Genomic DNA, 72089 nt, shown 5'->3' with positions numbered 1-72089 from the left:
TTTTTCCTTTGTTTACAATTTATTACTACTATATATATATATATATATATATATATATATATATATATATATATATATATATATATATATATGGGGAATTGTATGTTTTATAGTCCTCATATGCATTTTTTATCCTTTTTTACCTCTACCTGAAATTTTTATAACTTTATAAATTGTAATACATTTTGGTAAATTTTAATAACTTTTAGGGCTTTTTTATGCCACTAAAAAAGATAGATGTCCTGAAAAATGTTATAGTGGCCCCTACTGTTACACCTCGGAACTTTGGATTGCTAAGCGATGAAGGGACTAACGTAAATTTTCAGAGAAGTTAAAGGCAAGGGAGAAAAGTCCGTTAAATGAAACTTCACCGCAGTCCTGCGAAAAGGGGGTTCGACGGTCGTCCTTTGTACCGTCGACCAAGTCGACGCCCCGTCGATGGCGCCGTAAAACTGAGCTGGAGCAAAGACCACTCGACGAACAGGTCGACGCTTAGTCGATCAGTTCGACGGGCCGTCCTTCTCACCGTCGAATGAGAAGAAATGACAAATTGTTCACTGAAAATTTGACGACTTCGACGCCTGGATCGACGCTCCGTCGATCGCACCGTACATCTCGGACGGGACTGATTTCATGAGTTAATATAAAACCCCTCCTCCATTTTATTTCATTTCATCTTCCACTCTCTTCTCTCCAAGAACTCTCTAGAACCTTCTCCACCATCCATCCATAAGAAATCAAAGGAAAACCATGGTCAACTACACCAAATCCATGAAATCAAGTTTATGAAACCCATTAAAAGTTCATCTAAGCCAAGAAAACTCAAAAAGAGTGAGTTAGGGTTTTGCTGCAAGAAGAGAAGTTCCACTCAAAGGTTGTTCATCCATCATCTAAGGTGAGTTTTATGACCCTTTTATATGGTTTGAGTGGTTGAAAGTTGAAACACTTGAATTGTGGAAAGATATAGAAATTGGGTCATGAAGGTGTGAATAGTGATTGGTGTGAATTATGAATGTTGGTATGCTGTGATTGTGAATATGTTATAAGTGACCTTTAGACCATGAAATAAGTATTATATATGAGAAAACGTGATAATGAGTTATAATCATAATTGTGGAGAAATCTAAGGGAAATGGTGAATTGTAGTAATTGTAGATAAATGATGATTGTTGTTGCTATATTGTGGATGTTGTTATTAACGTTGGGAGTTGATATAGAATGTGGGAAAAGTAGTATGAACAAAGGAAGTGCTGTCCAATTTTCCCTAGAAATAGTGAAATGTTCTTATAGCCGAGTAACTAATGTTAATGCGATTCCTCTCGAAGGTTGAAACGCGAGCATCGAAGGAGGATGATCAAGCGATAAGATAGTTAAACGACAAAGGTATGTGAGGCTAGTCCTTTCCTTCCATGGCATGAATCCTATAATATGACTTCCTTTCTTCTCCATGAATCTCTTGAGTTTCGAAAAAGATACGAGCTGATATCCCTAATTAGCTACACAAGGTAATGAGTTAGAGTATAGGAGTTCTAAATATTCATGACATGATGTCATTATTGCTTACACTCACCTCATATACTATTCACTTCAAGGTGAAGCAGGATGTTAATGAGTGCTCCATAATGGAATCGGGGATCACGACCTTACGTCACCCCGACAAAGCATAGTTAACCTTGAGCCTTTATGTATGCATTATGATAAGTATATTATACTGATGATATCACACCGCGCCTACTTGGCCGGGCAGTCACTGCTAAGGCGGGCAGCTATACACCATGGCCAAATGGCATGGGCAGACACCACTAGTGGGCGGCAGAAGATGATACCCCGGACGCGGGAGGCCTGGACGCAGGCTAATGATTATCACACCGATCCAATATGGACGGGCAGCTTATATATCTATGCATTTATGATATGATGATGATTATGAGTAAGCCAGCATGCATCACTCCTTTTCTATGTGACAGTCAGATACAGATGTTCCTCATTGATGCTTCCTTTATTTCATTGATGTGATGTTATTGCTTATGTCTCTCATACTCAGTACAATGTTCGTACTGACGTCATTTTCCTTTGGACGCTGTGTTCATGCCCACAGGTAGACAGGGAGGTGATCTTGCTCCAGACTCGTAGGAGCTGTTAGCAGTGAGAGCACTCCATTGTTCCGGAGGTGCTTATGGTTCTCCTTTTATGTACATGTATGTTTTGGGCACGACGGGGTCCTGTCCCGTCCATATGTCTAGTACTCTAGTAGAGACTCGTAGATACGCATTGTGGGTGGTATGGTCTCACGAGGTTGCTACCACGTGCATGTATATGTATGTATGTATGTATGTATATATATATATTATTTCAATGACCAAAAGGCTTGTGCATATAAAAGTATTTATGTTTCTGAATGAAAGACGTTTTTCTCGCAATATGAGTCTGATATTGATAAGAGAGCTTTAAATGAGAGTGATAAGCAGTAGATTGAGGGGTGCTCTCAGTGGTTAGCCCCGGGTACCCGTCGCGGCCCCTGGTCGGGTCGTGACAAAAGTGGTATCAGAGCAGTTCAGTCCTAGGAAGTGTCTACGAGCCGTGTCTAGTAGAGTCTTGTTTATGGTGTGCTGCGCGCCATGCTAATAAACAAGAGGCTACATGACATTTAAGAAAAATGACCATCTTTTTCCTTATGAAATCGTGCGATAGAGCTGTGTATAAGATTTTATCCTCCCTAATGGTGTGTTGTGATTTCAGAATGCCGCCAAAGGGAAAAGCTACAGCTGCCCAGAAGGGCAAGACTACGACGAACAGACGAGTAGTAAGAGAGCCGCCAACGGATATAGAAGGAGGCGAATCACATAACGAGGCCTTATCTAATACTTCCTCCACCCCGCCTAATATGGAAGAGCAAAGAGGAGCTCCAACTCCAATCCCTCCACCAATTGCTTTGGGTCATACATTTATTGACATACATTTATTGACACAATTGGTTGCCGCTCAGGCACAACGGCAGAATACGGGCCCAAGTGATCGATCAGCCAGTACCAGAGCCCGTGATCTAATATATAAACTAAGAAAAATGTTTCCCTTTAACATCCGTTTTTATACTTTGATATTTTAGAAGTCTTTCAAAAATATCAAACTGATGTTACAAGAATAAAAAACCAAGAGCAGAAAAAATAAAAAAATATCAACAAATTAAATTTTTAATGTCGATTTAGCCCGGACTTAGCACGGGCCAAGTGACACTAGTTTCCCAAATATCTTCTGCAAATGTTAATTTTAAGTAAGAAAAGAAGTGTGTGTAAAAAAGTACAGTATATTATACTACTACATTGAACATGCGTAAAATATGTGACTAAATTGCATATGTAATCCTTATATTTTAGTATCGACCGTTTGGCCATGAAAATTGTTCACTTTTTCCCGAAAAAATCAGCATTTGGCCATAAAAAATTTAAATATAATTTAAAGTTGTATTTAAAATTTTAAAAATACTTAAAACCCTGATTTCACTTTTTTTCCACTTTAACTCTAAAAATTCCAAAAAAAAGAAATTGGTTTATATGGCCAACCCCTACTTAGTAGGCGTTTGGACATGCGATTTCATCTCTGATTTTATCTCATGAGATGAAATTCCAAATCATCCAAAAAGGCATGATTTGGGATTTGAAATCATGATTTCAAAAAACTGTAAATGTAAAATTTGACTCATACGTTTATATTTTGTAAAAAAAGACCCATAAGTTGGTAGATATATTTATCAACCATGTTTACCAACCGAGAAATGCATGCTCAGTGTGAAGAAATTGTTCGTACCATGTGGAAGGATTATATTAAAGAGTAGTTACATTATTATTCATTTTTTTTATTGAACTAAAATTTGATCAATTGATGTTCTATATTTTAGAAAGGCCTTCTAGTAGCATATTAATTTTATTATGAACTATGATTTACTCATTTGGTAAGATTGTATAAGAATTGGAATTTTTTTTATTGTTTTTACAACTTGTGGGGTTTTTATGTTTATAAAAAAAACTACAACTTAAGAAATCCAAATTGCATGTCCAAACATGATTTCATCTCACGAGATGAAATCATATCCAAACGGCTCCTTATACTATGAAAGTCCTAAACAAATAGCATGTTGTTATTCATATTTAAAAATAAATAAATTTAAACACCTTATATAATTATGCACAAAGAAAATTCTATCTAATTTATAAACTTAAATAATTTGAAGCGGAATCATAAATAAGAAAACAAGAATATTTATATGTGATCATTTTCTATCCAAGAGGCAAGAGTTATGGAAGATCCATTTTTTCAGAAAATTATTATTCTATCTTTTAATCAAAGGTGTGAATAAAAAATGTCAACATAAATAGTATCCTCTAAAATTTTGTGAAAATGTTTGGACACTCATATTTAACCGCCAATCCTTTTTTCTCCAAAGACCACTTAACTTGTAACAAAACTAATTTTACAAATCATAAAAGGTGATTGTTGAAAAAGTGCAATATTGCAAGAAATTAGAATTACTTGAATATTGTATATTTATATTCATCGTGCTATTTCTTTACGGGAGCTTAACATATTTCTCGTGAGTTTCTATCCATTATTTGAAAGGCCTAATTATAAATCAAATCATTTATTTCAAAATTACTTGTTTCACAAATGAAATGTATTTTTTATTATTTAACGTAAAATAATACATTTATTTATTTAACCAACTTGATGAGCTTTGAATTTCGATTTCTCTGCCAGAGTCCATTGCACCGTCTTACAAAATTGAATGATCTTATATGTGTACTGTTACTTGCCTGCTTGGTGAGGAAACAAGTACAAGTATAAAATAAAATATCATTAAAAAGTGTAATTGAATGCAAGTACAACTCGATGGGGGGAAATTATACTTCTTTTTTACTTGAAAGAAAATTGTTAGCATAAGCATTATTCTAAAACAAATAAGTAACATATTTGAACTATGCCATGACATAGTTATGCAATTAATAGAAAATATCATGTGTTAAAAATTATAGTATATATCACTGTGGAACTCTAAAATAATTGTAATTTTCAATTTATAACTAAATTCAGTGTGATATATATTTCAATCGTTTGATGTGATTTAATTTGTATCTTAGCCACAACATATTGATGTATGGTAACTTTAAGAAAGTTTAGACAAAGAGCAGAATTTTTAAAATGAGCTTGTGAGCGATTAAAATCAACCAATTATTGTACAATCTCTTTTGTTTATGCAATAATGTGACAACTATCATGCAAAAGGTTATCAAACTAGTGAAATAGGAAAATCAAATGAATGTACAGTACATTGGAGGCCTCGACTATCTATCCACTAATACGTTCAAACGAAAAGTCATTAATTGTACTATTTGTGTGTGTATATATATATATAAGCTTGGATATATATTTTAACAACATCATGTGGAAAATGATGGTATGAATGGTTTTTTTTTTTTTTTTTTGGTAAATAATTTTTTATTATCAAAGTGAGAAATGAAATACAGAAAAACCCGAGAACTGGACAAGTGAGCCCTGGTGCTTCATATGAACGAGTCGCACATACACCCTAGTGCATGTTCCTCGATGCTGAGGGCATCCCCAGAAAGCGGGGATTTCGTGATATTTCTGATCGGCTGACTTGTATTTCTAATAAGTTGTTTAATAGTTGGCATGTTGAACCGTAAACATAATATGATGGATTGGTTTAGATTGATCCTAACCGAACGATGATGAATTACTTCCAATTAATATAATATTCAATTCGAAGATAAAATCTCAAATCACATATTTGCACGAAATCCATGTTATTTTCATTCAACCGCTAAAAGATCAACTATTCCATAAGCTTGGGACTTCAGGAACTACATACTATAGAAAAACAAAGGAAATAACACCACTAAATCACTTCAGGTACAAACTGGATAGAAATTATGTTTTCCAATCACCTTGCAACCTTCAATGTTTTGCATCCTCGGAGATGAACTTCTCGCACTATCTCTTTCACTATGTTGTCCACTCTATGCCTCTCTCCTTGGAACACTCTTATGTTCCTCTCCTTCCACTGATGATATACCACTGCTGCAAAAAACATTTTATAAATCTCAGCTATGGCACCCTTCCCTTTTGCAAAGCCACTAGCCCATTGAACTTCAAAATCCTAACAACTAGGAGGTTTGTTAATGTTTTTCCACTTCACCAGTTTTGCCCATATTTGGGCAGAGAGTGCACACGTGAATAATAAACTGGAGTGATTCTCACCCGCTTGTTCACACAGAGGACATCCGGTGTTTGTAGTGATTCCCCATTTTACCGGTTTGTCTCTTGTATACAACTTTGAATGTACAACTATTCTCAGCATGAAAGTCCGCTAAGGTAAGTCAATGTTGTTGCAAGTCAATCTTCTCCATTCAACTTTGGGAAAATCCGTTCTCAGTTTTAGGTATATGATTAATTATTATTTGTTTGTATACATGCTTAACAAAACCAATCATTTATTTAAGCTCTCTAAATGCGTTTTGAAAATACAACACAACGACATGATCAAGTAATTCTCTGATTATTTAAACTTAAATTAGAAAATACTAGCGAACGTAAGAGATAACTTCGTTACCAAGCACACTGGAAAGAAAAAGATGACAAAACAGGCAATTATCGTTGGCTGGGTCAGATGTAATTCCACTTATAAAATTAAGCACGACACTAAGAGTTACACTATAATATTGTTTATGCTAAAAGAATAATTCATTATAATTACTATATATCGTATCATTACTGTAGTTTCGAAGCATACCAATTTGCCGCATAAGATGATTTTCACCTAGATCCTGAACTTATTATTTTTCTAGTGATAACAACTGATACACAATACTTTTTGCATAATCAAACAATATTAATTGTGCCAAAATGCGTAAAGCAAGGAGTCGAGGAGCGACATCAACGAAATCCAATAAGTATTGTGGAGAAATATGTAATTAGATAATAAATGCGGGGGAACAAAAGAAAAAGACAAAACGATAATCCCTAATGTTTCGCTCAATTGTTTCACACCCCAATTTTTCTCTCTCTAAAAAACGAAGAGAAGTGATCTCTCTCCCGACGACTAGAAGAGCAGTAGGGCTTTCTCTAAACGTCATTCACTCTCTCTTTATATATCTATATATCTCTACACCCGGCGCACGTTAAACATCGCCGTCACTATCCTACGCCGTCCGAGGTAAGCTCATTATCGTACGCCTCATTTTCCCACCTGATCCAACACAACCCGTTTCTTGACCCGCTTTGCAATCCAAACCCTAATCTAGCCCCACTATTACTCTGTTCAATATCTGCTTCTATTCAATTCATTAGCTGTAATAATAAATTATTGCTACTCTTCATTTTTTTGGGTCTTGATTTAGGGTTCCTAGGGTTTTGTTATTTGGATCATTTTTTTTTTTGGGTGGCTTAGAGAGAACATTTGTTATATATTACTTTTGATGCGTTGTGGGTTTCTGATATGGCCAATCATGGCGGTGTTGGGAGTAAATTTGTGTCTGTGAATTTGAATAAATCATATGGGCAGTCTTTACATCATCATGATAATAAATCTTATAGCGGTGGTTCTTATGGACAGGCCGCCTCGATGGGACGGGGGCGGTCTGGTGGTGGAAGTGGAGGAATGGTTGTTTTGTCACGGGGTCGGAATGTGCAGAAAATTGCGCCGAAATTATCAGTTCCACCCCCCTTGAATTTGCCTTCATTGAGGAAAGAACATGAGAAGTTTGATTTATCGGGATCGGGTGGTGGGACATCGGGAAGTGGTGGTCAAGGAAGTGGGCCGAGGCCATCGTCTTCTGGTATGGGTTGGACTAAGCCTGCTGCTGTGGCGTTGCAAGAGAAAGATGTAAATACTGATGGTCAGGTTGTTGATAGTTTGGATCAGACTGGGCATGGTATTGATGGGGTTAACCAGGTTAGTGGATCGTATATGCCTCCTTCAGCTCGTGTAGGTGGAATTGGAGCTGCAGTTACTGGTCCTGCGAGAACGTTTCCTTTGACAGTTGATAAAGTCTCAGTCTTGAGAGGTGAGGATTTTCCTTCTCTTCAAGCTGCATTGCCTGTCTCTTCTGGACCGGCAAACAAGCAAAAGGATAGTTCGAGTCAAAAGCAGAAGCAGGTGTCTGGTGAAGGATCATCTGATGAACAAAGAGACAGTTACAACATGAGTTCGGTGGTTGATATGCGTCCTCATGGGCAGTCTTCACGTTATGCAACTGGAAATGGTCTGGCAGAAAATAATGGGTATGAAAGTAGTCATGGTTTGAGCAGTGTTCGCAGGGTGGATCAACCTAGAAAGCAGGAAGATTTCTTTCCGGGGCCACTTCCATTAGTTCGGTTGAATCCCAGATCTGATTGGGCTGATGATGAACGTGACACTGGTCATGGATTTGCAGATAGGGGCAGAGATATTGTGATTTCAAAAGTTGATAATTATTGGGATAGGGATTTTGACTTGCCCCGAACTAGTGTGTTACCCCATAAAGCTGCTCATAACCAATATGAAAGGAGGGCTCCTAGAGAGACTCTGACCGGGAATGGGTTTTCCAGTGACCATAGAGGTGATAGCTATAGCAGGGATCTGAGAATACCTAGTAGAGAAGGTAGGGAAGCAAGCACATGGAGGAACTCAATCGTTTCGAGAGATGGTAATGTTCCAGGCGTTGCAAACGACAGAAATGCTGTTAGCTCTGGTGGATCGTTTGTTAACAAAGATTTTGCGAAAGATAACAAATATGCCCCCCCACAATATGGCGAGACCGCTCGTGATGGAAGTTTTACTGGAAACCGGGATTATTCGTATGGAAGGAAGGACACAGGTCTTGTTACTGATGGCAAACAACGCTGGAATCATGCAACAGAATCATCCAACAGTCGAGGGGTCGAGCGCATGACTCAAGATCGCCTTGGCAGTGAATTGTCCAGTAGATACAGGCGTGATGGATTTCAAAACAACTCTGGGTCAAAACCTTCATTTGCATCTGTTGGGAAATCACTGCCTATGGGTGACCCTGTTCTGAATGTGGGCAGGGAGAAACATGCCCTTCCGAGGGGTGAAAGGCCATACAGAGAGGATCCATACCTGAAAGACTTTGAATCTGCTGGATTTGATGAAAGGGATCTCTTTTCTGGAGGACTTGCTGGGGTGATCAAGAGAAAAAAGGATATGGTTAAGCAGACTGACTTCTATGACCCTGTCAGAGAGTCCTTTGAGGCTGAACTGGAGCGCGTTCAAAAGATGCAAGAGCTTGAGCGACAACGAGTTGTGGAAGAACAAGAAAGAGCATTGGAGCAAGCTCGAAGAGAAGAAGAGGAGAGACAGAGACTGATTAGAGAAGAGGAAGAACGTCGGCGGAAGTTGGAAGAAGAAGCACGAGAAGCTGCTTGGAGGGCAGAGCAAGAGCGTCTTGATGCAGTTAGAAGAGCTGAAGAGCAGAGAATTGCTAGAGAGGAAGAGAAAAGGAGGATGTTCATGGAGGAAGAAAGGAGGAAGCAGGCTGCTAAACAAAAGCTTTTGGAATTGGAGGCCAAGATAGCCAAGAGGCAGACTGAAGTGACAAAAACTGATACTCTAGTTGTCACGACCGATGAGAAAGTATCTGCCATGAACAAGGAATTTGATGTTTCAGGGACATCTGATGTGGATAATTGGGATGAGAGTGAAAGAATGGTGGAACGGTTAACAACTTCAGCATCTTTTGACACCCCGGTCTTAAGCAGATCTTCTGATGTAAGTTCCCAGCACTACTCCTCTCAAGAGGTTTTCACAAATTTTCCAGACAGAGGAAGACCTATTAATTCATGGAGAGGGGATGTATTTGAGAATGGAAGCAGCTCTTCTATGTATCTACGAGACCATGATATTGGTCATCACAGTCCCAGAAGGGATGTATCTGCTGGAGGCAGAACAGCTCCCCGGAAAGATTTATCAGGGACAGCTGGATATTTGGCTCCTGGGAATTATGCCAAAGGCGGACGAGAAGGATATACAGATGAATTTGGCAATCGGAAAGAGCATAGATGGAGCGTTCCTATGGATGCTGATCCATACATCAGGAACAGGGACATGGATACGGAATTCAATGATAATCTTGCAGATAGGTATGGTGATATTGGTTGGGGGCAAGCTCGTTCTCGTGGCAATACTCGCTTCCCTTACCCAGATCGGCTATATCAAAATTCTGAAGCGGATGAACCTTATTCCTATGGTAAGTCAAGGTATGCTGTGAGACAGCCACGGGTACTTCCTCCACCTTCACTCTCTACTATGCAGAGAACTTTTAGGGGTATGAATGATCACCCAGGTTCATCGAACGCTGTTGACAATGAGATCCATTATCCTCATCCTCGAGGAGGTGAATCTACAAGGCAGACAGGCTATTTTGTTGGCCATCCATCTGAACTTGTTGCTTCCCAGCAGGAGAGCGCTCTTGCAGAAGACACGAAACTGAATAAAGATATGAGCCCAAGATGTGATTCACAATCTTCTCTATCTGTCACAAGCCCCCCAAACTCTCCTCCTCATCTCTCTCATGATGAGTTGGATGAATCTGGGGATTCTCCTTCAGCATCTGTTGCTGCAGAAGGTAAAAATGTAACCCTCTCCGGATATGAATGTACTCTCTTAAATGATAATTCTGCAAGAGATGCCATGAAAACGGCTTCCAGCTCTCTCTCTGCCATGGAGGATGAAGACTGGAATGTGGATGATAATGGTGAATTGCAGCAGCAAGAAGAGTATGATGAGGATGAAGATGGTTATAGGGAAGAGGATGAAGTGCGTGAAGTAGACGATGAGAATCTTGACCTGAACCAAGACTTTGAAGATCTGCAATTAGGCGAGGGAGTATCATCTCACAATTTAGATAATATGGTTTTGGGCTTTGATGAGGGTGTTGAAGTTGCAATACCAAGTGATGATTTTGACAGGAACTCAAGGAATGAAGAAAGTGTATTTGATAGACCTGAAACCTCTGAAGGTGGATCTATGAATGGGGTTCAAGTTGATGAAAAATGCCTTAATCCCGTTGAAGGGGCCCCTGGGGCAAGTTTGGATATCTCCTCTGAGAGGGTCCAAGAAGCTGAAAAAGTTATGCAAGAATCTGAGTATAAACTGAGTACTGAACCTCACACTTCAGCAGCGTCACATCTATTAGATGGTATTGATACTTATTGTGGCCCTTCACTAAACGCTCAGCAAACTTTCTCATCTGCTGGCACCCCATCTGTTGGACAGACTAGTGCGTCAAGTTTAACTTCTTCTAGTCAACCTGATTTACCTGTTAAGCTTCAGTTTGGGCTGTTTTCTGGTCCTTCTTTGATACCTTCTCCGGTACCAGCCATCCAAATTGGTTCCATTCAAATGCCTCTTCATCTCCATCCATCAGTTGGTCCATCCCTTACTCATATTCATCCATCACAGCATCCTATCTTCCAATTTGGTCAGCTCAGGTATTCATCACAAGGGATTCTGCCAATCACTGCTCAATCGATGTCTTTTGGTCAGCCCAATGTGCAGGCTCATTACAATACCAATCAAAACTCCGGAGGTTATGTGCCTCCCCAACCTTCTCAAGATGCTTCTACTTCGAGTCTGATGAAAGACAGTGTTCACTCTATTTCTGCAAATCAGGGACATGGTTTTGTGGTGAGGCCTGGAGGACCTGATGACAGTAAGCCAGTACAAGAAAGTGCAGGAAGCAAAATTCTTACGGACAACATTGTGGGGGTTGCTAGTGCTAGTGCTAGTGATAGAAAGATTATCTCGGAGTCAGAAATGCAAGTTGAAGCTAAAGGCTTGAGTAATGCAGATAGGCATGTGCAGCCATCTAAGGAGAAAGGATCTGATGGCAACTCGTCCTCTGTGCTGCCATCAATTCAGTCAGTTTCTAATGAGAGAAATTCTGCTGGGGGCAGGGCTCAAGGCCAAGGTTACAGCAACAAGGGGAAAAGATTCACATATGCTGTAAAAGGTTCTAGTTTGAGGTCATCTTTCCCAACTTCTGATGGTCCTTATTCTGAGTCAAGTAGATTTCAGAGACGACCTCGTCGGACAGTTCAGCGAACTGAATTTCGAATCCGGGAAAATTCAAATAGCAGGCAATCATCCAGCACCGTTTTTTCTAATGACTCTGGTCATGGTGATAACTTAAATCACAGTGGGAGAGCTGCCGCAGCGGTTTTTGCAAAAAGTGGATCAAAGAGAGGATCCTTTTCTAGTAAGCCACCGAAGCAAAATGTGGAGTTGGATTCTAAGTCAGCAAATGTTGATTCTCAGGAGGTTGATTCTGGTATCAGGCCAAGCAAAGATGAGGGAAGGGCATCACTGCACAAAAGTCATAATATTTCACACACTGGCGAGGGAAATCTAAAAAGGAACATATCCGAGGAGGATGTTGATGCTCCATTGCAGAGTGGTGTTGTACGTGTGTTTATGCAGCCTGGCATAGAAGCACCTAGCGACGAAGATGACTTTATTGAAGTCAGGTCTAAGAGGCAAATGCTGAATGATCGGCGAGAGCAAAGAGAAAAAGAAATCAAGGCGAAATCCCGTGTTTCTAAGGTATTGACGAGTTATCCATGTTTATTTGTACCATCTTTTGATATTTATGCAATGTTGTATGTTAACCCTTTTTAATCATGTTTCAGCCTCCGCGCAAACCTCGGATGACCAGACAAAATAATGCAGTCTCAACTAGTCCAAATAAAATCTCTGCATCTGTGGGTGGAGAAATACCAAATAAGAGTAATTATTCAGATATTATTGCTTCAGAGGCGCAGGGATCTGGTTATATGGATGTGTCCACTGGATTTACTACCGTGGTGTCGCAGCCACTGGCTCCAATTGGAACGCCTGCCGGGAGCAATGGATCTCAGGCTGATAAACAATTTCATACCGCCAAGTATGTGTGCTCTAGTGGCAAAATAATAGCAAAAAACCTCTTGACCTCCTGAAATGCTTATCCATGTGTTGTTCGTTTACTTATACAGGTCGCACCAAACCACCTCTGGTGGTGTTGTTCCTGCCAGCGGAGATGACCTTGAGCCAGGCCTGATGTTTGAGAGCAATAAAAATACAGACAATGTTACATCATCACCACTAAACTCATGGGGCAGTGCACAGATCAATCAACAGGTATTTTATTTTGTCAGGTGTTGTTCTATTCAATTAACTGTGATGTTCTATGCAGTCATGTGATACCAGTTCCAGTTAGGTCACTGTCATTTCTGTTGTTAAGTTGTATTCTGATTGAATGTGCAAAGAAAAATTTGATGCTGGATTTGCTAACTCGACTGTAAACGATGTAGTTCCATCTGGCATCTATACTCTCTAAAGTTTGGGCTGCGATATTTTGCTGCTTTTAGCGGGAGCTTAGTGCACCGGGCTGCCCCCCCCCCCCCCCCCCCCCCCCCACCCCCCCTCTTCTCTTCTCTGCTATCAGTTTCTTGATTTTTTCATCTTGCAGACCCAAAGTTGGAGTGACTGTTCTGTTCCAAATTGTTGATATGGTATCAAACATACTTGGCTAATTTTCTTTTTGAAAGTTTTTCTCATTGTTCTCATCTTTTTTCCATATTGACCAAAATTTTCACATAATTTCTTTCTTGAACATCCGCTAGGTAATGCCTTATGTTGTACTGGATTTATAATCCTTGTTTTCATAAATGATCCTGGATATTCACATCTTTAAATGTTTAGATTGGTGGCGCTATTGTTCGTCGGTCTTTTGTTTAGTTTGTTGACTATTGGATCTATATTTTCTGTGGTTCGCTATTCCTTTAATTGTTGGCTCCGAGAAATTTCCTGACTCACTTTGGCATAGGTTATGGCCTTGTCGCAGAGCCAACTTGAAGAGGCTATGAACCCTGCCCGGTTTGAAGCACATGCAGCTTCTGTTGGAGCTCACGGTGGTACAGTCACTGAGCCCATCTTACAATCATCATCCATCCTAACAAAGGACAAATCTTTTTCTTCTGCTGCAAGTCCAATTAACTCCCTGCTTGCTGGCGAGAAAATTCAATTTGGTAAGCCGCCTTGTCATCTATATATATATATAAGTTATGATTATTTTATTCGATATCAAAAAAAAAAAAGTTATGATTATTTTATTTGTAAAATCTAATCCCCTCGCTTACCAGGTGCTGTTACATCCCCGACGGTCCTTCATACTGGTAGTCGTGTTGTTTCCCATGGGATTGGAGCTCCAGGTTCTAATCGATCGGAAGTACAAATTTCCCGTAATATTTCTCCTGATGAAAGTGAGTGTACCCTTTTCTTTGAGAAAGATAAACGTGCAAATGATCCATGTCTAAATGTACAAGATAAACGTGCAAATGATCCATGTCTAAATGTACAAGATTCTGAAGCTGAAGCCGCTGCTTCTGCTGTTGCTGTAGCAGCTATCAGCAGTGATGAAATTGTCGGGAATGGACTTGGCTCTGCTATTTCAGAAGCTAAAACTTTTGAAGGTATCCCAATGTGCTTTGTTTATCATTTGATTGTTCTGTCAGTTGTCTTTATTAATCAGTCTCTGTTATGGCAGGTGATCAGCAATTGAGCAGCCAATCAAGGGCAGAAGAGTCTCTTAGCGTATCTCTTCCTGCTGATCTCAATGTTGAAACTCCTCCGATATCATTGTGGCCACCCCCACCAAGTCCCCAGAATTCGTCGAGCCAAATCCTATCTCATTTTCCTGGTGGTCCGCAGTCTCATTTTCCTTTCTATGAGATGAATCCCATGTTGGGTGGTCCGATTTTTGCCTTTGGTCCACATAAAGAGTCAGGTGGCTCCCAGTCACAGTCACAGAAAGCTACTGTGTCTAGCTCAGGTCCACTTGGTGCATGGCAACAATGCCATTCTACGTTGGACTCATTCTACGGTCATCCAGCAGGGTTCACTGGCCCTTTCATTAGCCCACCTGGAGGTATCCCTGGGGTTCAAGGTCCGCCGCACATGGTGGTCTATAATCATTTTGCTCCAGTTGGACAGTATGGCCAGGTTGGATTGAGCTTTATGGGTACAACTTATTTACCTTCTGGAAAACAGCCTGATTGGAAGCACACGCCCTCATCCTCCGCAATGGGTATCACTGAGGCGGATATGAATAACATCAGCATGGCTGGTTCTCAGCGGAATTTATCAAATATGCCTGCTACCGTCCAGCACCTTGGCCCTGCTTCACCAATTATGCCCATGGCTTCTCCTTTGGCCATGTTTGATGTGTCTCCATTCCAGGTAAGGAATGCCATTCCATCAGTGATGTAACAAAAAGGAGGGCTTGTAGAATAATTCGCCCCATTGTAGTGGAGTATACATGTCTATTTTAGTTGCTCACTTCATTGATTTTGAAATAATCATAGTTGCCATCATTTCTTTCATCTAGTGTAGAACTTATTGACTTATTTCTAAGCACATGGACTCTATTTTTGTTATATGATCTATTAGTGCAAGCGTTCTCATGTATGACATTTTGCTTTGCTTTTGGTTTCTACTCAGTCTTCACCTGAAATGCCAATCCAAGCTCGCTGGTCTCATGTCCCTGCATCGCCTCTTCATTCTGTTCCCGTTTCTCACCCCTTGCAGCAGCAAGCTGAAGGCGCATTACCATCTAAATTCGGGCACAGTCATCCGGTTGATCAGTCATTGAATACCAATAGGTTCTTGGAGTCTCATCCTCGAGAAGGCTCTGATGGTACCCCCAGTTTTACTGTTGCGACAGATGCCAATGCAGCTCAGTTTCCTGTTGAATCGGGTCTTGGAGATTCCTCCAAGTCAGGGGCAACTGGTGGTTCTGCTCAGAGTTTGGTCAGTCAAAGCTCTTCTGGATGTGCTAATGCAGATATTGGCAAAAATGATGCTTTCAGAAATGGCGTCAGCAACAGCGGTAAAGACCAAGGTATAAGTGGTTTCAAAACACAAACACAACAAAAGAATGCCTCTACTCAGCAGAATCAAACTGCAGGCTATAACTATCACAGGGGTGGTGGTATGTCTCAGAGAAATATGGGTGGAAATGATTGGTCCCATCGCAGAATGGGTTTCCATGGCAGAAATCAGTCTTTGGGTGCGGTTCCATCTACTAAGGTGAAACAAATATACGTGGCTAAGCAAACCCTTAGTGGGACAAAAACAACGGAATGAACAAACAATCAGTTATTGAGAATATATGTCAGTGGGACAAAGCTAGTTTTGGTAACTTCTTGCATTTATGGCCTTCTGAAAATAACTTTATATGGACTTTAGATAATTGGTTGGTGATTACAGTGATCCTCTCAATTTTGTCTGGAATATGGATTACTACGTTGTGGTTTGGCTGCTGAGATTTGAAATTAAACGCGGTGCACGGCTGTTGTCTGCACTTTTTTTTGTCAGCTCGCTGTTGCTTGGCTTCTATTCGTTAATTTAGTCCCTTGGTGGTGTTTGTCAATTATGTTAATTCTGTGATGCAGCAGAACGAAAGGAACAAGCTATTGTCTGGTGTAACTGGTAGTAGAATTCTCTTCTTTTGTTCTCCAGCAGCTTACGTTAGCATGGAAACTGAAAGTGGAAAATGAAATGCATGGAATTTTTTCCTAGTGACCATCACTGTTAAATGATAATTAAGTGGTTGAATTCCTGTTCGATCAGCTCAACAGTTCTCGCGCATGGATTAACAATTATATCATGCCGTTTCAAGAGTTCTTTTAGTACCTTTTTTTTTTTTCGTTTTTGGTTTCTTTCAGTAAGTTAGTGTTTGTCGTAAAGTTGTTCTGTTAGGTGCCACTTTCACTGTTTCAACTCTGCCAGGTGTTTTCGGATGTTGAAGTAAAAAAGAAATTTTCTTCATATTTGGTAAGAGCACGCAAAGGTTATCTGGTTATATGAGTTTTGAATGGCTACAAGTAATGTACTTGGGATAGAGCATCTCATGTTAATGGATATGGCAAGTCTACAGTACTATATTGACTCTTACCGATATCTCGCTGTTGAAAGGAATATAAAGACTTATTCCAAGAATTCCATTGTTCATTCCTATCATAGATTCGGGAATATGCTTACGAAAGGCCACAAATGTCACCATCCGCTAGTTTCTGAGACACACTGTTAAATTAAGTATCAGAAGTCCTCGCGATGACGAGAACTAATGTAGATTTTCGTTCTGATAAAAAAATTGAGACTTTTTTCATACGCATAATCTTTATATTAACTGGCATACTTGTACAAAAGCCTGGTCAATTAACTGGAAAAGTACTTTAAAATATATTCCGCATAGCTAGGAGCCGTTTACCTTCATTGTTTTCATTTTCATAGTTATTTATAGCAGTTAATTTTCCTTTTACCATGACTCTCTTGCTTTGTTATTCCTTGCTTTCATATTTGTTTTCGATACGCTTGATTATATCTAACCTTTTGTCTTGTCTTGTCTTTCTTTCTCTCCTCTTTTGAGCCGAGGGTCTTTCGGAAACAGCCGCCCTACCTTTCAAGGTGGGGGTTAGGTCTGCGTACACTCTACCCTCCTCAGACCCCACATAGTGGGATTATACTGGGCTTGTTGTTGTTGTATAGCTAGGAGCCGTTTGGGCGTGGTTTCAAATCATGATTTGAAATCATGTTTGGACATGTAATTTGAAAATTTTAAGTTGTATTCATGTAATTTGGAAATCTTAAATTGTATTTTCTCTTATAAATATAAAAATCCCACAAGTTGTGAAAACTATCAAAACATTCTCAATTCTTATGTAATCTTACCAAATGAGCAAGTCATAGTTCATAACAAAATTAATACGCTACTAGAAGGCCTTTCTAAAAAATACAATATCAATTGATCAAACTTTAGTTCAATAAAAACAAAAATTTAACATGAGTAGTGTAAATACTCTTTAATATAATTCTCCCACATGGTAGACATAAATAAAAGTTGGTGAAAGTTAATAAGGTTGGTAAATGGTTGGTGGGAGTAATTGTTAAAAATATTTTACCAACTTGTGGGTCCTTTTTTATAAAATATAAACTTATGGATCAAGTTATATATTTAGAATTTTTGAAACATGGTTTGAAACCCCAACTCATCCAAAAAGCCTTTTTGGATGATTTGGGGTTTGAAACCGTGAGATGAAATGCATTTCCAAACGCTGGTTTCATCTCATGGTTTCAAATCGTATGTCCAAGCGCCTACTTAGATTATGAGCCTGTTTGGATGGGCTTAAAAGAAGCAGCTTATAAGCCAAAAAAAAAAAAAAAAAAAGTTGGGGTAGCCCAACTTATTTTTTTTGGCTTATAAGTTGTTTCCAGCTTATAAGCTGCTTTGGATAAGCTAAGTCAAACTGACCCAATTAATTTTTTGGGCTTATTTTAAGCACAAAATGACTTTAAGCTGGCTAGCCAAACACTCAAAAAAGCTAAAAACACCTTATAAGTCAATCCAAACGGGCTCTATATTTTAAAACTAGGTGGGACATGCCCGTGCTTGCACGGGCCTACATTTACATTTTTAAAGCTCGATATTACATATAAAATCATAAACTTAGTATGTCAACTCCTATATTGATTTAAAATTTGATGGGAGAAAATGCCAGTATCATCGCCTTTGTAATGAAGCCTTGACAAAGCGTATCTGGCATGTGAAGTTATCCCATAATTCATCAGTACTGTCAACTGGTACAGATAAGTAGGAAAATCCTGTTTTAGTAAATCGTTAGCCAGTGGCAATGAATTAAAGCCAGAAATGTTTACAAAGATAAGACGAATCTAAATAACAGATTACCTAAAACATAATCCGTACACCAGTCAGATAGTCTTCAAATATACACAAAAATACAAGGATCCGTACACCAGTTACATAGTCTTCAAATCCAATATCTTCAGAGTTTCTTATCAGGATACTACGCCGATCATACTGATGGATAGTCATCCAACTCCTAATAGTTTCTTTGGGAAAAACACACTGGAAGTATATACACAAGTTAAAATTTTTGTTTTAAAAGGGCCACATTTACAACATGCATAGTGATTGCATTATTCAAAAGAAAAAAAAGAGAAACAGACAATAATAAATCTTTCAACCTGAAAAATACTCTTTTCTTCCCAAGAAGTTTCAAAATCCTCTGCGTCAATGAAAGCTTAGAATTAATACTAATTGCAAGGCTTTGTCACATTAGTAAAAGCTACATGTATTAGCTCTTTCTATTAGGAGTTGTCCACCAATGACATTCTACCAGAATAGAAAGACAGCAATTATAAAAAATTCATCAGCATCTGTAGTAATGAATTAGTTTTCTGATGAATTAGTTTTCTCTAACCATTGAAATGCAAGTTCAACTTCCAGAAAAGCAGGGTGAGGCCAGTCTTATGTCAATTACAAATAGTTAGCCACAAACCAATTAAATAGTATGCAAAACACTAGTACGGTGAAGCTGAGGTGAGGTGAGGTGGCATGCTAAAGGACTATATAGCTATATAGTTGAATACAATTTCAACGAAAAGATCCAATTCATGCGCCATAGGCCTTTTGAAATATACAGAATATAATTCAAGCAAATGTAACTTCTTATTTTTTTTTGCATTTTCACTTCTTTATCATTTGTGTTCTCACATGTTACTTAGAGTCTATTCAAATATTTGAATATACTGATATAATCAGTGATACACACAATAGATGCCTAGTTTGTTTCCTAAATTCGTAAAGTACATACAATGCACCCCTATTCCCCTTCTCATTTCCCTGGTACATTACTATATATAATAAGGGCTAATGTAACTTTTTTGTAATCCTTAATTAGAGTCTTGGTTACATTACAATTAAGAGTTGTCAATTAAAGGTTGCCTCTTCCAAATTTATCCCTATATTTGTCTTATATTGTTTCATCTATTATTGAGTGTTTTAAAAATATCTAGGCACTTTAAAAAAAAAAAATTAATAATACAAAACTCCCTAGACTAACTTTTTTTTTTTAAGGTGATGTAACATATAATAACTTCTTCATATATTTTATTTTACTCCTACTTTGTTTCTTAATTACTTGAGGTGCCACACCTAATTTTGATAAATTTAGAAACTTTTAAAGTCCTCTTAAAATGCTTAAGAAATTGTGAATTGTCATGAAGTCAATTAAAAGAAACATGTCACTATGCATAATTTGAATGAGAGAATACACCACATTTGCAGTTACCTTAATTAAAACATGTTCTACACACAAAAATTGAAATTTCTCTAATTAACAACTCTTAATTGTTCAGTGTGAAACTTAAAAAATTTAACAGATAAAATTGGTCTTCATTTGGATTACATATCATTAACTAAAATATTTATTTTTATCTAATCATTTGTTAACAATATTGAAATTTGAATCTTTTCATTGGCATGTTGTGTTGTGTTGGTTTATATGTTGATTAGCCATATTGGTCATGTTTAACAAAATTAACTTTCTTTTTTGGATATTATTTGGTGTATTATAATATTTTATTTTTATAACAAAATTATCTGTGTCGCTTTCGTTATTTGCATTTCCATATCGCTTTGAATCTCTTAGCCTTATCTGACCTCTTTTTATGCTTTTTATTGAGCCGAGGGTCTTTCGGAAACAACCGTCCTACCTTGGTAGGAGTAAGGTCTGCGTACACTCTACCCTCCCCAGACCCCACGTTGTGAGATTTCACTGGGTTGTTGTTGTATAATATTTTATTTTTAAAATTTGATGCACGCATACTTAATAATATTTTCTATGCATAACGAACAATGTAAGTTGTAGTTTATACTCCATTCGTCTTAAAAAAAATAATGCAAGGCATACTACGCACTGCATCAGTTTAGTTTTTGGTATAAATTCATAAATATATTGGCACTTAAAAGTACATAAAAAGAAATTATAATCTGAACTTGATGAAGTAGTTTAAATGTTGAGAACATCTTTGGAAAATATGTAGTTAATGAAACATTTTTTTAGTTCTCCGGGCAGTAATAATGTCAAACAACTTCTGACAAAAAGGAGTAAACTTTTTAAGTTTTTTGTGTATCTTTTTTTTTTTTTTTTTTTTGAGGCAGTTGGAAAAAATGTTAGGCAATGTTTGTTAGCATAGGGAAACATGTTTAAATGAATCATGAAGCATTGATTCTTCATTTGTGCTTAAGAAAATAATTAAAATATACATTTGAAAAAAATATTCCATTTAAACTAACATTTAAACTAACAAAAGGAAATAATGTATTTTCTCATCTGTAGATTTTTAGAAAGTAAAAGGAAAGTCTAATTATATTAAGAAAAGTAATTAATTCTCTTCATCTTTTCGATATACTTTATATAATTTAACTAATTGTCATCTACAAATATTAGTAAAGTGTAAAATTTTAGTTTTATTTATTTGAAAGTTATCTTTGTTTATAAGTAACCTCATTAAAATCTCAATGAAAGAATAAATATAGCATATATAGTTGATGTCTCTAGAACCATACTATTTTTCTTATTTTTGGAAGAAAACGTTGTAGTTCATATTAGATGATGTTAGAAATTAAGGACTTTATGTCACGTAATTCTTTGAAGGTTAAAAAAGGGTCTAAAGTAAGGACAAAAGAGGAAATTTTGTTCAATTTTTAAATATTTTTATGCAATCTAAATATATGGGAAGTCTTTAATTTTTTAAGAGTTTGCAGAAAATATCGAACTAATCTTTCAATAACTTAATATTACAAAAAGTGGAAAAAAATAAGAAAGAATTACAAATTTAACTTTTAATTAGTTTTGAGCCCGTACTAGAGTTGGCCTAAACTATCAAACTAATCTTTGTATAACTTAATGTCACAAAGAGCGGAGAAAAGTAAAAAATAATTACAAATTTAACTTTTATCTTAGGTTTGGATCGGGCTTAGCACGGGCCAAATGCTACTAGTTATATCTATATTCAACAAATTCTTCGAAGCTATATTCCTAAGGTAAAATATGTCTTTTTCTTAATCTTAACCTGATCCGGATGAGTTACTATATAACGCTAATTGTTTGCGTCAAATAGAACTGTATTGTAGTTGCAACTTTCAACATCCCATGCATCTCTGGAGCTACTACCTTACTCCCTCTTCCATTTTCGTTTAACTTCTAATGAACTTATTAAAAGCCCCTCACGGAAAACATTGCTAAGTAGAAAAACAAAAGACAATAGCATATTATACTGTTACTTTGTTACACATTCTAGAAAGGCAAGTTTTTTCTTACTTAAATAGTTTTCTGTCTAATAAATAGGTACAAATGGCAAAAAAGCTCCGCAATCCCAAGGCACCCACTTGTGTCTTTCTTGGATATGCTCATTTATACATGCTATGATGTGAAATTCAAGAGAGTCGATGTATCCTTAAGCTCTCTTAATAGGGCCGCCTCATATTTTCCTTAACCTAATTAATCAACCCCGGGTGAGAATGATGACGGACACGTATTGCGGCCTCCTTCTATTCATCAACTCGAACCTCATTCTTCTGCCGTTGATATTATGGATTAGCCTCACTCTTCAAGCCTCCACTCAAATTCCTGAACTGTGGGTTCTTCGGTGACAGATGGAGTATAACTTTGCCCACACCAAATATACATAAAAATCAAAAGTATATATGATCTATCCTAGAAAAATATCACATTAAATTTGCAACTATTCTTTCAATGGAAATGAAGCGAAAAGTTTGTATCTCATTAACTATATAGGAGTATATGATAGAGATAAAGGGCCAATAGGACATGGCGTGGTCTAACAAAGCATTCAATATATTAATCTATACACAGACAAAAAGGTGAATTCAATTCACAGAATATGAAATTTGAGTTGTTTAAGGCACATCATTAATAAGAAACTTGATCTTAACAAATATGTGAACCAGAACTCAGTGAATCCCGTTTATTCATATCAAAATTGTGAAATTTGATTTCAATTACATGTCACGTAGCAAGTCACTTGTCTACTAAAATCAAACAATAACAATTAATTCAACATTCAGTGACATGAAAAGCTCATAAATGAAACCAGTACCTCCTAAATACTTCTGCAATGGAGTTTTTATTTCCAAATATGATTGAGAAGACCTGCAATTGATGAATAAACAAATCTTTAATCAACAACAATTGAAAATAATATGACCAAACTAATTAAAGGAAGTGAAATCTGTTTCGGTGTGCTAACAAGCTACCACATTGGTAGCTGAAAAGAAAAAGGAGCTACTTTTAAGGTGTTGGATACTCTTAATGATGTGAGACCTTTTGGGAAAAACCGTGCGGGCTTGGCCCAAAGCGGGCAATATCACATCATGTTAAGAGCATCTTTGGACCGTTTAGCCCAACAATTGGTATCAGAACCAATGATTTGGCGGGACGAGTATGAAGATTGCGAAGTGTGGTGTGGGGCTAGTGCCTTTGCCCGTCTATGGGTCGGTTTATAACCTTTACCCGTAGCTTTAAAGCCTTTGAGCTTCGGTGACCGTAAATACACCCACGATGTGGATAGTAACAGACATGTTGAATCTCTGACCCAAAAGAACCATTTAATCCCACAAAATCTTCACGTGTAAATAGCTTTCCAGAAGTATTATAGTTAAAATACAACAAAGGAAATTATGGGCAAGACCCAACTGAAATAAATAATTGAACAAAAAGAGTAAGAAGAGAGCACAAACCTGAAATAACTTCGGATCTTACGGTTGAAATGAAAGGTCACATGGACAATATTGAAGTTGCTGTGTGGTTTCACATTTTTGGAATAGTTTCGAAGCTGATAGAAAGTTATAAAGTGAGAATTGGTGTGCTGGCAATTCTGGCAGTTCATTCACACATTGCATAACTAATATCATCAGAGTCTAAAATGCCCTCAACTCCACTTTTATTGGCATAAAACAGCCATGTCGATCTCCACTTTCATCTCACGTTTCTATATAGTAGTAAAGTAACTATATAGTAGTAAAGTAAAAGTAATTTTCTTGTGCTCCATCAAATATCAGAAACAACAAAAACTCTTTTATTATAGCAAAATTTGAAATTGATTTTACAACTTCCTATATAAAAACAAAAAAACACGTCACTCTTGTTGTCTGACTCTCTCTGTTTTTGCATAAAGATAAATGACTGCAACCTCAATACTTCAATACAATACTCAAACTACAAGATTTTTCCTACCACTCCGTACTAGCCATTCGAAAAACTCGAATTGAAAGACATAACAGGAAAAAATGAAGAAATCAAACAATATAAAGGAACTCATTGTTCCCGATATAAGACAAAAACAATAGAGCGAATTAAAAGAATCATCAGGACATATCCTGGGTGATCCACTTGACAAGTGCATCATCTTCCAACGTATCCCAAAAATCATCACCATTTTGCATACTACTTTCACCGTTAATATTATGATCATCACCTTTTTGCATACTGTTTTCACCATTAGTATTATTATGATCAGCAGCCACTGCCACCTCACCATTTTGGACTTGTACTACTTCTTTGTTTTCTTCCACTACCATTGGCGACTTGTTCTCATCATCATCAGCAGCATATTCCGAAATCGGAAAGTTGGTTTTGGCCTTTTCACCTCTATATTCAATAGCTTTTTTGTCATAAGCTCTAGCAGCTTCCACAGCAGTAGCAAAAGTACCAAGCCAAACTCGTTGGGCTCGGTGCGGGTCCCGAATCTCTGCAGCCCATTTACCCCATGGCCTTTGTCTCACTCCCCTAAATTCCTTCTTTGTATTTCTGATCCTTTTTCTTCTCCCTTTCTGCATTTCCATATTCTCTCGCTTTACGTGAAAAGAATTCCCAATGTGACATGCCAGATAATTAGCAGCTGGCGCTGGCTGAACAGTGTCCACAATGTTCCTACGTGGCATGGTATCAGCTGACGTGGATGCACCACCACATGCATTTTGAACTTCCCTCAAAAGCTGAGCTGCTTCACCGTCCTTCCGACCATCGGCACCGGAGACGACGTGGCGTAGAGCTGACACCATATAGTAAAATTCTTGGTCTCGAGTCAATTTTTGGGTACGTGTACATTTATTCTCTTGAAGTAATCCATTCATCTTTCTTAAGTAGGAAAGTGTTGATTTTCTCCTGAAAAATTCGAAGTAGTTAATGAAACAATGACATGGATAAGGTGCCTGGTGGGCTATTTATATATTGCGCTTTGGGGATGTGGCTGAGGCCAGCTGGTACACTAATACACTTATTGCACACGGGTTATAACAGATTGTACGACACGTGGGGCTAAGGAATCTGATTATTTCATCTCTGACGTCATCAAAAATTGACGTGGCTATTTACAAAAGCTGGTCCATGTGTTTTCTTTCTAGTTAAGAGAGTCAAAGGGTCTTTCCACTTGACAGCGCAGCATTCTTCTTTTTGGGACATGTAATCTCCGTACGTTCTAGAAATTAAAGACCATGGAACTTTCCATATATAGGGGGTTTCCTTTATCCCGATGTAGTGATGAATTAAGGATTAAAACTTATGTTTTTGAATTGTAGGATAATGATTTTAAGTACTAGTCACAGTGTCTTAAAATTAAATTTTATAATATATTTAATTCACTAACATAATTTAAACTGAAGTTATTGACTTTGACTAAATCCATGTCCGGAGGGCCTTTTGGTTCACATGCCAGTTATGTGAGCTTAAAATGTAAAAGTTGTTTATGATTGTTATATTCGAATTAATAATGGAAAATTTTAATTTATACAAAGATTATTAACTTTAACGACATTTTGTATATTAATTAAAAATTATCGTTATATTTATTACTCCCTTCATCTCATTGAAAATATATTAATAAATACTAAATGTAGTTTATTAAGTTATCCCTTTTTGTTAAATTTGTCTTTTGGAAATTAAGCAGTATTAAAAAAAAAACACTTTATTTAATGTTAAAGATATAGCTAGCTGGAAGCTATTGTAATTTTAGTCTTAAATTTTTGAAATAATAATTATCTTGGGATAATGTTTTTGAACTAAGGCAACAGTTAATTTAGGATGGAGGGAGTATAAGGTGATAACTCGGAGAAGAAGATAGATAACTTAGATTGTTCATCATCCGAGAAAATCGAATGATTAGCTTATTGCTCAAATTAAATTGTGTCGAAATTCTATTACCCATGATGACAATAACATGAATTGGTTAGACGTGAATGTAGTGTCTGTCTAAATATTATATACGTAACTCCTATGAATTTAACTCATGTATGTACAAAAATATTTGTAGGTAGTTCTTCATCAAAAATAAGATTGGTAATTATGAAAACAAGCAAATTTCGTGCAATAATAAGTAAAAATATCCCGATGGAGAATTTGTTTATACTACAACGTATGCTAAAATAAACTCTATACTTACATCCTCCAATTTGTTTTGGTTGGCTGTATTATTACCTGCACACGTGGTAAACCAGATGTATGCCACTTGTGGTCTATCCGAGGAGGAGCACGGAATTCACGGGCCACGTAACACTGAGGAAGTTCACTCTATTGTGTGAGGTATAACGTCTGCAGAATTGACGTGGCTCTTTCAGAAGACTTAGTACATATGATTCTTGTAGTGAATTAGAGTACTTATATTTCAAAGGGCCTTTGCAGTTGACAGCACAACATTCTCGTATTTAGGAATTAGGACATTTAATCCTCGAATGTTCTAGACGGAACCGTAGAAGACTCTACTTCAGTTCTAACTCAGTGGTAAATTTATAATTGGTTGGTGATTATAGTGATCCTCTCAATTTTGTCTGGGATATGGATAACTAATTAAGTTGTGGTTTGGCTACTGAGATTTGAAATTAAACCTTGTGCACGTACGGCTGTCATCTACAAAATTTTCTTTAGCTCCTTAGCTTATCGCTTGGCTGCTATTCGTTAACAAGCTATTACATCGATTATGGTGGAAATACTCATACTCTATATATCTCGCTGTTGAAAGGAATATAGAAATTTTAGTTCCAATAACTCCATTTTTCTTCCCTATCATATATTTCAATTAAATACCAAAAATGCTTCAGAAAGACCAAGAAGTCAACATCCGTTAGTTTCTGAGACACTTTATTAAATTAAAGATCAAACGTCCTCGAGAAAACCAAAACCGATATACGATTTTCCTTCGTATCGAAAAAGGAGACCTTTTCCATACTTATAATCTGCTTATTTAATGGCATACTTGTACATAAGTCGACTCAATTCACCAGAAAAGTGCTTTAATTTTTACGCATAGTTAAATTATGTTTTAAAATTATTATGTATTACATTTTGAAATTAAAAGACACAGCTGGAAAAAATGAAGAAAACAAACAATATAAAGGAACTTATTAAATGTTCCCGATAATATAAAAACAATAAAGCGGATTAAAAGAATGAGAAGGACATATCCTGGGTGAGCAACTTGACAAGTCCATCATCTTCCAACGTATCCCAAAAATCATCACCATTTTGCATACTACTATTTTCACCATTTTGCATACTACTAGTTTGACCATTAATATTGTTATGATCATCACCATTTTGCATACTGTTTTCACCATTAATATTATTATTATGATCAGCAGCCACTGCCACCTCACCACTTTGGACTTGTACTAATTCTTTGTTTTCTTCCACTACCATTGGCGACTTGTTCTCATCAGTAACTGTAGCAACATCAGCAGCAGCGTATGCCGTAATAGGAAAATTTGTTTTGGCCTTTTCACCTCTATATTCAATAGCCTTTCTGTCATAAGCTCTAGCAGCTTCAACTGCAGTAGCAAAAGTACCAAGCCAAACATTTTGGGCTCGGTGCGGGTCACGGATCTCTGCGACCCATTTACCCGATGGCCTTTGTCTCACTCCCCTAAATTCCTTCTTTGTATTTCTCTGTTTTTTCCTCCTTTTTTGCATGTCCATGTTTTCTCGCTTTACGTGGAACTGGAAAGAATTACCAATGTGACATGCCAGATAAGCTGCTGAAGTGTCCACAATGTTCCTACGTGGCATGTAATTAGCTGACGTGGATGCACCACCACTTGCATTTTGAACTTCCGGCAAAAGCTGAGCTGCTTCACCAGCCGTACGACCATCGGCACCGGAGACAACATCGCGGAGAGCTGACACGATGTAGTCAAATTCTTGGTCTTGAGTCAGTTTGTTGGTACGGTTAAATTTGTTCTCTTGAAGTTGACTGAATCCATTCATTCTGAAAAAAGAAAGAAATTGTTGATTTTCTCCTGAAATTTGTTGCAGTTGATGAAACATTGAAATGGATAAGGTAGTGTGCGCATTTATATACTTTCCTTTTGGGGATGTGCCTGAGGCGAGCTGGAACACTAATTAGCACATGCACTGCACACGGGGTTGGGTGGCTTTTCAGAGCCACGTAATAAGAGAATCTGACTATTTGGGAAAAAAGTGGTCCAATTGATTTCTTTCTAGTCAAGAGAGTCAAAGAGTCTTTCCACTTGACAGCGCAGCATTCTTGTACTTAGGATAGTTCTTAAAAGACTATCGAAACTTCTCCTCGAGCTCACACCCACTGTATACTACAATATACTATACTAATTAGTATAATCATATTATATCATAATACTATACTATTACCTCCGTTCACTTTTACTTATTCAGTATAGTAAAAATATATTTTCACATATACTTATCACTTTTACCATATCATGAGAAAATAATTTCTTTTTTCCTGTTTAACCCATAGTATTAATTAGGCATTTAAAATCATTTTCAAATCCTCGTAAGTTCTAGAAAGACTATCGAAACTTCTCCTCGAGCTTGCACACACTATATATACTACTCCCTCCGTTTCAATTTATATGAACCCATTTGACTGGGCACGACATTTAAGAAAGAGAGAAGATTTTTGAAACTTGTGGTTCAAAATAAGCTTTGAAAATTTGTGTGGCTGCAAATCATTCATAAAGTGAATTTGTTTTCAAATTAGGAAAGAGGTCATTCATTTTGGCACGAACTAAAAAGGAAATAAGTTCAAACAAATTGAAACAGATGGAGTATAATATACTATACTAATTACTATTATTATATTATATTATAGTACTATACTACTACCTCCGTTAACTTTTACTTGTTCAATATAATCCTTTTACTTGTCACTTTAAATATATTATGAGAAAGTAATTTCTTTTTATCTGTTTAACTCATAGTATTAATTAGGCATTTAAAATTATTTTCAAATCTATAAAAAAATATACATAAATTAATATGAACATCATGATAAATTATACATTTCATTTATTATTTCTTAAGGGTTTGTAAAGTCCATACAAACAAAAGTGAATGGAGGAGTATAATAAGCAAAACTCAGACACTCGCAAATAAATTGAGATGGTGGAGTAATAAAAAATAATTTACAATTTTATAGACAGATAACTTGGCAAAAAGTGTAGATAACTTTTTGATCATCCAAGAAATTGAAGAGGTTATTGATCAAATTAAATTGTGCGAATTCTATTACCCATCAATGAATATAATAGAGCTTATGCTTAATGACATTAACATGGATAAGTGGCGCTGATGATCAAACAAAAATGTAGTGTGTGTATATATTATATATACTCCCTCTGTTCACTTTTACTTATCCATTATGGACTTTGCACACCCATTAAGAAATAATAAATGAAATGTATATTTTACCATAATACCCATATTAATTGGTGTATAATTGTATTGGATTTGGAGAATGATTTGGAAAGTGTAATTAATGCTAGGGGTAAAACAGGAAAAATAAATTATTTTTCTCTTGATATGCAAAAGTTGACAAGTAAATGTGAAAATTTATTTTTTAAATAGTGGACAAGTAAAAGTGAATGGAGTACTACTAATGCTTAAATTTTTATATATATAAAATTAAAATTCATAATATAAAAACAAGAAAAATTGCTTGGTTTTATAAAATGAAGCTAAAAGAGTCACAGTATTAAAGGATGAAAACCATAGAAATAGAATGACAAAAGAGGAGAGATTTTTACTATTCTTCCAAAATGTGTTACAAATGTATTTCATATGAAAACTTATACCTCTATTTATAGTGCTACATATGCATTCAATATATGAGAAAAAGGAGGAACCATTAAGATGGTGGACGAGAAGCATTATATTTGTGTATTGGACATCCATAATATATTTCATAACACTCCCCCTTGGATGTCCATAGATGATGTGCATCGTTAAAAACCTTATTGGGAAAAACCCTGTGGGAAAAAGCCTCAATGAAGGAAAAAAAGTACACATATCTAGTAATACGCTTTGAGAGTTGCCTCATTAAAAACCTTACCAAGAAAACCCAATGGGACAAAACTTGGTTAAGGAAAAAAGAGTACAACACGTATTTCACTCCCCCTGACGAAGACCAATATTCAGATGTCGGAGTCTTCGCATTCCAATCTTGAATATCATTTTCTCAAGAGTTGAAGTTGGCAAAGATTTGGTGAACAAATCTGCAGGATTGTCACTTGAACGAATTTGTTGCACATCAAGATCACCATTCTTCTGGAGATCATGAGTGAAAAATAACTTTGGTGAAATGTGCTTCGTTCTATCTCCTTTTATAAATCCTCATTTTAATTGAGCTATGCATGCAGCATTATCTTCATATAATATTGTGGGTATTTTTGTATTACACTTCAAGCCACATCTTTCTCTGATGAAATGTATCACTGATCTCAACCACACACATTCTCTACTTACTTCATGAATAGCTATTATCTCAGCATGATTCGAAGAAGTAGCAACAATGGACTGCTTTGTGAATCGCCATGATATAGCAGTACCTCCGCATGTAAACAGATAGCCTGTTTGAGATCGAGCTTTATGTGGATAAGATAAATAACCTGCATCTGCATAACCAACAAGATCTGTACTACCTTTGTTAGTATAAAACAGACCCATATCGCTAGTCCCTTCAGATATCGCAATATATGCTTAACTCCGTTCCAATGTCTTCGTGTAGGAGAAGAGTTATATCTTGCTAGCAAATTAACAGAGAACGCTATGTCAGGTCTTGTAGCATTAGCAAGATACATGAGTGCACCAATTGCACTAAGATATGGTACTTCAGGACCAAGAAGCTCTTCATTTTCTTCTTGAGGTCGGAACGGATCTTTACTCACTTCAAGTGAGCGAACAACCATTGGAGTACTTAAAGGATGCGTATTGTCCATGTAAAATCGTTTTAAAACTTTCTCAGTATAGGCAGATTGATGGATAAAGATCCCTTTTGCGAAATGTTCAATTTTCAGACCAAGACAGAGTTTTGTCTTTCCGAGATCTTTCATCTCAAATTCTTCCTTCAAATATTCAATCACCTCTTGGAGCTCTTCTGGAGTTCCAATGAGATTTATGTCATCAACATAAACAGCAAGTATAATGAATTCTGATTTTGTTTTCTTAATAAAAACACATGGACAAATGGCATCATTTATATATCCTTCATTTATCAAGTACTCACTTAGGCGATTATACCACATGCGCCCTGATTGTTTTAAACCATATAATGATCTTTGTAATCTGATTGAATACATTTCCCGAGACTTTAAACCAAATGCTTCAGGCATTTTATATCCTTCAGGAATTTTCATATAAATTTCATCAAGTAAGCCACATAGGTTGTGACAGCATCCATCAGTATAAATAATGTGACATTTTCTGATGTTTGGACTGCTGGTCCAATAAACATTACGTTTACCAAGATGCATCATTTTACTTGGTAATTATTTCTACATCAACATGCTTTAAGAGACGTAGTACTCAGATCCTCACAATCTTATACAAGATTGCGCGCCATATTGTATCAAAGATATCGTCGACAAGATATCATTTTGTATCGGTTTGCAATTCGACATAACTTACTGAGATCTCATCACTTCATCATTTTCAGGTACCTGAACCTCGCATAAGGTTTCATGAAGTGTTATGTCGTCGGCTCTTCAAGAGCATTTTGCCTCCTTATTATGATCATTTGCTCCTCCCTTTTTCAAGGATTATTATATTTAGAACCGATTGGTCTACCATGCTCCATGCATGTTGTAGACTCTGTCCTTCGGGGAAATTAGGAGCATTTTGCAGATGAAATATGAAATAGTTGGGTCAGCAAATGCTTCCAGCATTTGACTTGAATTATCTGAGGATCATACTGATGATAATTCACAACATATTTCTTAGTTGCTTATTCTCTCCCCCTTATTTTAGTGACATATGTCCCCATTTTCTTTGGGAAAATCCATCTGTGTGCATCATGGTATATCCATTAATCATGTACCGCACATCAAATGCTAAAAGATGGAAATATCTAGTTCTTGACCCTGAATCAAATATGAGGGGAGAATTTATCAAAATTTATTGATCTGAAGCATACAAATGCTGTTGTATGCAATATATCATATCTCAGACCAACATTTGAAACTCTGTTCTCATAATGGTTTAGCTGTATTATGGAAGCATCTAATGCCAAACCAACTTAGATATAAACCAGCATTATCAAGATGATTGTCTTGATTACGTATTCTGAAAATTGTGCTTCCAACTCAATCATTTTGAGCAAGTAACTTCGTAAATGTCAAACTGCCAGTTGACAATAAACATACATGTGACCGTCTCATAGATCATCTATTTAAGACATCACATTGCAGGTGAAGGGGCCCACATTCACCTTTTATATTTTTCAGAATTTTGGGGATTCAGTCCCAACATTAGCTGGTGTAATCAACTTATCATGAGAACAAGCAACACAAACAAATTTTTGAAGAATCTTCTAGTTCTTCAATATGTTTTTAATACTCAATTAGCACATCAGATTTAAATCAGGACAACCAAAATGGTATTTCCCACTAATAAAATTATCTATATCCGTAAAACTTAAGTTTACTATGACGAGTGCTATTTATTTTAGTAAACTTCTGGTTTAATATTGCATGAGATTTTATGTCATAAACTTCTGGTTTATTGTGACATGTGATCCATCATACTCGGGTAACGTTTCATATACATATTTCTTACCCGTAGTAACTTAAAAATATTTAATTTTCCAATCATTTGTAGTCCCAATGTGATAACCAATTTTATTGCTAGTAAACTTCAGGTTTACTACGATTTATAACAATTACGATCTGGGATAAATGGTGCAATCATGTATAATCTCTTCAAGAGACTTTAATTTATTTTTCATAATCAGATATTATTTGAACACTGTTGGTGTCATGATACTCGTAAACAAACAATTATCTCTTCTGGAGTCCTTGATTTTTGTATCACCAAATATTGCGTAGATATTGCTAGTATCATGGGAAAAAAATTGGTTAGACACTACTGGTGTCATGAAAGAAACAGTAATTAAATGGACATTATAAATTGTAAATTACGAAAAGTAAACATTAAGTTCTAACTTCAGTATTTCAAATATCTCCTTCAAGGAGACTAGCCATTAACATCTGAATATTTTGTATCAAAGCAGCAACCACATAGTAATCACACCCTTCAGGAAAGGGATACACCAATGTTTATTTCCTTCAAGGAAATCAATAACAACTAACCATAATTTATCAATGTGGTTATAGTAGAAAGCACTTTACTCTGCTTCCTTTTTCTTTAAAATGATACTTTAATAAAATTATTCAAGATGTTTCTATATACGACAGGTACGTGTTGCAATGCCTTAATTTCATACCACACAAATAAAATGTATATTCCTTGTATTTTATCTCTCTAAGATCGGTTGTGGTATTTCTTCATTCACTTCGGGAAATGAATCCTGATTATTCAAATGTGCTTGCTATACGACATTTATCAATAACTCGTTATTTTCCTCAAGCACAAGAAGATATTGCTTCAGAATATTTCTCAAATATTTTACCGATTCTTTCTGCTTCAAGAGTAAAGTTTAAAGTTTTACCACTTCGGGAGTAAAGTTTAAATGTTTACTACTTCGAGAGTAAATTTTAAGGTCTTACTACTTCAGGAGTAGATCTCGGAGTTATTTACTACTTCAAGAGTAAATTTCAGAATTCTACTACTTGGGGAGTAGAGCTCGGAGGTTACAACATTCGGAGTAGAGTTCAAAGTTTTGCTACTTCGGGAGCAGATTTATGAGTTTACTACTTCGGGAGTAAAGCATAGAATATTCAAAATATTTCTTCTCAATTATTCTACCTCTTCTGGAGTTGAGTCGTGATTTCTTCACAACCAAGAGCACGTCTGTATTGATAAGCTTTACTAAATATTATCACATTCACTTCAGGGAATGAATCTGTATTTTTAGCTTTTATCAAAAGTTCTCATTCTTCAGGAATAAAACACAATCATTTGAACGTGTCTTAAGTATATCAAACTGTAATAGGTTAGAGCTTCTTTCAAAATATTGCTACTTCACGAGTAAATCGAGGCATATATATGATGTAGAAACTTTTCTCTAACACATCTTCAACTGTAGCCATAGTAATGCATAGAAAATATTGTCCCTTCTGGTGATCATAAACTTAACAAGGTAATACTAAATGGATAACAAAAATTACCTTTGAAAGTGACGAATTCTGTTGATACTCGAAGGCAACCAAAGAACCATAAAATTAATGTCCAACAACTATGGAGATTATGGCAACAAAATTTTCAATGAACATCAAACGAGGAGTAATATCCAAGAATTCTATGTCTGTAGCTTATTAATATTTCCAAGGTATCAATACCTTTTCTTTCAATACCACTGAGATCTACTTATTGTTAACATCACTAGAATCAACAAAATAAGTAACACAGAGATTATCACCATCAACTAATGGGTGATGATATATATCCCACCTGTTTTGATATATCATTCATCATTCAGCTTAAAGACACGGATTCAAATTCGACCATAATTACTTACCGGGAAATTGGTTTGAGAATGGTACTCTCACCGCTCTACGAATCTTTAAACCAATGCGCTTTGATCGTTTCAAAATATTTGCTCAAGGTAGAGTCTCGTGCTGATAACGTTTTATAAAATGAAGCTAAAAGAGTCATAATATTAAAGGATGAAAACCATAGAAATAGAATGACAAAAGAGGAGAGATTTTTACTATTCTTCCAAAATGTGTTACAAATGTATTTCATATGAAAACTTATGCATCTATTTATAGTGCTACATATGCATTCAATATATGAGAAAAAAGAGGAACCATTAAGATGGTGAAGGAGAAGCATTATATTTGTGTAGTGAAAGTGAAATTAATTTCTAAAGTGGTGGACATCCACATTTAATATTTCATAACACTTGGACTAATAATATCTTTATGCTACGTATTTATAAGATAAAGTCTATACCTATATACTCCATTTTGTTTTGGTTGGCTGTATTATTAAATGCACATGTGGTTAGCCAGATGTATGCCACTTGTGCTCCATCTGACAAGGAGCACGGAATTTCTGGGCCATGTAACACTGAGCAAGCTCGCTCTACTGTGTGAGGTATAATATCTGCAGAATTGACGTGGCTCTTTCAGAAAACTTAGTGCATGTGATTCTTGTAGTCGACTATAGTACTTATATTTCAAAGGGCCTTGGCAGTTAACAGCGCAACATTCTCGTATTTAGGAATTAGGACATTTAATCCTCGAATGTTCTAGAAGGATCCGTAGAAGCCTCTACTTCAGTTCTCACTCAGTGGTAAATTTATACCCCTCCGTCTCAAAATATTTATCCTTTTTTTAATTTACACACCCTTTAAGAAATAATGATTAAAGATATTTTTTATTATTTTAACCTTATTTATGTCTAAGCTATTAGCTCACCACATTAAATGTTCAAATCAATTTACTCCCTCCGTTCATATTTACTTATTCACTATAGACTTTGTACGACTATTAAGAAATAATAAATGAAGTACATATTTTATCATGATACCCATATTAATTGGTGTATAATTGTATTGGATTTGAAAAGAGTAATTAATGCTAAGGGTAATGATTTGGCAAGAATAATTAATGCTAAGGATAAAACAGGAAAAACAAATTATTTTTCTCTTGATATGCAAAAGTGAACAAATAAAAATGAAAATCTATTTTTAGAATAGTGGACAAATAAAAGTGAATGGAGGGAGTATGTGTTAATGAAGGAGTTTGTAGTCTTCAAGAAAAATTCTACCAAGGATGAAATAGGAAAAAGGTGATTAATTTTGCTTTGAACTTCGAATACAACAAATAATTTGAGACAATTATTTTTAGTAACCATGACATATATTTTGAGACCGAGGGAGTAATTGGTTGGTGATTATACTCCTCTGTCAAGTTTTATTTATCCACTATACTAAAAATAGTTGTCAAATTTTACTTGTCCACTTTAGAAAATCAAGAGATAATTTATCACTTTTTTTTTCTATTTTACCCTTAATATTAATAAGTCAAAATTTTCAATTCCTTTTTCCAACACTTTGAAATTATACTAGTTTAAACTATTTTTTATGGGGAATATGTAAATTGTTGGAACCCATTACTTAATTAGTTAGTTGCACATATTTTGATCAGCTTTAATTTATTTCAATCATTAGGTACTCCCTCTGTCCCAATATATATGGCGCCATTTCCTTTTTGATTTGTTCCAAAAAGAATATCACATTTCTATTTAGAATCAATTTAACGTTATAAAATGATTTACAGCCACATATTTATATAAGATTTGTTTTAGATTACACATTTCAAAAGTCTTCATTTTTTTAAACTTCGTGTCAAGTCAAAGGTACCACATAAATTGAGACGGAGTAATTAACAATAATTAGGGATAATATGTAAATTTCCAAAATTAATAAGTGTTAACCAAAAGTTTGAACTATAGAGAGCGCTTTAAAGACGGGAGTTCTAACATGAGTAGAAGCAAGATTAAAAGATATGCTTGCTGGTGTAGTCAGCATTAAAAAGAAAATTAAAAAAAAGGTGAAGTTAAAGTAACTTTAGACCTGATTTTGATGCTTTAATACAAGTTAGGTCAGGTCTAAATATCAATTATTCGCTTTAATATTTTACTGAGTAAAAAGTTATTTTTTTAATTTTTTTAAAGCATCAAAATCAGGTCTAAAGTTACTTTAACTTCACCTTTTTTTAACTTTTTTTTCTTAATGCTGACTACACCAGCAAGCATATCTTTTAATCTTGCTTCTACTCATGTTAGAACTCCCGTCTTTAAAGCGCTCTCTATAGTTCAAACTTTTGGTTAACACTTGTTAATTTTGGAAATTTACATAATATTATCAACAAATAACATATAGTGACCGATCTCATCATGTATTGTTATTAAGCTCTAAGGCAAACAAGTTCACGGACTCAATGCCAATCGGCAGGCATAAAACCCACAAGATCGATGGACAGTTTCGAAAAGTCTAATTTTGATTTCTACAAAATTAAATAACCGAAATATTGATATGATATAAATTTTATAAAATAATCTCTTTAACCGTACCATTGACACCTTACCGTCACAACAGTGACAACTCTTTCGTACATTATCTTTTACGACATTTATATATTAAATGAATATATTTTTCAATTCTTTGGCGGGAAAGATTTATTCATTTCACTCAAGTAACTGACATCTGGGCTGTTCATTATATCAAAGCATTTTGGTACGCATTCCCTATTTTATGTGGAAAAATGAAGCTGGGAGAATACAAGGATCCACAACCTTCAACTCTTCAATGGGTAATTGTTTTCTTCATTTATTCAGTTGGAAACAAAATATGTAGGGGAGTATATACAATACGTGACAGAGCAGAGGGAATAGAGGACAAGGGAAAAAAGAAAAAGGACAAGCAACTTCAAAGTAAGTTGGGTCTCATTTTAAACTTGACACTATGATTTGTACTAGTTTGCATAGCTGGTTTTCCTCATCATCCTCATAAACTCTTCTGCACTTACTTCTCCATCGCCTACAAAAGAAACACCCAAACGTCTACATCAGCATACTTAAAAATGGATTATTTGACTGGAAAAGAAATTTTACTTTATGAATGTTTACTTATGCCAACATTGAAGAGATATACTGTTCAATTAAGGCGTGTAAGGAGAATAAGGAAGAATGACAATTCAGAAGATGAGTGGAGGGGCATGGGAAAAAAGAAGTTACCATCACGATCAGCTTGATCAATCATCTCTTGTATCTCTCTTGCAGTGAATTTTTCACCCAACTCCTTGGCAATTTGCTGAATATCAGCAGCAGATATTTTCCCCTGCACTCTCAAGATAGATTATAAGGACCAACATTCTTTCTATAACCGAGGAATCACCAGTGAGGCACGATTCAATACTTGCTAGATAACGAGGACTTACATTTTTATCTTGGTCTAGTATGTTAAATGCTTTTGCGAGCTCCTCTTTAGTGTCCCTCTCCCCTATCTTGGCAGTCATCATGAGTACAAATTCATCAAAATCGATTGCACCACTGCCATCCTTGTCCACATCAGCAATCATTTGTTCAACTTGCTGAAAACAAAAGGTTCGAAATGCAACATTAGTCATGCCATAGAACGGATAAGTGAAAGTCAGGAAATAGCACCTGTAAGATAATATGCTACTATCAAATACATAAGACGAGTCATCCTTCCTAAATCGATCGATCAAATTTCTCATGAAGAGAACGTTAACAAATACCCAACCAGTGTATTCAAACAGAAACTAGAAGGATGCAATGTGATTTCAAAGTTACCTGCTCTGTCATTTCAAATCCAAGGGCCCTGCAATTGAAGTTGGATTAGCACATCACCACCACATTTAGATATTAGATTGATTAATTTTAGAAAAGAAACCAAACCTCATAGCAACATTCAGCTCTCCGGCATCAATAGTTCCTGAAAAGTAGCAGTTAAGAAAAACGCTATGTTAACGCGAGCACAGAGCTGTCAAACACTAAAATGCATTGGGATAGAAACAATTCAATACCAGAGCCATCAGTGTCAAAGAGCTCAAATGCTTCTTTGATCTCTTGCCTTTTCTGCTGCGTCAGCCCAGGGTGACGGTTTCTAGTATCTCTTCTTGAGATCTTTCTACTTATGCTTGCCTAATGAGGTACAAAGGTAAGTAAAATACAATTTGTTCACGAGTAAAAGAAAAAAATAGACAATATGAAATGAGCTTTTTCTTCCATTTGAAATGTGATAAACCATGATAATAGTAAGATATACAGGTAAAACCACAACAAGAGTTAACACATTGCATCTTCCGTGTATTCATCCATCATTCACAATAATATTGCTAGAGTAATCATCCACAACATAAAGCTCTCCATATAAATAAACCATCTCAGGGTACTTAACCCCATATATAGCTCCCAGTAGATTTTTTTTTTTTTTTTGATAACTGAGGAATCCCGAAGGCCAGTGATGCATGGTTCGAAACTCAGTGAATAATGCCGTAATGGGTATGCCCTTCTACTCTTCTCAACTAAAAGTACTAGATTTTTGTCTGCTGCAGTGAAGTGATCCTAACATACAAATCACGTGTTGCAATCTTACTACTAGACCAAAGCCCCCAAGGCGCTCCCCATTGCAGAGATTATTGCGGGCCAAAATTTTATTTGAAAGAGCAAGCCAGAGAAGAGAAAGGATGTGTTGGGACAATACCTTTCATTCTAATCTCATCTACTGAAAGGAGGAGTGAAGGAAAAAGAGCAAATAATTGACAAGTCCAGTGAGGGGAGAGTGGCCAACACGTTTACTGCGTCAACACGAGGAAAAAAAAATCAAACGGTCTAATCAAAATCCCGAGGGTGGAGCCCAACCAAAAGGCACTAGACGGACTAAGAGCAAGTGGCATAAAGAAAGCAACTGGCCTTTTGTGTAAAACCTTAGAGACAAAGATATTTAATAGAAAATTACAAGAGTGAGCATAGTGCCTATGTAGGGACAAAGTTTTCTGGAAAGCATCAATTGTCAAGTCATAATCTCATAAGAAAAGTCTTTTGGAACAATCAACTAGTCCGATTTTGGTCAATAGAAACTGATCAAAAGATATTTGTTTGGTCAATATTTACCGGAACAAGCAAAAAGTTCAAGAAATATTTTCAGAGGTTAGTTACACCGACCTAAAATTAAAACAAGACACAACATCATCAATAGTCATTTAAATTTTCTTAAAACCTCATATGAACTCAGTCAAACGACATTAAAAATCTTTCCTTTTTGCCCTATCTTTTTCTCTAAATAAGTAATTGGCCATTATTCGTCAACCTCTTCTTATTCTTTTTTATTTTCGTTTTCTGTGTTTATCAGCAAACATAGAGAATAAAGTGATTCGATTGTAGAAGTCATGAGATCCAGGAAGAACAACAGCCACATTGTCCGGTAATTTTCTAATTAGGTTACAATTAATATAAAATAAAAGGAAAAAAAAAACCCAACATAAATTATGACCACTTTGCAAACGCGCTGCAGTTTAGAAGTCAAGATAAAGAAGATATAATGCTTGTGATTATCGATTTAAGATGACAAACATTACATCAATTGGGAAAAAAGGTGTGGCAAAAAGAAGCCAAAATAATATTCTTTTCAAATACGAGTAGAAAGACACAAACCATAATTTATTATATGGAGATTCTCTGTCGCTTTTGCTGCTGTTGTCCCTATCTGTTATCTCCTTTGTCTGATGGAATGCAAACAGACGGGACCCCGAGACAAGAATAACCTTGATATTTTATCGAGACGAAAAAATCTTTTTCAATAATGGCACGGTTTGCCTTTAAATGGCCTGGTCTAAATTTTTGCCCATCAAATGGGCTGGTTTTTAGTTCTTTTTTTTTTTTTTCAAAGGCTGTCTTTAATTTTTTTGACTCTCAAATTGATGATTTTTTCAAATCCTTCGCTTAAAAAAGTGGCTAAAAATATTTTGATGTTCTGGTTCAAACCCACTCAGTCAAAAAAAAACTCAAGGCAAGATTTCGCTGAAATTCTGCCTCAAGGCAAAAATTTCGCTAGGCAGATTTTTTTTTTTTTTACTCTACTGGAATTCTACAGAAAAGGTATAACTTTTGTCTGAATAGACCTACTTTGCTACAAAATTCTGTCTTGTGACTTTTTTTTAATACTATGATGGGATTCGAACCCAAAATCTCAGGAATATTTTCGGCCACTTAAAGTGCCAAAGAGCAAAATTTAAACACAACCCCCGAGTAAGGTATTTGTGTGAATGACCCAAATTTTTGTAATTCAAATCAAATTTATGTCTAGTGGCATAAATTTGTTAAAGCGGAGGCCATAACTTGTAATGTATTATCAAGTAAAAATATTAATTTATGTCAGGCGAAAAGATTATTGGAAAATTTACTTGCCATAGCTACCTGTAAGACTTATTTATAAATAATAACTATCTTATTTTTTATTTAATTTTCGTAGCTTTATTTTTCCAAAATTACATTTCATAACTGGTCCAGTAACTTTTGAAATAGATGTACCTCTCTATTCTCCCCCACTACACATTTAAGATTTATCATCTTCTCCAAACCCTAAAAAAAAAAAACCCCTTTCCTCTCTCCTTCCCCTCACGCCTCTCTCCCTCCCTTACTCTATCTACAGCCCCTCTTCTCCTTCCCCTCACTTACCCCTCCCTCCCATCTCTATCTCCACCATCCACGCCGCCGTCAACACCACCACCACTATTACTACCATCTCCATCTCCAAACTCGAAAAAAACCTTTAAGGTTCTAATTCTTCAGATCTGAACTCCATATGCTTCTATTCCATCACCTACCCTAGATCTCATTTTCTCTTACAAATCAGAAGAATCCTACAGTAGTAGCAGCAGCCATGGTCGACGACGGAGTGAAAAAAAAGAGCTCTAACAACGGTGAAAGACGACGGAGTGAAGATTTATTAACTAGTCCAATTGAAAGTCTTTATCTCCGGATAACATCCTTTTTGTAGCAACCTGAGACAACTCGCTTCTTTCCCATAAGAACACCATTGATGAGAGTTGTGGAGCTCCATGCCCACCAAGTGTTTGATAAAATGTTTCAGCATATTTCAGTGTATTAACAAACAGTACATTTAATTTTCAGTATATTTCAGTACATTATTTCGCTGTATTTCTATGTATTTATCTTTTTTTAGTGTAGATATAGTGAATGTTCCAAATATAGAGCCTATTTTTACTACACTTTGTTTTCCCGACTTTTGTATTTCGTTGTATTTCAAAGTATTTCTAATTTATGAAGCAGTTTCTGATATATTTCATTGTATTCCATTATATATACGCATACTACAACTTTATATTTCTTAAACAATAAATCATATTTCATTATATTTCAGTGTATATTTTTCTGTATTTGGAAGTTTTTAGATCTTTAGTTGTTTTTTAATTCAAAAAGTTTTGATTGTGATAAAAGTTGAGAGAGATTCGTAAGCTTTTATGGAAAAACAACTGTTATGCGTGATTTATGGGAAGTTTTAAATTGAATCCCATAATTTAAAAAAAAATGTTCCATAAATAGGGCATGATTTTACTCTTCAGTGATTTGTGTAAAATATGGTTGATTTAATTTGACTTACTATTTAAAAAGGAAAAGAACATTATGTTCCAAAAATATAGCCTTTTTTTTTCTCTCAGATTTTTTTTAAAAAAATATGTTCCAAAAATAGGGCCTAAAGTTACTCCAACGTGTTTTGTATTTCTCTATATTTCGCTATATTTCACTGTATTTCAAAAATGCGAGATACAACTGAAATATAGTCAAAAGCAGCTACGGATTGTAAATCTTCAACTTGTAGCTATAACTAGTTAGAACCTATTAAAAGATAGTTATTTGTATAAATTTCACATTATTTGCTATGAGAGGCAAAAACAAATACTAACATAAAATATTGGCAAAAGTCCCCGAGTACTCGTAACTAAGCCCAATGGCCAAGTATCCAAAATATTAGCACTTCAGATGCACTGGGCCTTCATAAAGTAGGATATTCTTAGTATCTTGATACTTTTAGCCAGTTTAACTGAAAAAAACATCGCCTAATTATAATAGATTAAAATTGTCTTTGGTGTATATTCAGCGTATAATAAGCATATAATCATGTATAAACTAATTATGCAGTGATTGTATTGACTAAAATTTATACAAATTCAAAGCTACTATTTTTTTTTGTTGCAAATTTTGGCCAAATTCCTCTCTGGAATAAGCATTCCCTGCGTTTAATTTTATTTGAAACTATTTGTTTATTAGTCCGTTTCAAGAAGAATGACACATTTCTATATGTGAAAATAATTAAATTTTAAACTTCTCATTTTACCTTTAATATGTTTATGAGTACATGTTCGAAAAGCCTTATAACTACGCAAGAGTTATGTGATATGTTAAAAGGTCACAAACTTCAGAATTCTTCATTTTATTTCTTTAAAGTCATATTGAGTCAAACTAAATCACAGAAACTAAACCGAACAATATATTTTCAAAAGTTCTAGATTCTCAAATATTTGGTCAAACACACTATATGCCAGGACAATCTCGGGAATCATATTTACACAGGTAACACGGAGAAAATAATCTAGAGAAGAGTAAAAAATATGAAAAACAGATTTTCGGATGATTAATTAGAATTGCTTTTGTATTATTGAGTGAAAATTGCATGAGACCGGAATATCTGATTCTGATGCAGACTGCAGAGAGGCTAGTAATGCTCAAGGATTTGTTTCAGTTGAACACAACTTTCCATTACTGAAATCAACCTGTTGCGCACTAAAAAGGTAAGATTTCGACCTCGCAACATACTCATGACGTTAATTGTAAGATCATGACAAGACTTAATACTTCACATTGAATATGAATTCTCATGAATATGCTACTTGAACTCATTTCCTTTTTGTTCTCTGTTTATCCTGGCACTAAACAAGTCTCAAGAAGAGCATAAGGACGATGATTCCAAAATCTAGTTAGTTGCAATCATAAGCTACCAGATCGATTTGTAATCTTGTTGACCACCAGACTGTTTATTTGCAACTCCTCCAATTCCTTTCGAATAGGGGGTAAAAAAAATTAACTACCTTTCTCTTTCACTAAGCTCTTTTTGGGCGGTTGTTTTGCTATTAGGTGGAAGGATTATTGCTGAGAGGTAGATCAATAAATGTTTGTAAATGAACACCTGCTTCATTTGCCAGCAGTAGATATTTGAGCACTGAGATTGAAGAAACACTCAACGATATGAAGTTTGATTAACCAATTCGAAAGAACTATCAACTATAAGCTATCAGTTAAATAGGAAATAATAAAAGGCAGAACCTTTGAATATCTAACAGAAGTCATAAATCAAAAACCATTATTATTAGGAGTTTTGACTACTACACAAACCAACCTTCAGGCTGGGGCATAAGACTTGATAGTACTTGTACGTATATATTTCTAGTTGGGGTTACTACTCTTGATAGTAAAATAACCCCAATACTACCCATACTAATTAAACTGTCTATTTATTCATAACATCAAACTTGTAAATCCAATGAAATTACTACATCAAAAGGAAGAAGCTAAACTTCACGACTCCACCTTAACATCAACTTCACCTCAGTTACAGACCTTGTTGCTCTCTCCAGGCGCAGAAGACATTTTCATCCAAGGAGCATTATAGTCCACAGTTTTCATCATTTTCCCATGTGGCCCAGAAAAATCAATACTCTCATTCAGACCCCTTTTCTTCTTCTTTTCTTTCAATAACACACCAAATAGTTTCAGAGTATCACCCTTTTCGTCATCATCTTCTTCATCATCATCATTATTACTACCTTGTTCTTCTATATATTTATTAACACCACCAACATCCTTGACCAACTCTTCAAGGCTGGACCCTGAGAGGGTTCCTTGGCTCATGATACGGTTGATCATATCGGGTGCAACCTTCACGTACTGGCTCAAGAAAGCAGCCAACTCGTCGCATTGTTTCTTTGCCAGCGCCAGTTCAGAGCTCAGCATCTGGTTATCTTTCTTGAGCTTCTCGTTCTCATCCGATAAGTCCGTGAATTGGGACGACTTTCCCGGGGTCTCCACCGACCCCGGGTTCTTGGAGTCCGGGGACGAGGTTGAACTCGAACCTATCTCATCCCCGGAATTGTCCGGGGATGCTGAAGTCCCCGCTGCCACGGACTTCCCACCAGCTGGGGTTGATGTTACGGTCTTCCGCCGGCGAATTGCCGTGAGGAGCTCCTTCTGTCCTCTTTTGAAGTTCTCGTTGGCGAACTCCCATTTGTCTGGCACAATCTTTCGAAAACCCTGTATAACGCGGAAAATATAATCAGTCACAATTAATGTTATAGGTGTGATGTTGCATAATAAGCTAAGCTATTGAGATGTTGCTATTCACCAACACTTCGTTGTGAAAGAAGTAGATCTTTTAGGTGACTAATGAAATTTCTATGAAGTTGGAGAAATGGATTATCATGGATTTGATTGTTTCATTATGTTTTGGTACATAAAAGCTGACGAGGCACTCAAAATTAACAAAATAAGGAAAACTATAACAATAGCTGTTTGGAGTATGCTTTCATTAGTCAACTCCCTCGTTTCTTCTCTTTTTTAATTTAAAGTTAAAATTGACAATTAACTATAATCTTTTTTGCTTCTAGAGGATTAGATTTGGTAAAAGACAGCTATCCAAAGGCCTAAAAATAGACTAAACCACTTTAGGAAGATTGGAACGACTTTAATAGCCCAACTTATGAGAAAGCGATGCAGCTAAATTTGACTAACAACGTGCAAACAGTAGATTGTTGTGTTAGGCTCACCAACAAACCTCCTTCCTCCGTCCACTGGGTAGTTAGGAAGATTCACCTTTTTTCTTGCGCCGTTAAATTTGAATATTGAAAAATATAAAAACGCATTTAAATAATATTTGATTGATGAAAGAGAAAAATGAGTTTTTTTTTCTTTTTAAATTGTTTTTTATTACTTAGGGGTAGGGGAAGGGAAAATGGGGGAAGAGAATTATAATGTGGGAATTCGAACCTTCACCAACAAGGTGAGAGTTCATGTAGTCAACCAACTGAGCTACTAGATCCCTACTGAAAGAGAAAAATAATATTTTAAAGCAAAAGGGTATTTGAAAGTTAAATTCGTGATGTTACAATGAATTTAATTTGGGAAAAAGTTATAAATTTAGGAAAACAGTCATTACTTATAATAACAGCAAATCAATTTTGTAAATTCTAGAATTGAAAATATACTAATATTAAACATTATTTATGACCAAAGAGAAATATCTCTGAACAAATTCCAGCTATGGTCATATAAGGACAAATTTCACTAGTACTATAGCAGCAGAACGTTGTGACAGGGACACATATCGTGTGATCCACGTTTCCAATTGGGATTTGTCACCTTCTTTGGACACGAGCATGACATGTCAAAAACCCACAACGATCATTCATTCACGGCATTGTGTTCTAGACTTTTCCTAGCTCAAACATCCTACGTTATCACCATTCACCAACCCCTTTTTATGCTTAATTTTGTTATTTGACATTCACGTTAAATTAATAAATGGAGTATAATATATATATTTTTATTTATTCATTTAAGGACTCTCAATTAAAGTTAAATAATATATATTCTTACTTTTTTAAACTGTTAAAATTATTATTTTTAGTTAAAGTATAAACACGAGATGAAAAAGGGCGGAGCGTATGGCTCTTTCCGTCTTTGAAAGGGTGCATTTATTATTTATTCCTAAAAAACAGGAAGGGGAAAAACGTGTTACAGAATATGATAATTACTTCAAATCAAACCTTAGACCTCACTCCTCAGTCCATATGAGATGAAATATCCTTTTAATATCCAGTCCATTACTAGAAAGTGCCCGAAAGCATCCGAAACTACTTTTTCTATCTCAAATTATTGTTGTTATTTCTAAAAATAATTGTCCAAATTATTTATTGTTTTAAAAGTTCAATACAAAATTAATTATTTTTTCATTTTACCATTAATAATTAGTAATTGCTTGAAAATTAAGGTGATATTATGATTTTTTAAATACCAATGAAGAATAAAATAGTTAAAAATCTCTTCTAATTAATGTTTCTTAAGGGGCGTATAAAAAGAATCACAGTAGATAATTAATTTCTAATTAATATTTCGCTTATAAAAAAGAATTAACAAAAGGGAATATATGTTTAGTGTTTCCATATCTATCTATCTATTGTCAAAACCTAAGAAAGAACATTTTGGAGCAAGCAAATATTCCATGTTTGAAGGAATCATATCCTTTTTCTCTCTTTATATTCTACATTTCTTTGTTATATCCAATCAGAAATTGCAATTATTGAAAAGAAATTCGATAGCAATGAATACCTCAAACAGCAGAAACAATCTATGTAACAAAACTAAATGTATAATATAATCACCAATATGCATTTTAAAGAGAAAAGAGTGAGTAGGGGCAAAGACACGTACATAGGTGTTAAGCTGACGAACAAAGCTGGAGAAATTATTGTGCTTAAAGTAAGTTGGCAGCAAATCCTTTGCAAATTCAGCAGTTTTCCACACCACAAATGTTGTACCACTTTCATTCCATGATATTACATCGTCTGTTGCCACGTCATCCACCAACTGATATGTCTTCAACAAAAACGGCGCCGGTGTTGTTCTTCCCGACATCCCCTGTTTTTTTCCCTAAATCTATGAACTTACAGAAATTACGAAAACCCCCCTTTTGGAGATTTTGAGTTTATTATGAGTTAGTTGAAATTAACTGACAAGATCCTAGGGAAAGTTATAAAAAGAAAAGAAGGAATTAGTAACTGAAAAGCAAAAGGGCAGTGAGGAATTCCCAATCCCAACAATAGAAACCGAAGAGAAAGACTATTGAATGTACGAGGTTGTTTTTGGGGCGATTGATGATGACCTTAGGTACTTCCATTGGCTACAACTTTGCCACTCTTCACCAAGAACAACACAACCATAACTGTTTCTGAATTTTCTCTTTTCTTGAAGATTGAAGACTGGATGCGTAAAAAATTAGTAATAATTGATATCACGCAGAAGAAGAAATATTAGTGGGAGTAATAATAGGAAATGGAAGAAATATAGGAAGGGATTATAGCAAATTTTATAAGAGGTTCTAGAAATATTTAGAAGACTTTTCGAAGAGGAACAAAGTCTAATATGGAGGGCCCATAGTTTAGAAAATAGACGAATTACGCGCTTTTGTCGCATAGTGACGGGTGACCTCTTTTTTCCTTGTTCCTTTTTTTCTTAATTTAAATTAAATTAATGAAATGCGTGGAAATGCACTAGAAGGAAATAGTGGGTGACGGATTTTCTTAGTGAGAAGTTTCGATAAATTGATAGATACCAACAACTGATTGATAAGTATTTGAATTTGTGTTTAATTTCAATTAATTAGGTGGTGCATGTTCATATTCTTGAATTGGTAAAGTTGGGTTTTTTTTTGTGGTCCTAGAATATCAAAAATTAATATTAAAATAGTGACCATTTATGATTTAAATCTTGACTATATCGTAAATTGGCAAGTGGATAGAGTTTTCTCCTTTCTCACCGAACGAACTCCAATTTGCTTGCACGCTTAATGGCTTTTCTTTTCTATCTGTCCTTGGCCTTCTCAATTCTTCTCATCTCTCTCTTTCTTAATGACTCTTTTCCTACTTTTTTTGTTTTTGTTTTGGTAATTATATGACCCTCCTTTGGAATCACTTAGCAAAAGTGCAATATCCACTACCATTCCATAATGTGCATCCTTCGTACTCTTTTGACGAAGCTGTTACACGTATTAGAATTAGAGCAATTATAATTCTAGAAGAAGAGGGAACTAGTGCGGAATATGAGGCTTTCGGTTTAATGTTTGGATATGCTACGGTACTTGGAAAAATAATGAAGATGGTTGGCCGCCAATTTAGAAGTTTATAAAAAGGTGTCAACTTTAAGGGCTAGTTTGTTATGTGAATGAAATTGTCAAGCATTATATTCTATTAATACTACCAACACCACATTATGACAAACACCAGTTGTTAGAAGGACATGCTAGTGACGATATTCTAGAGAATCTAGTAAAGTTCTATTTCAGATAAGGATAAAGAGCCCGTTTGGATCGGCTTATAAGGTGCCTATAAGCTATTTTTAACTTTTTGAGTGTTTGACTAGTCAGCTTAAAGTCATTTTGTGCTTAAAATAAGTCCAAAAAATTAATTTAGCCCGTTTAGCTTAGCTTATCTAAAGCAGCTTATAGGCTGCTTTTTTAAGCCCATCCAAACAGGCTCAAAATTGATTTAGATGTAGAAATGTACTTTAGACAAAAAAAAAAAAAAATCAACAGAAACACCTTATCTTTTCTATGGACGGGACTGGCTTGGGGAACATTGGGCTGGGGGTTAGAAAGGGATGGTGTATCAACTTTTGCTAGAGAACTGGATTATAATCCTGCTTCCCTCTTCTCACAACGAGCTTCAGTTTAAATGTGATGAAAAAAAAATAGTTCCCTAATTGTATTCTCGCAGTGAGTAAATTTCAGTAATCATAGACGAAACTAATTAACTCTTTATCCAAATTTTACAATCATGACAAAAAATAAATAATAGAAAGTAGCGATGGACCACGACTTCTGTAGTAGAAATAACAAAAATCTATTATTAATCTTATTTAACAATAAATTAGTGACGGGTTATTACAAAATCTTGTTAACTATATGGACTATATCGCGACAAATTAGCGAGAAACTTCATAATTAATCCTATTTTTTTGTACTGAATTATATGGTCGCTTTGCCAAAAAAGTACAAGCTCATTTGTTTTTCTATTTATGTATATACGTTTCTCTCGACCCTGTATATGTTTGAAGAATAAGAGTGAATTCGTAGAGGTTTGAGTTAATATCGTGGAATAAAACATGCAACAATGAGAATGTTAGTCTTAAAAGAACAAAGAGTTAACATACATACACGGAAATAGACAGTTTCCTGCTTAATAACATATGCTTTTAATCCCTTATTGTGTAGTTAGGAAGTAATCTAAAGAAAAAGCAAATTAACCCTTTAGCAAGTAAATTTTTTCCTTCTAATTAGTGGGGTTAGGTTTAAGTTGCATTCACTAAACTCGTGTAAAGACTTCAAACCAAGAAATTTAAAGGTCAGAATATCCCATCAGATTAATGCAAATCAAAGCTTACTTATTTGGTTTACTAACCTCTACGTCTCATTTTGTGTCATTTCGAAGAAAATGACATATGAAGAAACTAAAGAGATGTCGCATATCCTTTACTTTAATTTTGCCAAGTCGTATCACCGGCCTATATTTCCCAACTAGATGGCCTATGCCCGCGCTGTGCACGGGCCCAACACTTCGGATGATAGTGTATCTATGTATATGTAGTTGTGTTTAGATAGTGATAATCTATATATACTGTGTTCAAAATACGATTAATATAACATTGTAGTTTATGCTCCGTATCTAAAACTTTATTTTATTCGTGTTTGCTACGAAAATTTATTAATACTTTTTAAAAGAGAAGATTTGTTTAAAAGAAAACTATTTTCCTCTCTTTGAGATAAAATAATAGCAATATTTAAGCATCAGTTGATACTTTCAATTTTAATTCGATTAATTTAAAAGTGTAAAATACTTATTATTTTTTATCAAATATTGATTTGGATAATTCTAATTCAAATTATTAAATTAATTTTACATGTTTGAAACGAAACAATGTAGAAATTAATTTTCTATTTAAACGAAGAAATGCTATTTTTTAATTTTTGGTAAATATTCTCGGTTTAACTCATTTTACTTGTCATGTTGTCTTTTGCATGGTTTTTTAAGGAAACATGAATTAGAATTATAATTTGACTAATTTATCTTATTCGTTATTTGATCTTCATTTGATATTAATCTCTTTTCACATTTATTAGAGTAAGAATAAAAATAAAAAAGTAATTAAATTGTATTTTATTTTTTAAATATATATATTTTAAGTATATTTATTTTAGTAAACATAACAAATAAATGACATGGCGGAATAGCAACTACAACAATTAAATATTTTGAAGAAAAGTAATAATATGAGGTCCATGTTTTTTGCTGTGCAATAATTTCATTTGCTCTCACTAATGGGTTAATATGCATGTGGCAATGAATCCACTATTATTGACTTGATGGGGATACTTTGGGAATTATATGAATATTGTTTGATTTTTTAGTATATGGGATACACGTTTTTTTGTTTTTTGACATTTCCTTTTTTTTTTTTTAATATGGGGTCTAATTTTTTTCCTTAGTTTGGAGAGGGTGGGGTCCACTTTTTTTTTCATGAGTTTGGGGAGGGCGGGGTCCAGGTTTTTTTTTTTTTTTTAAGAGTGACTGTCGATGAAGCATGGGTAAACCGATGCTTCTATATAGTAGAAAAATAGAAATATAATAAAGTATTTCTATCTACTTTTTTAGAAGAATTGATAATATAAAGTATAAAACATCATTTTTTTGCCCTTAAATAAAAAAGTGGGTGGGACCACAAAGGATTTTTTTACTCTTAAATAAAAAAAGTAGGACCGAACACGGACGACGATCTTGCCTCTATAAACCGGCTCTTCTATATAGTAGTAATAGTAAAGTAATACATATAATTTATTTTTTATTGCTCGGTGTTATTTAGTATGGGGCCCACCCTTTTTTTTTAAGGGACAACGGACGATGAAGCATGGGTCTAAACCCATGCTTTATATAGTTTTTTTTTTTATTGCTTGATGTTGTTTAATATAGGGCTCATCCTTTTGGACATTATTAGTTTGCACTATTTTTATGCATATAATATATATATATATATATATATATATATATATATATATATATACTATGTTCAAAACACGATTGATATAACATTGTAATTTGTGTTCCGTATCTAAAACTTTATTATATTAGTGTTTGCTAAGAATACAAAGTCTGCACTTTTTTTTTTTGACATTGTTTATTTTTTTAATATGGGATTAACTTCTTTGTTTTTATATATATATTGCTTGATTTTGTCAATATGGGATACTATGTTCAAAACACGATTAATATAACATTGTAGTTTGTGCTCCGTATTTAAAACTTTATTATATTAATGTTTGCTATGAATACGCATGGTGTTTAATACGGGACTCACAATTTTTTCACATTTATTAGAGTAAGGAAAAAATGAAAAAGTAATTAAATTCTATCTTATTTTAATATATAAGTGTTTTAAGTATGTTGTTGTACAATAATTTCATTTGCTCCCACTAATGGGTTGATACGCATGTGACAGTGAGTCCATCATTATTGATTTTCTAAGCATTTGTTTTTTAACATTGTTTGTTTTATTAATATGAGATTCACTTTTTTTTTTAATATTGCTTGATTCTATTAATATGGGGTTCACTTTTTTTTTCCCGTAAGTTTGGATGTGGTGAGTTTCACTTTTTTTTTTTTTTTTTTTTTATTGCTCGGTGTTATTTAGTATGGGGCCCATCCTTTTTTTTAAGGGACAACGGACGATGAAGCATGGGTCTAAACCCATGCTTTATATAGTTTTTTTTTTTATTGCTTGGTGTTGTTTAATATGGGGCCCACCCTTTTGGACATTATTAGTTTGCACTATTTTTATGCATAATATATATATATATATATACATACTATGTTCAAAACACGATTGATATAACATTGTAATTTGTGCTCCGTATCTAAAACTTTATTAAATTAGTGTTTGCTAAGAATACAAAGTCTCCACTTTTTTTTTTGACATTGTTTATTTTTTTAATATGGGATTCACTTTTTTTTTTTTTATATATATTGCTTGATTTTGACAATATGAGATATTGTGTTCAAAACACGATTAATATAACATTGTAGTTTGTGCTCCGTATTTAAAACTTTATTATATTAGTATTTGCTACGAATATGCATGGTGTTTAATATGGGGCCCACAATTTTTTTTAACATTGTTTATTTTTTTAATATGGGATTCACTTTTTTTTTAATATTGCTTGATTTTGTTAATATGGGGTCCACTTTTTTTTTAATACTAGTTGGTGTTTAATATGGGGCCCATAATTTTTTTTTAATATTAGTTGTTGTTTAATATATATGGGGCCCATAATTTATTTATTTTTTTACAATTTTTTTATGAGCCTGTTTAATATGGGCCCAAATTTTTATTTTTTATTTTTTATGGGGGGCCCACAACGGACGACGAAAAAGGAGCCCCAACGGGTGCTTCTTAATAGTAGTAATAGGATGGTTTGCTTGCTGCGGAAATGTAGGTCGTGCAATTAGTCAAATATAAATTCCCATTACGTGCATAAACACAATTAAAATAAATTTACGTACCCCTCTTTGTTTTGGTTCTCAGTATTTTCCTTTTACAGGTTGATCACGTATCACCTTTATTAGGAGTTATTATTTTAGAGTTTATGTTGCTTTTATCCTACTAACTAAATATTAGAGTATTGGACAAACTTAGCAAATCAGTTGGACCAAAGGCTCAAATTTTCAGCTCGCTCTTATCCGTTGGAGCAATTGGACTTGACTGACATATACAATATAGCGTAAATATTTCTTACACTGTCATCAATATAAATAAATATCATACCAAGTTAGGGTACTATCATATTAGATTTGTTATGAAAAGTTGCTTATTATGTTGTTGTAGATATTGTAACTTGATGTAGAATATTTATATATGGTCAGCGTACAGAAGTGAAATTTTGAACAATTGCCAGCTATACTCTGTCAATACGCAACGATTAAATTCTGGAGTTTCTTACACCATGCAGGTACATAAAGGATATATATATATTTCTAATGATCAAAAGAGTATCAAAAAACATAAAGGTTGTATATGTCCAAGTCCAAGTAATAATTGAAAAGGAGTAGGAGTGTTCAAAATTGAAGTCTTTTTCCAATGCTATATAAAATTTAATAAAAAAGTGATAGACTACATGGACTCAATCATCGAACAACCTGGTGATATGGGTTATTATGAGCCCGTTTGGATTGACTTATAAATTAGTCAAATCAGCTTATAAGTCATTTTTTTATTTATTTTTGAGTGTTTATCAAAAATAGAAAACAACTTAAATTAAGTTAAAAAGTGTTTAATATAAGCAAAAATCCAGAAGTTGTTCAACCCCAACTTTTTTTTTTTTTGGCTTAAAAGTCATTTTGGTTTGACCAACAACTTTGCCCTTTTATCTCTTATATTTTCTGTTAATTCTAATACTACCCTTACTTCTAAAAACCCTTTAAGCACTTTTATCCAAACACGTAACTGCTTATTTATAAAATAACTTTCATCACTTATGCTTAAAAACCACTTTTTTTCAGCTAATTCAAATGGGCTCTATATGTTCAAATGGGTTTCAGAAATTTATGTATATACTTAAAATTTGTAGGGCAATTCGTAGAATTTCCCTTCTTTTGGGGTGGTCTTTAAATTTTGCCTCTCATATTTGAAATCTTTAAATTTTGCCCTTCGGCTAAAACCCATGTGTTCCAGGTTCGAACCCCCACTCAGTCAAAAATTTAAAAAAAATTCGCAAGGCAGAGTTTAAATTTCGCTATGCCCGCACCGGCATACACTTGTTAAGGAATTACCAAAGTTATGCCGGACCCGGCATAATTATGCCTTATAGGCAGACTTGGCATAAGTATGTCGGGCCCCGCATAACTTTGGTAATTCCTTCACAAGTTTATGCCGGGTCCGGCATACTTATGGGTAAACTTTTAATGGGCAAACTTTTAGTTAAGCCTTAACTAAAAGTCTTTTCCTAGTTATGCCCCACAAGGCATAACTTTTCCTCAAGACATAGACTTTGTCTTATAAGACAAATTTTTAGTTATGCCTTAAGGAATAGTTCCGCCTTATGGGGCATACTTTTAGTTGTGCCTTAACTAAAAGTCTGTCACATAAGGCATAACTAGGAAAAGACTTTTAATTAAGGCTTAACTAAAAGTTTGTCCATTAAAAGTTTGCTCATAAGTATGCCGGACCCGGCATAAACTTGTTAAGGATTTGCCAAAGTTATGCCGGACCCGGCATACATATGCCCAGTCTGCCCATAAGGCATGAGTATGCCGGGTCTGGCATAACTTTGGTAATTCCTTAATAAGTGTATGCCGGGTGCGGCATATATGCGACCCAAACCTTGCCTTGCAATTTTTTTTTTTTTTTAATTTATGCTTGAGCGGGGGTTCGAACTCAGAACCTCATGATTTCTGGGTGAACGCTCAGGGTCGCAACGCGAAGAGCAAAAATTAAAGACCAACAATATGAGGGGCATAATTTAAAGACCACCCCAAAAGAAGGGCAATCCGTGCAAAAAAATGAAATGTGTAAGCATAGGATCCTTTTGTGAAAGTGACCCTAGCTAATTTAGTGACTCTACCCAAACAATCATGATGCAAACAAAGAAATCTAAGGAGGGCACCAATGTAGTCTTCGACTGGGTAAGGAAACACTGCCAAGATTATAGTATCCAAAAAGTAATATCTACAGAATTTCCCACCATCATTTCTGGATCATCCCACGAAATTAATATTTCTTCCTTCACTAAGTAACTCTGGAAATGTTATATTTGGTGGAAGAAAATGTTAAACATCACCAAGAAGTTCGACAGATTGGATGATGAGGATTCCATCACTCTTAATTAGAAGGTCGTAATTTACGTTTTAAAAATAAAAGGTTACCTTGGTATGGAGTGTTTTACCGCACGAATTCAAACTATTTGGGTCATAAACTTCGAATATCGAATGATTAAACTGGACTAAAAATGTTAAACAAGTTGGACTTACTATATCTTACAAAATTGGTGTTATTTAATTAAGTTATGAGAGTTTAAATACAACACTTAGAAAGCTCAAACCTTAAATGTGAAGACTTCTTGAATTCAGTATTTTGAAGTTTTCGTCAAGCTTTACACGCGGTATTGAACTCTTAAATTTGTTTTTTTCAACAGTTTTAAACTCTATATTTAATTTATTAAGGACAAATCACAGCTCACTGGTTGTTATTCCTGGTCAATTGGGAGACAAGAGGTCACTCTCTCAATAGAAATGCCCTAGCTATCATTTCTGGTTATACATTTTGTTCCTGTTAATTAGAGTTTGATATTGGACAAAAATTTTAGACTTAGAAGTGGTTACCTCATATTAAAATTGTTGATTCAGCTCCCATGAAAAAACATAAGGTTCACCAATTTATTACTATTAATTCTTTTACTATTTTATGAAATCTTTCAAGATGGATATATGTTAGAGATGATGAACAGTTATTTCATTGATGTTTCTGTCTCTTAGTTATTTTTAGTACTATCTAGTTATGACGATAGATCACGAGTAAAAAATGTTTCACTTTGTAGCTTTATCTTTCTGTGAAATTATTGCAAATCTAAATAAAATAAATAAGAATCTTATTTAAAATAAATTGTAGTTTCTGATAAGATAGGCGTACAAAATTCAAGGAAAACAACTTTATGGATATTCATATAAATTTTTAAGTCTTTGCAGTTATCTCCTATTTTATTAACTAGGAATGTTGGAGCATATACCAAAATAAGTTTTTGTATTATACCAGTTGAGCCTCAAATTATTGTGTCCCAACTGATCATCTATCTATTGATATCCAATTTCGTACTATTGTAAGTATCATTTGGCTTTACATCAATGAAATATTGAAATGTCATCGCCTCCAAATAGAAAAATAAGAAATTATTTAACCTTTTTCAGTTTGTTGGTATACCAAATGATTAATCAACCATTTGAATGCGACTTACATTTTGAGTACCCATTTTTTTTTGTTAAAACTGCCAAAGCACCAATATATTGCGTTAGCATTACAACCTTGATCGGTAAGCCAGAAAGCTACGGCCTGCCACTTGTTTAGTTGTTTAAAATATTAACCTTTCAATCGGCCATGAAATATATAATACGTGCAAGTTATACTACTATAATAATCCAGCATTTCTTCAACGATTTAAATTGCGTCAATGTTTTTCCGGTCCTCAATTTGTAGAATTAGGAGTTTACTTTTGGTAAATTTGACCACCAAATAGACCTAGGCCTTAAAAATATGTATCGTTTTCAGGTAACCATGGTTTTAATTAGAAGTTGTGGACTACGTACGGAGTATTATTCGACTCCTCAACTTAAGATATTGAGCAGGATATTCATTCAATAATGCTTTTTCACATTCTTAAGCAACAGTGCTTCACTCTTGCTTTTGTCTCTCTCAGAGTCAACGTTTTCCACACGCGGTAAAACCTGCCGACACTATATAGTATACTGTTACAGTCTGGTCTATATACGCATGAATATATCATTTTCAGAGGCAGAGCTCTGTATCAGAGAATTAGGTGCGCACTAAAATCACACATGCACTAATAAAAATAACATAATATCACAAGGAGCAAATTGGTCAAATTATATTAATGAGTTTGCATTTAATAATAAGTTTTTTAATATAATTGTTACAAGAAATCAAAAAAAGGAAGACAAACGTAATATTTCAAACCACAAATAAGGTGAATGTTAGAGAGTCAAACACGAGGAAAGGTCTCTAAAATTATCCCAAATGATCATATCACCAAAAGTTGTTGGTTACTATAGTTCCTGATTAAGACAAAGACAATTTCACCCACACGTTGAGTCCTAGCTTTGGTCGTGCTTCATCAAAGAAACTAAGCTTTTATCCCAAACCGTACTTCAATTTGGCTGGCCTTGGAGGTAATTAACTCTATATATTATGATATGAAGCGGAGAAACTATCTAACTAGTTGATTTCTTCTTCTTTAAAATGTGCGACTTTGATTACATATTTATAAGGTATATATTTTCCAAATGTTATCAAGTTTTATAAGACATTTAGGCTCTAGCCATGTTTGCTTATACAGTATTTAGTGATAACAGGCCAGTTCATGATGAGTGGTACAGCTGGGTTTTTTAATCCTAATTCCTTCCTAATCCTATAGTAATAACAAGTTAGCTTGATATATGTAAACATCAATTTCATATATGGAATTGACGCAGCATCCAAGCCCATACATTTGATATACCGATATATATGTTCTAATCAATCTGCATTATGAGCTAGAATAAATGTTGAATGTTATCCCTAGGCATATTATATCTACCGCCAATAGAGTTATTTATTGCAAATTGCCACGAGCTTTTGACAAGTGATAGGGTGCTAGCAGCCTAGCAGGAGTAGGAAAAGCTTAGCTAGGTCTTTTTTTTTTTTTTTCCTTTTCTTTTTAAGATGAATTAAAAAAAAATACCAACTGTTAAATGTACCCGTGTACTTAAGGGACCATTTGGATTTTTCCTCCTATTCATGGTTACTTGTGTTCATATTTTTACTTATAATAAGTTAGGAATATACCTAAAATATATTAAGAATATACTTATAATATATATCTACTTAAATTAAAAACTAGAAAGTTATATACTTGAAAAATAATTACAATATACTTATAATATAAATATACTTAATTTATAAAATACGAATTTATAAACTTAGAAAAAAAATTAAGCTATAAAATAACTTAAGTTATAATATATAAGTATATATAGTATACATATAACTTAAACACATATATATATAAGTTATAAGTCATATTTAACTTAAGTATATATACTAAGAATATACTTATAAATATATAACCTAAGTATATTGATATATTCTTAGTATATTTTAGGTATATATAATATAACTTAAGCATATAACTTAATATATATATATATACACGTATTTCTTCCACCATGCTAAGACGTCCAACTCATCTAGTTCCTTGATATCCACATTTGGCTGCATCAAATAAAAGTGATATTCATCAAAGTTTGCATTACAAGGAGTTGGATGTGAATGTAAAACTTTGAAACCCGACAAGTCCTTTTTGCTACTTTGAGAAGTAGTAGGGCGTGGAGCAACGGGTGTAGCATGTTCTTCCAAATTAGAATAATAAGTAAAAACTTTTCTAAACTCGTTATCAATAGCGAGTTCAGCTTCAGCTAAAGATTGTTGAACTCCCGCTTCAATTTCTAAAAATGTATAAATTTGACCAACCAATGCTATAGTATAAGACACTTTTAAACAAGGATTTAAAAGAGAACCCAATATAAGTAAAGTTGGGATGGGAAAAAAATACTTCTTAAATTTTGTTGTCATATCAAAAATAGCCGCTTGATAACCGGGTTTATATTTATACACTTGTAAAACTCTAGCTATTTCCGTTAAGTAGGCTACAATTCCAGTTACTGTGGGATAGAATTGTTTAGAAAAAACAAGAGTTGCATTATAAAAAAATTCTAAGTGTTCAACACATTCCTTAACATCTTCCCAATCCGTAAAATTTAACCAATCATCACTATTAATATTATATTTGTTGTGAACTTGTTGTATGGAAATCCTATACTCATATGCTTGTTGTAGCATAATGTAAGTATAGTTCCACCTAGTCTCAATTTCTACTTGAATTTTCCTAGGTCTAAGGTTATTTTCCACACAAGCATTCTTAAAATCTCTAATTTTCCCCCTATTAGCATTACAAAAAAGAAACGCAACCGCATCTCTAACTTTTTGAACAGAATCGTTAATACGCACAAGACTATCTTTAACAATTAAGTTTAAAATGTGACAACTACATCTTACATGAAAAAAAATTCTTAGCGGAGGGTTTAGTTCTCTTTTTAAAAGACCAATCGCCTTTGTATTATTGGAAGCATTATCTAAAGCAATACAAAGTGTTTTTCTATAAATGTTAAAAAATCTCATAATAGTAGACATTGAATCCGCTAAATTTTTTTCATCGTGACAATACCGCTACTACCGGCACCACGTCTAAATCTCTTCGCCATTATTAAATAGAATTAATTTAAATCACACTTAAATAAATCACAAGAAAATGAATTGCAACAAATTAAATTACGTAAATTAAATTGCGAAAAATAAAGATAGAGTTGGAACGAAGGTACCAAATTGCCGGACTAATTTCCAACAAAGTGAAGGAGGCTACAATTGCAAATCCACCAAAGCTACTTCGAATTGTTGCAAAATCACCAACTCCCCCAATAATATTATAATTGCAAAATTAATAATTGAAACTATAATAAGACTTTATAATATTTATTTTAGAGAAATTTAAAGTGGCTAATTGTTGCAAAGTAACTATAATTGAGAGATTGAGATTTGAGAGAAAGAGAAGAGTGAATTAGTGTGGATTAAAATGGAAATGGAGAGGGGTTTATATAGGGGTGGGGGATGGGTTAAAGTGTTAAAAAACAAGTTTGGGGGGTTTGGGGGGGCAAAAAATGAGTTGGGGACCGTTTGGCAACGGCCATTTTTGCAAATGGACCGTTGCCCAACGGTCCATTGGCTGTCAGCCTGCCAACGGCTACAAACTAAAAAAATAAATAAAAAAATTCCACCGGTTTAACTGGTCCGGTTCTGGTTTCAAAAAAATTAAAACCGGACCGGTATATAATAAACGATTAACCGGTTCCGGTTTGAACCGGTAAAACCGAACCGGTTGACGGGCTTACTAACCCATAAGATTCGTCGTTATGTTTGGTAACCCAGTCTAAACATATAAGCTTGTTGGGGCAGGTCTATTGGTCGTTGACTACCAAAAGGCATGGACTAACTAAATAGTAGTACCATACTTAGGTTCAAGATTATATTTCTTCTATCAGATATATATTTTCAAAATGGAGATATTTATGTTTCCTGTTTCGTGCGTTATCTATCAACTGATACGAAACAATACTAATGGTGTTTATTGATAGAGTATAGTCATTAAATGTTGAGTTTACAAATTGTAATTAGTGGCAGAGCAAAAAAATTTACTGACGGGAACTAAAATATAAAGAAATCTATATATACACATAATGTCAAGAAAATTCAACACATAATATATATCCATACATAGAAATAATAATTTGACCCGCCTTTGGTTAAGGGGGTAGCTCGTCCCTGTCCGCAAACAATAGCCATATAAAAGTTCTTTTTCTTTCGTAGCGAACGTTAGGCCCACTAATATATTCCCTATCAGTGGTGGAACTAAGTGGAGAGATGAATCCCTCTGCTGAAAGTATATGTTCAAATATGGGCAAAGTATAAGGAAAAAGTCTAGTGAAAGGGAAAAAGATGTTCAAAAATTACTTTAGGTTGCATATCGTAATTCCATGCATAACATTCTATTGTTTTTCAGAATTCCTCTATATAAATTCCTGACTCTATTACTTCGTCCCCGTTCTTTCCATGAATGAGGCATGTCCAAAAGTCGAGTTCATGAAAATAATCTCAGCTCTGCATTAAGAAGTTGAAAAGAATTTGACAAACAAGTTGTTGGCTTGGCTTTCTTTTTTCATTTGATATTGAAGAAGTAGAAGAAGAACTGACGCAAATACCATGCCGGAATTATACTTCTGTTACCATTTCATTCACACATACGTAGGAGCACTATCAGAGTCTAATACTCTTATGGTTCATGCTAGTAGAGCCTTATTACTAACTGCATAAAAAAGTAACCTTAATTTTATGCCTTATTACTAACTGCATAAAAAAAGTAACCTTAATTTTATGCAGTTAGCCTTAATATTAACGCATTCGAGCTGTTGATTACGCATTCAAAGGATTTAACAAAATACAGCCAACCACTATACAAATAACAAAAGGGAAATACAGGCGGTGTTACGCGCAATTCCCTCCTTTTACATGCCAAGTAATTCAATCCAGGGGGTAGCCAGAATCGCTGGGCAGTCACCTAGTTGGAATAATAGATGTGTCCTATGTGATAGTTACATAAGAAAGTACCCTTGACCAGAGAAATAATTCGACCATGCTAATGATTGGAAAGAGAATCATATTAATCTCTCAAACACCAGCTCATTGTAACCCATAAAATAGATTTGGTTAAGCTCTCGTAGAGAAATAAAACAAGCATGCAGCAGGGAAACATTGATCTTCACAAGCATGAAACCAAAGGAAATGCCTGAACCTGCTTGGATAAAACAAACATGCAGCAGGGATACATTGATCTTCACAAGCACGAAACCAAAGGAAATGCCTGAACCTGCTTGGATTGATCGTAAGTACTGTATTCCGTTTTGCATGACATTATTCCAAAAAGAACAACACCTTAATTTAATTGGACACTTTTTTATTTCACACTTCAGTTTTACCCCTAAGACATGCTTTTATGACCAAAAAGAGTCATGGCATATTCCCAAAGTCTTAGCATTGTTTTCAGCAGGCGTTTAGCCATAGAAACCAACTTTATTTGAAAATTTTGAAATTGGAGTTGAAGATGGAGTTATGTTTGGTTATAGTTTTTGCACAAAAGTATTTGGTTATTTGAAAGTACTGAAAGTGAGGAAAGTGAAAGAAAAAAAAGTGTGTAATTCTCACGGCCAAACAGATCTAAAACTCCAAGTTGTATTTGGATTTTTCATGGCCAAACGCTGATTTGGTCTTAAACTCCAAGTCCAGTCAAATAAAATGCACCTAAAGGAGTAAAAAATAATAATGATTCCATCCAATTTAAAATCGAAACCAATCAAAATGAAATAAGCACTTTGCTTATTATGAAAAATGCAGGAGACAGCGCAGAGGAAAAAAATTGAGGATGATCAAAAGTTGCTATAAGCTACCTTCCAAAGCAAGCTCCCTCAACCGAAAAAAAAAATTCAGATGTAACATACAAGCATCAAGCAAAGGAAAAAGAGAACCCTTTGCAGATGTATTCTTCCTTTAACCTCAATTAGCCGCTTTACAATGTAAAGCTGAAAGTAAAAAAAGAAAAGGACTAGAAACACAACATAAGAAGTCGGCTAAAGAAACAACTTTTGACCTTTTTAGTGCAGAAGACATGGAATGAAATGTAGGTGAAAAGATTAAATTAAAAAAAAAAAAAAAAAAAAGGCTAAGAAAAACCTTCATCACCAAAACATTCTATAGAAAAAAGTCAGTACTCCAAATAAACACAAGTCATCATTTCCCACTTGCAGGAGGATGTTACAATGATGCAAATATCAACAAACATCTACTAGTAGCAATAACAAGAGTTTGTTGGCGATGGACCAGTTGCATTTGTGGTTGCAGCACAATCATATTAATAAAAATCATATCAACATACTATTAGCTTTAAGATTGAATAAGTTGGTTCACCGTTGGGTTACCTTCTCATATCAAGTTACCTATGATTTGTTTGGTTTAGTCCCTTCTTGCTTCAGTGTCCTGATATCACATTACTAATTTACTAGTACATCAAATTACCATCATCATCCTATTCATTCAATCAACAGACATGCAGCTTCCAGCATCCATTAATATGAAGATTGACGCACCGCACAAGCTACCACTTGTGCCCATTGCCGCAACCTTGTCTTCACTGTCTGAGGATTATCTCCTACATCATTTATTCGAAATATTAGCAACCATACGTTCAACTCTCTGGTTCATTCCAAGAATCTTATTCCCCCTCCTAACCTCCCAAAATCGGAAAGGGGCGTAGGCATAGGGGTGCACTCGTTGAAAATCAACTATGTGAATAGTGCAAAATTAATTTTATTTGCATTGTTTATAAATGTTGTTGAATCCCCATGGCATAAGGTTTTTTCTTTTGAACCCCTTATAGGAATTTCGAGCTCCGCCAACTAGTGTAAGCAAAACTAAATTGTGCATTAATGATTACTATATCATAATAAGAAGCATAGGCATTCAAATCAACAAAGAAGGTTAACAAACTTGGAAGATTTGTGTAATTGAAATTATCTAGTAATCCCATTATATATGATGGGCACTGAGTTTAATGGGTAGACCTATCTATAGTTTATTGATAATTAAAAATAACATTAAAGTCATGATTGAAAAGCAACCTCATGTCAAAATTTAAAATTTGATTAGATGAATAAATTTGAATTACTTGATTTAAGACTAGCCATTGTAATCCCACGAGGTGGTACCCTCTCCATAGAGGTAGGGAGGCTGTTTCCAAAAGACTCTCGGCTCAAAGAAAAGCAACAACAACGTGTAACCACATCAAGAATAGCCGAATAGAAATAGAATTTGTCTAAAGCATTTCAGAACATTCTAAATTCAAAGAGTGCGAATGAAAATTGAGACAGAAAACATAGGGTTTATCGAATTACCTGGATCAACAATGGTGTGGGGACTACCAGGTGACTCGCAACCGGAAATAACCGACGATAAAGAATTAGTCTTTGAAAGGGTATCCGCGTATTGTTTATTCACAGCATAAAACAGGCCATAAGCCGGGAAAGTATCAGACAATCGTTGATCCATTTCAGGCGAATCAAATCCAAACCCTAACTCAATACAAGCTTTAAGCTCATCAAGATCCTCATCCGTAACGCTCTTGCTTCGCTTCTTCATGCGGCTTCCATGTGTACCTTTACGCTGTTGCCACGCCTCATCGCGAAACGTGTCCGGTGACCATGTTTTCTGTTTGTATAAAGGAGACGCCACCGTCTGCGGTGGAGCTCCGGCGTGTTGTGACATGGAGACCCGACCCGACCCGACCCCCTATGAGAGGGTGCTGGGGGAGGTCCGATGGCTCGGGCGTGTAGGTTAATTGTGATTTAAATGGGGTTGAAAAACGCGTTTATATATATTTATATTAAGAGAGATAGAGAGGGGGAATTGGGCCCACATGACGTGGCGGTGTTTGTGGGCCTTACACGCTAGGTTTTGGTTGGTCTGACTCATGAGTCATGATGATCTCTTCTTTAATCCCTTGCTTTTGTTAAAGTTCCCCAATAGTTTCTTGTAAACTAGGCAAAGTCAAGAAAATTAGAAAAATAATACCGGAAAATAACATATTCATGTGTTTTGTCTGGACACAAAATTTAAGGAATAAAAAGAGATTTTTGAATCTTATGATCTTAAATTAAAAATATGTCTAATGTAATGTCAGCTTACTAAATAGAAAAATAGACCCGCTTTTTTCAATAAATCAAAAAAAAAAGTAAGACAATTCTATTGGGACCGGGGGAGTAACAGTTATAAAAGCAAGATGATTACCCAAACCACCCCTAATTTCAAAAGAACAGGCGAGCTGAAAAAAGGAACATAAAATTATCTTTTTTATTTTGTTCTTCATCATTCTTAATGTGTGGATATTGTTTGAATATTATTTTGGATGAATGGGTGGTTAAATGCATGCCTCTAAAAATAATTTTTTTTAAAAAATCTTTGTAGACATCGAAATTTTGTGAGACTCTACAAGATGAGCCTAATATCTGTTAGGATTTTTTGAAGGCTACTCTTCATAAAACCTAGCTCAGACCTATATAAAGTGACACGTATTCCCGTGAAAAGACATCTTGAGTATCCCATAAACTCTAGGGATATTCACAAAGAGATCAAAGCATATCTCATAAATGCCTGGGATATTCACAAAGAGATCAAGGCATCAAATACTGCCTTTATCAAACTGTCAGGCGTTCTTGAAGATCAAATACATCTCTGGGAGGTCTAAATCATCCTGCAATTCGAGCAATACGTACCGAAAGCCCTTGAATCATGGAGACATTTAGGAACAGGAATCAAGATAACAACAGAATTGTACTCACAAGATTCATCAACAAAACTACATTTTCTTTTATTTTTCATTGCAGTTAATTTTCGGGACTTGAAAATTTGTTGAGAACAATCTTAGTTAGTATTAATACTCAAATAGATGAAAACATGAAATTAACAACACATATAGGGTAGTTTGTTCATTATTAAGCTATAAAATAATTTTGTTACACTAAATATCAAAATGGGAGATTCACTAATATTTAAAGGAGTATTTAGTATCATATACTAGAGATCTTTTTTCTTTCAATATCATCTACTAAGAGACCAGATGGGCAAGGCCCGTGCTTCCACGGTTTTCTAGTAATACAATTTGCATTACAGACACTGATGCTACTGATTGTTGTTAATGTAGCAGTTGATGGTCAGGGGATAATTCAATATTTATCAACTCATGCAATGGACATTACCAGGAAACTATGATTTGTTATATATGAAAACCGGATACCATAAGAAAAGATAAGTACATTGTTTAGCATAACTACAGAAAGATAAGTACATTGTTTAGCATAACTATATTCAAATAACATCTTCAAGTACATCTTCATTTATCATTTCATATGAGCAGGAGCTACAATCCCCTAATCTTAGTAGCCAACCTTTACTATTGCAAAAACCACACAGCAGGGAGGTATTTTGAAGTACCTGAAAAAAAAGATAAAACACCAATCATCGACTAAGGAAGTTGAAATTGAGAGGAATGCATAAATAGAGATCATAAAGAGATAACTTGAAAGATACATCAAGACTCTCATATAGTTTAATTTTAGATTTCCGGACAACTTCTAATGGGAAAAAATAGAGAAAGTGGTGAAATGTACAAGGACATTAAATTTTAGATTTCAGAATTGCCCACACCTGAAATTCACTTAATTAAGCTTGCACTTTCATTCAAATATACAAGGACATTAAACACGATAATATTAGCTCTGCCCAATATATCTAGCAGCTATGTTCCCAATTAAAACAGGGTAAGTCATTTGACTTAAAGCAACATATACTGTTAGAAAATCTAAAGATACATGTGATTTGTTTTCAGAAAATAAGATTGTCTAAAAAAGGCACATCCTCAATGAAAATCTTTCACTACTGAGTACATTTTACTTGCTAATTAAGCCATACCCACACAAACATTAACAAACCTTACGTGAGAACCAACAACAATTCCCTTAAAAAAAAAATAGCATAATCTGTTAGATTTTCGAAATGATGGGATAAATATACAAATAACAAACCAACACGGGCTAAAATTAGAACCATATCCGTCAGCAAAATAACTTACACTTTATAGGTCGAACGTATGTAAACGTACTTCTATTTCAAATACTTCTACTATAGAATTAAGCTGCGCTGGCGTGAGTTCATTGTATTCCCTTATGCTCCTAATCCACTTATTTTAATTGGCATTAGAGTAGAAAGGAGCAAAAGACATTTAAGCAGCCATGTGTCTTGATATATTTAGCATCTCAACTTTCCTGATATAGTTTTAACCAACAATCAATCATATCACTCTATCAATATATGAAGCTAATTTTGAAGCAACTTCACTTTAGTTTTGGCAAATATTCAGAATTAGCTCCAGAGATAACTCTTTAAACTTCCGAAGTGTCATTCCAACCACCAAGATCTTGCATAAGGACTGCATTTGATCGAGAGTCTTAGCCACTGATTTGTGTTTTATTTACATTACACTACTTTGCTAGATTTGTGTAAACTATAGTATAGATTTCTTAAATAGCAAGTAATGATCCATATCATAACTTAGACATTCGAGCTCAAAAACTCACTATTTGCAGCTTCACTGAGAAAGTGGTTATGATTTAACCTCAAAGTGTGATATCTTAATTTACAAGATCACAATGATAATGGACATTCTAAAATCCATCAGAATTATACTATTAGGTAGCAAACCATTAAATAGACTTAAAGAAATGATGAGAAATACAGATAAAGAAAAAAATTGCGATAAAATAAGTTGCTGACCTCACTCCAACAGCTCTTCAAACAATTAAAAATGTAACCGACGAACATATGAAAGATTTAAAGAATCTGTGAGTGCCCAAGTAGCATGATTTCAAACATAATCTAACCTGTAAAAAGTTGACAATGACATGAAGAATATATGCAAAGTTTATTTTGGGAAAATTTTGTAATTACACAATCCTATGTATACATCTTTTCTTTTTCGTATCCATAGACAAATCTAGAATCTACCCGAGCCCGAGACATCTACTTCTCTCACTCACGATTCTAGCGTTAGCTATATTCAACTCTGGTAAATTTTTCTTCTCCTTTGGTATTCGACTCTAATTTTCTTTATGCACGTCTTTTACAGTTTGATTTTTTCGTGCTACCGGCAGCCCGGGTGACCGTGATTAGCTCTTTCTCAGGTTAACAGCTGATTTATATTACTTGTGCTAAATTCTAAGCCTACTTAACCATCAAACAATTACGGTCATGTACGTTAACCCATCCCTCATGTAAAATGATCTTGTTTAAGATGATGAAGATTTTAATCAAATTTTAAGGTACCCCCACCCAAATTAAAAATTGCACTGGAAATGGTGAAAGTAAGAAACCACCTCACAACAGGAAGATAAGTTGGACATAGAGCCCGTTTGGATTGGCTTACAGCTTAAAGCTGTTTGCAGCTTATAAGCTGAAAAAAATAAGTTGGGGTAGTCCAACTTATTTTTTTTGGCTTATAAGCTGAAAATTAGATAAACTAAGTCAAATGGGTCCAATTATTTTTTTGAGCTTATTTTAAGCATAAAATGACTTTAAGCTGGCCAGCCAAACACTCAAAAAAGCTGAAAACAACTTATAAGCCAATCCAAACGGGCTCATAATCATAGAAAAGGGAACGGGAAGGATTTGTGAGAATCTATCTTTTGGATTTTTGTGTCGTATCTCAAGAAAAGACCACAACAAAACATATATTTCTTAGCTTTAAAATTAAAAAATATACTCAAGCATTCATCCACTCTACTGTTCATTGTGTCCTATCTTAAGAAAAGACCATAACAAAACATATATTTCTTAGCTTTAAAATTAAAACATATACGCAAGCATTCATCCATTCTACTGTCCATTGTGTCCTATCTCAAGAAAAGACCACAACAAAACATATATTTCTTAGCTTTAAAATTAAAACATATACTTAAGCATTCATCCATTGTACTGTCCAAGCTTGAATTTTTAACTTAATCCACATTTGCATTTTGACGTTTGACTTTTTTGTTTTCATCATAAAAATTTAACAGAAGGCTGCATATCTACTTACATGTGAATGAGCAACGTTGAGGCTACCAAAAAAAGCTAAATAACCTGCATATCATCTTCGTTACTTCATCCTCCTTAGTTCCCAATGATCAGTCCTCCCTATCGAGCAAAGTTGTACAAACTTGATTCCAAAAATATATTTTTTCCAGTAAGCAAAAGTCACAAAAATAAGGACGACACTTCCTGCAATTAAACAGCATAAGTAACAGTTTGTCAAGTAGTAGAAACTACATAAACAATAAGCATTCTAATGGAACAGCTGCTATTAAATTGTTGGCGGCCTCCTCTTCAAAACATTCACATTGCTCAGAACATCAACAGGACACTAACAAAGGCAAATATAATAGCTTTTGAATTATGATGCCACATAGGTCACCTAAAATTGAACAGAAGTATGGCCATACGTCCAGTAATTCAGGCACCAGTAATTTTATCTCACATCAAGCCATTTATCAATATGAATTAAAATATTGAGAAGTTTTGACAGTCATCTCAACTCTAATTTCAGGTAGTTCCTTTAAGCTGATTGACAAGTTATGTAGGTGATTGTCGGTTTCATCTATGTAACTTTATTTGTGTAAGACAGTTCAATCTAGTTGAAGGCAAAAATATCTTACAAATGAACATCATACATTTATCAATAAGCAGATGGTACTAAATTCGATTGACCTTTTACAGCTTTTTGATGGTGTGGGTGGTTGAACTTTCTGCCTTGTGATTGAAGAGTCAGATGCAATAACTGCTTCCTCCATGTCTACCGCACTTGTGTTTAGAGGCTTCATTTTTTTGGTGTTCCTTTGATTAATGCTAGGTGGAATGATTGGTCCCTTTCTACATATGACAGAATTGATACAATTGTTTGTGTGTCGTTCGAGCTTCTCCAGGATGACTTTCTTAGTTGAATTCGGAATAATATGTCCAACATCTTATGAACATGGTCAATAGGCAGGAGTTGTTTCTGCAAGCGGAAGAGTCATTTCTTAGATTTAATAAAATATCCAATAAGCATGAAGCTGATCTGAACTCTTATATAGCTAGTGTTTTGCATGCTAAAACGATTTAGTTGTGGCTAATTTTTGCAGAAATAGCAAATCAAAAACATATATGAAGTATATTACTACATATAAATAAGGGGCAACCTTGTCCAAAGTTCTTTCAAATATATGTTCTGCTATCATGGAGAGCATCTTCTCAGCTATATCTCTAGAAATTACTGCCGTAATCAACCCACTGCCATCAATAAGATCAATTTGGAAGGTACACCTGCAACCATATTGAGTTTAATATTTGTACACATATGCTATATTTTGTGGAGATGAAATTTATATATATGGTGAAAACATAATACCGAGGCACTAATGTTGTCTGTCGATTACACTTTGTGCATTCAAATTCTCTTCTTTCTTTTGTGCGCTTTTTTTGTTTGCATTCTGAATATTCAAGCACGCAAAATTTCTGCAACTTATTTGAAATAAACATTTCTGCCTCAACATAGAAAACTTCAATCTGTTAAGAAAGATGAAAAGCACATGTATATTACTCTGTTTCATGAATAAACCTATTTACATCTAGATAAGTGAAACACTTACCGAAGTCTATATTGAAATTTCTACAATGGGGATAACTTACTGTGGAGCAGGAGTTACTGCGAGAGACGTTGATGACGCCGAGAAGCTGGCTGATGCATAACTTCAAAGCATGTGTTTGTTTGTTTTTGCCCTATTGTCACAGCAAATAAAGTATTCAATATGCTGTTCAAGGGCAAGTTAAAAAGTAAAGCTGAAAAGTTAGTACCAGTTGATGAGCTCCAACGCATGTGGGTAAGCAGGATTTATGTGTATTGTTGAGTTGAATCTAGTTTGCAGCGATAAACCTGTATGGCACAATGTACGTGTAATGTTGTATTAAATAAAAATATGTAAGTAAAATATTTTAATATGTGCATACCTTGATAAGAAGATATTTCTATACTCCTTTCAAGGATTACAGGGAACTCTTCATCCTTTCCCATTTTAGCTTGGAGCTCAATTCCTTTGATTTCTCCGAAGTCCTCCCATAAAGTGAGTAGAAATTATTTTTTCCTGAGAGTGCGGGGAATATAATACTAATGTTTTGAGAATCTATCGTAAGGATATGCATATACTTCCAAAGGAAAATAAGGGTATATAATCTGAAATGAATGTTGTACTTACTGATTGTCAACAACAATAATCTCTCGGCACCTATTTTGATTGCGACCTGCATATTTTGGAGGGCCACAACATAGAACGATTCCTAGTATGTCTGATAGTAAGATATAAGGGAATATAATGAGTGTGTACATGTATAAGCATATATAATCGATCATGCTAGTAATTTCTAGGAGTGGTATACCAATTTCTACAGAAGAATGAGGAGTCATATGAGCGATGCGGTCAAAAGTTGTGATATTCAGCTTAGTTGATGGTGGGAGTGGTTTCAGTTGGCTTGACATGTTCAACTATAGTTTCTTTGTCGAGTGCCTAATAAAAATTGTGTATTGGTTTGCCGTATAAAGTGTGTAAAACTCGAACTCTTGCGGTGGAAATCAGATATGTCTCTGAGATTTGAAGCTTCTCTGCATAATTCCCAATATCATCACCGTACACAATAGCCCTAATTTGCTGCTCCTGTAGAGTTCAGTATGTATCTCAGATGCACGTAAATTATACTTCCATATAAAGCAAATTAAATGATAATGCTATAGATAAAATTACCTCATCCATCATCTTCCAAAATTAAATTTTGGAATCTGATTTTCTTTTCAAGACTTTCTCGCTCACGGCTCATGTCCACGATTTGGACTTTGGAAGTCCAATCTGGCATGTCTATTGTTATGCAATCGATGTTTAATCTTGGTGCCATGTGTCTGCCAACTGTATAACTTTACAATAGTATTGTCAGGAAAAGTTATGCAAATAATTAATATCGCATGTCTATACCAAATAGAGTTTTTATTTTTCAGTGTGATAAGGTAAGAAGTCTTGGGTAGGGAAAAAAGGAAACTTTCAGAAATATTGCAGGTATCTTACATCTGTATATACTACTAGATCTTTAGCTATCCAACTTCGACTTAAAACGGATTTTATGAACTAATTATCTATTTCCATCAAGTAAATTAGTCCTAAGAGTTTATGTGATTTAGCAATAATCTCTCGCAGCTTCCACCAACGATTAGTTATTACTATCTTCTTTCCTCACCTTCTTATATTTATTTTTTATGCGAACCAACTGAT

At 34.7% G+C, this 72089-nt stretch overlaps 7 protein-coding genes and 1 pseudogene across 14 annotated transcripts in view; 1 reads left to right on the top strand and 7 right to left on the bottom strand.

Moving 5' to 3' along the window:
* LOC132621771 (uncharacterized) overlaps nt 1–9 on the bottom strand; it is an 8936-nt gene extending 8927 nt beyond the window's left edge. For 5 of the 6 annotated variants that reach the window (XR_009575687.1, XR_009575689.1, XR_009575688.1 and 2 more), the window contains exon 1: nt 1–9. This exon is cut by the window's left edge and continues 274 nt beyond it. The gene's annotated coding sequence lies outside the window, so the exon portion shown is untranslated. The other variant, XM_060336162.1, reaches the window with a different exon arrangement.
* A 7027-nt stretch (nt 10–7036) lies between these two features.
* LOC132623513 (uncharacterized) lies at nt 7037–16715 on the top strand. 3 transcript variants are annotated; one of them, XM_060338288.1, is made up of 8 exons: nt 7038–12613; nt 12700–12953; nt 13042–13186; nt 13875–14076; nt 14191–14310; nt 14410–14520; nt 14595–15286; nt 15548–16715. In XM_060338288.1, the coding sequence occupies exons 1-8, from the start codon at nt 7511–7513 to the stop codon at nt 16190–16192; spliced, it is 7272 nt and encodes a 2423-aa protein (XP_060194271.1). In that variant the 5' UTR covers nt 7038–7510; the 3' UTR covers nt 16193–16715. The 3 variants fall into 3 exon arrangements, with proteins under 3 accessions (XP_060194270.1, XP_060194271.1, XP_060194269.1); XM_060338287.1 differs by having other exon boundaries at nt 7037–12613; nt 13893–14076; nt 14191–14520; XM_060338286.1 differs by having other exon boundaries at nt 14191–14520.
* A 7272-nt stretch (nt 16716–23987) lies between these two features.
* LOC132623872 (ethylene-responsive transcription factor ERF110-like) lies at nt 23988–25123 on the bottom strand. The gene has a single exon (XM_060338680.1). The coding sequence runs from the start codon at nt 25065–25067 to the stop codon at nt 24300–24302; it is 768 nt and encodes a 255-aa protein (XP_060194663.1). The 5' UTR covers nt 25068–25123; the 3' UTR covers nt 23988–24299.
* Nucleotides 25124–27153: 2030 nt separating this feature from the next.
* On the bottom strand, nt 27154–28230 carry LOC132623146 (ethylene-responsive transcription factor ERF109-like). The gene has a single exon (XM_060337856.1). The coding sequence runs from the start codon at nt 28186–28188 to the stop codon at nt 27367–27369; it is 822 nt and encodes a 273-aa protein (XP_060193839.1). The 5' UTR covers nt 28189–28230; the 3' UTR covers nt 27154–27366.
* A 9438-nt stretch (nt 28231–37668) lies between these two features.
* LOC132621992 (caltractin) lies at nt 37669–40807 on the bottom strand. The gene is made up of 7 exons (XM_060336502.1): nt 40543–40807; nt 38913–39030; nt 38785–38821; nt 38680–38707; nt 38304–38456; nt 38101–38203; nt 37669–37903 (listed from the first exon to the last, which is right to left on the bottom strand). The coding sequence occupies exons 1-7, from the start codon at nt 40543–40545 to the stop codon at nt 37839–37841; spliced, it is 507 nt and encodes a 168-aa protein (XP_060192485.1). The 5' UTR covers nt 40546–40807; the 3' UTR covers nt 37669–37838.
* Nucleotides 40808–44255: 3448 nt separating this feature from the next.
* LOC132625215 (heat shock factor protein HSF24) lies at nt 44256–48040 on the bottom strand. The gene is made up of 2 exons (XM_060340054.1): nt 47392–48040; nt 44256–45216 (listed from the first exon to the last, which is right to left on the bottom strand). The coding sequence occupies exons 1-2, from the start codon at nt 47593–47595 to the stop codon at nt 44515–44517; spliced, it is 906 nt and encodes a 301-aa protein (XP_060196037.1). The 5' UTR covers nt 47596–48040; the 3' UTR covers nt 44256–44514.
* A 14847-nt stretch (nt 48041–62887) lies between these two features.
* LOC132621997 (uncharacterized) lies at nt 62888–64564 on the bottom strand. Its single transcript, XM_060336507.1, has 2 exons — nt 64104–64564; nt 62888–63361 (listed from the first exon to the last, which is right to left on the bottom strand). The coding sequence occupies exons 1-2, from the start codon at nt 64471–64473 to the stop codon at nt 63279–63281; spliced, it is 453 nt and encodes a 150-aa protein (XP_060192490.1). The 5' UTR covers nt 64474–64564; the 3' UTR covers nt 62888–63278.
* Nucleotides 64565–69533: 4969 nt separating this feature from the next.
* LOC132624715 (replication protein A 70 kDa DNA-binding subunit D-like) lies at nt 69534–71718 on the bottom strand (annotated as a pseudogene).
* Nucleotides 71719–72089: the final 371 nt, after the last annotated feature.

This window comes from Lycium barbarum, chromosome 12 (assembly GCF_019175385.1).
Source record: "Lycium barbarum isolate Lr01 chromosome 12, ASM1917538v2, whole genome shotgun sequence".
Classification (NCBI taxonomy): Eukaryota; Viridiplantae; Streptophyta; class Magnoliopsida; order Solanales; family Solanaceae; genus Lycium; species Lycium barbarum.
This window is presented reverse-complemented; position numbering and strand designations above follow the sequence as displayed.

What these genes read in the sequence shown, in the direction of transcription:
- LOC132623513 (XM_060338286.1), top strand. Translation starts at nt 7,511, where the DNA reads ATGGCCAATCATGGCGGTGTTGGGAGTAAATTTGTGTCTGTGAATTTG. An exon ending in AAACAATTTCATACCGCCAA is followed by an intron (nt 12,954 to 13,041) that starts GTATGTGTGCTC and finishes TTACTTATACAG; the next exon opens with GTCGCACCAAACCACCTCTG. An exon ending in TGGCGAGAAAATTCAATTTG is followed by an intron (nt 14,077 to 14,190) that starts GTAAGCCGCCTT and finishes CTCGCTTACCAG; the next exon opens with GTGCTGTTACATCCCCGACG.
- LOC132623872 (XM_060338680.1), bottom strand. Translation starts at nt 25,067, where the DNA reads ATGAATGGATTACTTCAAGAGAATAAATGTACACGTACCCAAAAATTG.
- LOC132623146 (XM_060337856.1), bottom strand. Translation starts at nt 28,188, where the DNA reads ATGAATGGATTCAGTCAACTTCAAGAGAACAAATTTAACCGTACCAAC.
- LOC132621992 (XM_060336502.1), bottom strand. An exon ending in GAGCTGAATGTTGCTATGAG is followed by an intron (nt 38,708 to 38,784) that starts GTTTGGTTTCTT and finishes CTTCAATTGCAG; the next exon opens with GGCCCTTGGATTTGAAATGA. An exon ending in TACTAGACCAAGATAAAAAT is followed by an intron (nt 38,204 to 38,303) that starts GTAAGTCCTCGT and finishes TTGAGAGTGCAG; the next exon opens with GGGAAAATATCTGCTGCTGA.
- LOC132625215 (XM_060340054.1), bottom strand. Translation starts at nt 47,595, where the DNA reads ATGTCGGGAAGAACAACACCGGCGCCGTTTTTGTTGAAGACATATCAG. An exon ending in TTCGTCAGCTTAACACCTAT is followed by an intron (nt 45,217 to 47,391) that starts GTACGTGTCTTT and finishes CGCGTTATACAG; the next exon opens with GGTTTTCGAAAGATTGTGCC.
- LOC132621997 (XM_060336507.1), bottom strand. Translation starts at nt 64,473, where the DNA reads ATGTCACAACACGCCGGAGCTCCACCGCAGACGGTGGCGTCTCCTTTA. An exon ending in CCACACCATTGTTGATCCAG is followed by an intron (nt 63,362 to 64,103) that starts GTAATTCGATAA and finishes TAAATGATGTAG; the next exon opens with GAGATAATCCTCAGACAGTG.